Below are 72089 nucleotides of genomic sequence, written 5' to 3'. Positions count from 1 at the left end.
GGGAATAGAGAAAATATATGAGTCCAGCTACTAAAACACAGGGATTTGTGGGAAAAAAGTGCCAAATAGTCTTTATAGAAAGCAGAAAGATAGCAATGATTGGCGACATGGCTGAGCCCGGGGCATTGCAAGGATGGTGCTGGTCTCCACAAAAACAGAGCGGTCCGAAGAGCGATTGACTTTGGGGGAAAGGTAATGAGCTCTGTTTGGGCCATGTTGAGTTTGAGATGAAAGAAAAGGAGGTAAAATTGGAATTCACCACAAGATGCTCTTCCTTCTCCTCCAACTTCATGACCCCATCCCAGGGGGCTCCTCTTTAGCCCATCCTTTTCTGCTTCTGACCCCAGGTGATGAGCTCCCTGGCAATGGTTTCCTGGCATTTCCTTGCCTGCATCCCAAGGTCTCTTTCCATGAATCCCTTGAGGATGGGGACTCCAGTTTTGCCCTCATAGTCCCATCATCTAGCATGTTAGGCTTTTAATTGTTGATTGCCCCATAGGGCCTTGAATCTTGAATCTGTCTCTACTCTTAAACAGAATTTGCCTACAAAAAAAAGATTTGAGGGAATGCTTCAGGCTTCTTGACCCAGTGTCAAAACTGCTAGGTTGGACCCCTAGCTGCTGAGCTTTAGGCAATCTCCCCATGCCTCTCTTCCTTCAGATAAAACACAGCTTTTTCAGCGGTATTAGGTAACTCTGATAAGAGACTGTAAACATTCTCTATTTAAATATAATCTCTGGATAGTTTGCACAATGCCCTAATAGAGAGAATTGCAGGCACTGAATGTCTGATGTCTGAGGGAGTGCAGAGAAGCCACTCATCTGTTTGTGACTTTGGGCAGGTTCATCCACCTCCCAAGCCTCAGTTTCCTCGTGTATAAGAGGGTGAGATTTTTTGGGTCTCTTTCAGCCCCAACATTCTGTGATCATTCTATTCTCCATCTTACAGACATAGGAAACTGAAGCCCAGAGGGGTTTCATCCTCCCACTGGGGCTGAAGTAAAGCAGCTTCTTCCCAAGGTCTGTTCTGCCTGTCAGGATTCTGTGATCCTCGTGGAACATAGCACTGTGTGGCAGTTGCTTTTGTTTAGTAGTTTCGGTCATCTCTGATTCTTCATGACCCTATTTGGGGTTTTCCTGGCAGAGATGCTGGAGTGGTTTGCCATTTCCTTTTACAGCTCATTTTACTGAGAAGGAAACTGAGGTAGACAGGATGATGTGACTTACCCAGGGACACACAGCTACTAAGGGGCTGAGACAAGATTTGAACTCATGAAGATGAGTCTTGCTGATTCTAGGTCCAGCATTCTATCCACTGTGCCATCTAACAGGGAGGGAGGAAGCACCACTATTATTATTATTCCCTACTTACAGATAAGGAAACCGAGGACTAGAGACCCAGGTTCTCCTAGAAACAGAGTCAAGCTTTGAATCATGGTCATCTGACCCTTTTGAATCTGTGCTCTGTCCATTTTCCCATTATTTAATGAATGGCAATCTCAGGGAAGCAGGTAACATACTTTAATATGAATTTAGCAGGTAGAGTGAACCCACCAGAAATTGATAGATAAATGGAAAGAGACATTGCCATATAGTGACGATGATGATGGTAGCTGGTGTTTCCACAGGGCTTTAAGGTTTGTAAAGTGCATTACATGAAGTGACTCATTTGATGCATTTGAAGAGGCCATGTGGACCAGCTCAGAGACCATTTGAATTTCATGTGGGAAGACCCAGATTTATGGCCTTCCTGGGGTGCTGACTAAGCTCAAACAGTCCTTGGTCAAATGGGGATGACATCACCCAAGCCGTCCTGGGGCTCTGGGGAATGGGCGGGCAAGGACACTTTGGAAACCTTACAAAGCTGTACACGGCAGCTGGCGGTGTTCCTTTCCCCTTTATCTTTTTTTTTTTAACTTCCACTCAATGTCTCCTTTTTCTTCTGTTGTTTCTTGGTCCCTCTTCTTCCTCTCTCAGGCCAGTCCTGTCCTTCTCCATCCTTGGTCCTGTACTGTTGATCTTGCGCCCATAAATTCCTCTTAAAAACTGCTATTTGCAGCCCCATATTCTAGGCACCCAGCCTGCAGTGGCCCCCCCGGGGATTAGTAAAACTTTTTAAGGTCCCTTTTATTGGTTTATCTTATGGACACTCATAGCAACAAAATCGAGTGGGCTGCTCAGGACTGGGGCTGCTTTGGGGCCTTTCCTTTGAGTGACAGAAGGGCGGCCTTTTCTTGAAGAACTTTGGCTCATGGGGATTTTCTTGACCTGATTTTTTTTTGGGGGGGGTTGGGGTGGGGGAGAAGGCAGGTCCATTCTCTCCTGTAGCTAAAGAGCTAACAAAGGCTTGGCCACTGTAGGATAACCTCACATGGAGGGAGGCCAAGAAGGGATTTAATGACATACTAAATCTGGCCTGTTCTAAGCATCTGACGAAAGTGTTGAGCAATAGAAAGAAGGTTAGATGGGAATTCAGGGGGCCTGGGTTCTTGGCTCTGCCGTTGGCTTGCTCTGTGGTCTTGGATAAGTAACAGACTCTCTAGGCTTTAATTACCTGGTTTATAAAATGATGACCATGGTGGGCATTATAATCTGTAGGGTTCTTTCTAGTTCTGACATTTTCTGGTATTAAACTTTATCTATAAACTTTATCTATAAACTTTATTTATAAACTTTATCTATAAAAGATAGGGATGCTAGGCAGCTCAGTGGATGGAACAGTTGGCCTGAAGTCAAAAAGATCTGAGTTCAAATCTAGTTTTTGATCCTTATTGGCTGTGTGACCCTGAGCAAGTCACTTAACTTGTCTGCCTCAGTTTCCCCATATGTAAATTGGGGATAATGGCACCTACTTCCCAGGATTGCTGTGAGGATCAAATGAGATAAAAGAAACATCAAGAAATACATAGAAGATGGCCCTTGAGCTGACTCTAGCTAAAAGGAAGAGGTCAGGAGAAAGGCAAAGACATAGAGGTGGTAAATGGAGTGTCACGTATGAGGAAAAGCAAGGAGACCAGGATTGGATCTATCATAGTGTGCACAGTGAGAATGGAGTCCCAAATGATGCTGAGGTTAAGAACTGAGGTGATTGGAAAGATATTGGCACCCTCAATGATGATAGGGGTGTTCAGAAGTGGGGAGGGATTTTTTGGGAAAGATAATGAGTTCTTTTTTAGACATGTTGCATTTGAGATAGTTATTTTGAAATATTTTGAGACGGCTATTTTGAAATATCTACTAGACAGTTGGAGATGTGGGGCTGGAGTTCTAGTAAGAACTGAGGATGGTTGAGAGGACATTCCAGGCACAGGGAACAGCTGGTTCAGATGTATGGAAGGGGAAGATGTTCTGTGTGAGAGATCAAGGAATTGTCTGCTGAATGGTGATAATTAAAGCCATAGGAGCCGATGAGATCAAGTGAGAGTCATACATAGAAGATGGTGGACCCTCCTGAGCTACGTTGGTCTTTGGGCTTGCCTCATTCATGGAACCCTTGACCAACCTACACAATGAGATGGAAAGATGGGAATGAAAGGTGTGGCTAACTGCCACACCTCATTCTGGGGAGGGGACCATGGTTTGTGTACCCATGGTCACAGCCAGGCTTATTTCTATATCCCTTCTTTGTCTCTCTCTTTCTCTCCATCTGTCTCTTTTGTCCTCTGGATCAAGCTCACTCACACACTGCCATCTCTTTCACATGCTGCTTCCCCCCCTCCCCAGACTCCTGATGCTGTCTCCCCATGAAGGGGAGTATCTCTCTCTAAGTATCTCAGGGGGAAGGAGAAAACTGAGCATGTCCCACTGTAGCAGCAACCACACTGGCATACCCAGGATGGCTGCTAGGACAGGTTCTGTGATCTGCTCTTCTAAAGGAAAGTAACTTTAAAGGGATCAATAATCTTACTTTAATTATATACATATATATATATATATACACATATATATAGTTTACTTAGTTCAAGGGAAAAAGTCAGCACCCTGAACTTCAGAGAAAATGCAAATAGAAATTACAAGCAGGAAGAATACAGACAGAGAAAAGAACAGAAATCAACAGACAGGGCTTCTAGCTGTCTGACCAAAGGTATACATATATATTTACCAGAGAGAGAAGCACCAAAGCACCAGCATCTGGGTTTTCAAAGCTGGGGTGGGGGGTTCCTTAACAGTTACCCAGAGTCTCATCTGGCCAAACCACAGGGTACTCTTCCAATGAATGATCCCCAAAGCAAAATCTCACCTAGAGTATATATACCCTTCTCAGAGCCAGAAGGCATCACAACCCTTGTGACTCAGTGCCTAATTAGAAGTTAGCAAAAGGTGTGAAGACCTTCATACAAGCAAGCCTCCCCTAAGCAAGCTTCCCTTAATGGGCTCTACATGAGGTCTATTAATGGGCGAGGAAGATTTTCTATCCCATTAACATCACACACACTCACAGCAATCTGGAAACACTACTTAGAGAAGGGATCATTAATCTGGGATCCATGAATCCCCAAGGAGTCCATGGATAGATTTCAGTTTATCTTAAACTTGGATGGGAAAAAAATTACATTTTTATTTCTATATAATTGGCCTCCTTTTCAATCCTGCATATTTTACTTTATACAGTTAAAAGCACGATTCTGAAAAATAAAATAAAATAAAACGGGATTCTGAGAAAGAGTTCATAGACGTTTCCAGAGTAACCAAAGGAAGTTCAGAACCCCTGACTTAGCAAAACTTGGAGTTGTATTAATTAAGAGACTATACCCCTTACATGTAGCACACAGAGAGAGGTAAAAGTAGCTATAGGGGCAGAAATTAATAACAATTAGAGTCACCAGGGCAGGTTTTGTGGAAAAGGTAAGGACTTCTGATGTTCCTGCAGTGAATTGGAGGATTATGTGGAGAGAGGGTTGGGGAAACTCACCTGATGACCTCAACAGCTCCCTTAGGGTCAGTGGTAATATCTATGTCAATGACTCCCTGATCAAAAACTACTCCTAGTTTCTTTCCTGAGCTCCAGTTCTAAATCACTTCCTGTTTCTTAGCCATCTTAAATTGGATGTTCTTGAGATGTGTCAAATGTAACCTGTTTAAAACTGAACTCAGTATCTTTCCCCCAAAGCTCCCCCTTCTGGACCTCCCTCTTTGAGGTTAACACCATCCTCCCATTCCCCGGACTTGCAATCTGGGTGTCATTCTAGACTTCTCCCTCACCCCACTAATGCCTCCCTCTCCATATTTCTTGGATTCACCCCCTTCTCTCTATTTCTGTAACTTCCACCCTACTTTAATTTTTTACTTACTCTTGTCTGGACAGTGGCAAAAGGCTTCTATCTTGGTTGCCTTGTTTCGAGTTTCTCCCCCTTCTAATTCTCCACTAGGCAGCCAAGTTCATTCTCTTAAAATGATCACGTCACTCCCCTTTACAACAACTTCATTGGCTCCCTCTTACCTTCAGGATCAAATCTAAAGTGCTTTGTTTGGCATTTAGAGTTCTTTATAACCTGGACCCTTCCTGCCTTTCCACTGGACCTTCCATCTCTGTGCCTGGAGTGAACTCACTCCTCATCTCTGCCTCATATCAGAATCCCTGGTTTCCATCAAGACTACTCAAGAATCACTTTCTACATGAAGTTTTTTTCTTATGCCCCCAGCAATTAGTGCTTCCCCTCCCCAAACTAGCTGATTTTAATTTTGTATCTATTTTGTATGTGTTTATACAAATTTATGCTGTCCCTTCCATTAGAATGTAAGATCTTTGAGGTCAAGAACTATTTCAGTTGGTCATCCATAAACATTTATCAAGGCTTTTTCTGTGCTTGGTCTTGTGCTAAGTCCTGGGGGTACAGAGAAAGGCTGAAAACAGCTCCTAACCTCAAGGAGCTCACAATTAATTGAACTGGGAAGACTAGATAAAAACAAATATGTACATAAAAGATATATGCAGGTTAAATTGGAAGTAATCTCAAAGGAAAGACTCTTGTATACATGGAGACCATGAAAAGCTTCTTATAGAAGGTAGGATTTCCTTTTTTTTTTTGTCTTAGTACACAGAGCTCAATGTTGGGCACACAATAGGTATGTAATGATGTTTGTTGACTGGCTGTAAAGGATAATCTCAATTAGAAGAACAGAAAGAGTAGAAATACAAAGATAGGAATGAGATGCTGATCACTCTCTGTTCTTTCTCTCTTGGAAATTTCATTTATTCCTGGGATTTCAGCTATTACTTCCACACAGATGCTGCTGAAGTATATATTTCCAGCCCTTACCTCTCTCTTGAGCTTCAGATACATATCTTCAATTGCCTATAGGGTACCCCAATTTGGATCTCCACAGGCACCTAAAAGTCACTATGTACAAAGCCATGTTTATATCTTCCCCAATAAACCTTCTCTTTCTGTCTTCATTATATTACTGTCACCATTCATCAGTCAGTCTCTCACCTTCAGAACTGTGGTGTCACCATAAATCATCATTTTATGGGGACTCAGAGGCCAACCAAGCCACAGTGAGCATGAATCTCTACTACCAAATTCCTGCTAAGAGGTTTCCTGCCTACTCTTGAGGACCTTCTTGCCAGGAGCTCACCACTCTTGGCATTCCATTCCAATTTTAGACTGTTCTCATCTTGAGGAAGATTTTTCTTTCATCGAATGGAAATCTTCCCCTCTGTAACTTTTACCCCTGGTTTAGAAATCCTCCCTTTAAGGGCCTTTCTTTGTATCCCTGGAGCATAGTGCAGTACTTGGCATATAGCAAGTGCCTAATGAAGCTTGTTGACTTGACTCGACGTGCTGTGTGGTGCATATTAACTGCTTGATAATGTTTGTTGACTTGTCAGCCATGTGCAAAGGGAGATTAGATTAGCTCTCTTGTTTTGGGAGAGGTTCTAACTCGTGGGATTCTTGAGGGCTTTTCCAGGGGAACCCACACTCTGGAAGGGCCGTCCACATGGGAGGTGTTTCTAATGTAGACTTGCTGTTCAAGGACCTGTCCAAGTTCATAGTTAGCCCATTGCCAGGCTGCACTAAATCTCAAAGGCCATACACCAAGTCACAGCAGGATTTCCATCTGTATTGTTGAGGGGAGGGCCCAGTTCACAGATTCTTGAGGTGTTGATGTATGGAACAGTTATTATAATTGTTAATATTATTGTAGGGAAGTGAACACATTCTGGGCTGGACTCTTCTGGGCATTGTGGAATGCAGCATGTGGGTGGCCAGGCAGCCACCCATCATGTCTCTTCTTTTTTGCTCTCCTCCCCCCCCCCCCAACCCTTTCCCCACCAGAGAGGTAGAGGCAGCACACAGCAGGCTTGGCCTCCTCTGGGGCTGCCTGTTGACACATTTATAGCATCATAAAGTAGTAGAATCATAGACCCATGATTCTGAGAGTCTATGTTGGGAGGAGCCATTGAGTCAATCCATCAAATCCAACTCATGAATCCCATCCCTAGGGAAAGGAAACACTTATTAAACACCGACTATATGCCAGGCACTATGCTAAGCATTTTACAAACATTGTCTCATTCCATCTTTGCACCAGCTCTGGGAGGTAGGAGCTATTATTACTACCATTTTACAGCTGAGAAAACGGAGTCAGGCAGAGGTTTAGTGACTTGCCCAGGATCACATAGCTAGTAAATGTCTGAGGCTGGGGCTAGTGCTGTGCCTTCTTCAGCCCCTAGCTGCCTCCTGGAGCTACTCTAGTGGCCTGGACAAGAAAGTTCAGGGGACAGGGGGCTCACTACCTCACAAAATGTTCTGTTCCACAGTAGAACGGCTCTGATTCTTAACAAGCTTTTTCCTTAGATGGATTGCTCAATCAACAAACATTTACAAAATGCTAACAAAATGTCATCCACTGTGCTACGTACTGGGGAGACAGAGAGCGGTAAGAGCATGTCTCCCTCTAACACCGTGGATACTTGTTCAGCTGTTTTCAGTTGTGTCTGACCCTTGACCCCATTTGGGGTTTTGTCAGCAAAGATATTGGAATGGTTTTCTATCTCCTTCTGTAGCTCATTTTACAGATAGGAAAACTGAGGCAAACAGGGGAAATGACTTTCCCAGGATCATGAAGCTAGTAAGGGTCTGGGGCCAGATTTGAATGCAGGTTTTCCTGACTCCAGGCCTGGATATACAGGGGAAGCTTTCTCCTTTCCTCTTCATTTTCAGTTTAAATATGACTCTTTTTCCAGAAAATTCTGGCTTCTTGGCCAACCCATCTTGACAATGTCCTTGGCTCCTGCTTTTGTTGACTTCCTCCTTGGTTCCACGGTGCCGCCAGCTCACAGCCCACACGCGTCTCTTTGTTGCCCATGATGCACTGCCCGTCTTTGGGCCTTTGGAGATGGGGTTGTGCCCCTGCTGGCTGGCAGAAAAAAACATCTGTCAAAGATTGTAGACGAGATGGTAAAATTGTAATTCTCCCCGCTACTCACTCATGACAAAACCAGGGTCCTGCCTGATGCTTCAGTTCCACCCCCTCGACTGTCCCCTCCCCACACCCTTAGAGAGACTAGGAAACCTCTTGGGGTGATTTGAATAGCTGCCGGCTAGACTGCTCGTTGTTACTTGATCTGAAGGGACAACAGTGGGAGAAACCAGGGGCTACATCTGTGAGAGGGGCCAACACCGCTGGGAGGTGTCCCATCCCCCCCAGGGGCTTCATGAGAAGGGACTGTAGAGTCACCTAACCCATCCTGGGCTTGAAGACTGACTTGGAAGTTGTAAAGAAGTAGGGTGTTTTTACCCTTGAAAGAACATAGAAAAACTTAAGGAAGAATACTGGTCTGGTGATCAATAAATCAGCATTTATTGAGTGCCAGGGCAGCTAGGACGAGAAGTAGATAGAGTGGTGGGTCTAGAGTCAGGAAGACTCTTCTTCCTGAGTTCAAATCTAGCCTCAGATACTTCACAACTATGTGGCCCTGGGAAAGTCACTTAACTCTGTTTGGCTCAGTTTCCTCAATCTGTAAAACGATCTGGAGAAGGAAATGGCAAAACACTCTGGTGTCTTTGCCAAGAAAATGCCAGCTGGGGTCATGAAGAGTCGGACATGACTGGAAACCAACTAAGCAACAAGAAAATTAAATGCCCACTGTGTCCCAGGCTCTGTGTGGAGTTCTGGGATAGAAAGACAAATCATAAAACTATTTTGATTGGTAACAGAATGTACCATGCTGGGAACTCTGAAGAGCTCTTCTCTTTGGAATATGTGATGGAGATCTGGTTTCCTAGGAAAAGGAATAATTAACACCATCTGTGGGGAGCTGAGAATCACAAGAGACACAATATGGAGGATGGGACACCCGGCAGAATGGCAGAAGTCCAGCTCTATTTGTTAGGGAATGATGGAGTTCAATGGAATTATGGGATGAAGCCCAGGATGTAAGGGGAAACGGGAGGACCGGCGGTGACCCTCCTGCTCTGCTGGCAATTTCAGAGATCTACACTGCAATCCCTCAGCAGATGGAAGGCAGCACTGGTGGGGAGCCAGTCTGGAAGCCGGGGACAGGAGCCACGTGCTAAGAAGCCACACTAAGATAGACTCTTCTAGAAGTTTACCTGGAACATGACTTCGATTTAGGCTCCAGAGGGGGGCACTCCACTTTCTCTTCTGGGAAGCATTGCTCATCGTTGAGTTCATCATTGCAAACTTTTGCTATTTCTGCAAAAGTCCTATTAATTTTTCGTTGACCTTTACACAAACCTGTTTATCCTTTGTACCTAGTGAACCATTTGCTTGCAAGGGGACTCAGTGACAACAGCCTGGGTGGTTTCAGGTGATGAAGTTTCCATGTTCCCTGAGAGGGCAGCAATGATTCAGGGAAGTGAGAAGTACATCAGGGCCTACCTGGGCTTTTTGTATCACTTGAGAACTTCTGAGTCAAAGATGATTTCTCTATCTACAAAATGGGGAAGGAACTGCTGACCCGCCTCCCTCCTAGGGCTGTCGTGAGGCACCCATCAGGCGATAGTTCCAAAAATGTCTTGTGACCATAAAGTCCTAATTCTTTTCACTATGTTTATGGGAGGGGAAGAGCTGTAACCAAGGCTGGGGACGGATCATGGAGAATGAAAATGTTCCTTCCTTTTCAGGGGCAGTCAGGTCTTGCTCGTGGACTGAGTACTGGGTGCAGACCTGGCTTTTGGTTCCAGATCTGCCATCATCACTAGTGGTCTTAGAGAAGTCACTTCCTTGGTTTTCATCTCAGTTCCTTTAATTTTCAAAGGAGGGACTGGATGAAGTCACCCCAGGTTCCTTCCTCACTCTAGATGGGATGCGGATTTGGTTTTCCCCAGGTCTCCCTACCTCCTCTGTGCTGCCCTCCCCTTTGCTGACCCAGGGATTGGTTTTCTTATTACAGTGGGAAAAATTCATGGGCTTGGAATCAAGAGAGACTTGAATTCAGATCCTGCCTCAAATGCTTACTGGCTTTGTGGCCCTGGGGAAATCATTCCACCTCAGTGAGCCTTACTTTTTTATCTGAAAAATGGGGATAACCATTGCACCACCTAATGCAGCTGTTCTGTAGGTCCAAGGAGACCCTCTGCAAACATGGGAGTTGCATAGACAGTCAGCTGGAGCCTCACTGGCCACAGCTTCATTCTATCTTGGAAACTCGAGTGAGCTGAGCCTTCATATTGTTTGAATTATGTCAATATGAAAATACAGAAAAACCACAGGGAGCCGGCCTTTCCCCTCCCATAAAACAAGATTACGACTATATAAATCCCATTTTAAGGGCGGACTTTAGCCCATGGCCTAATTCATGTGAATTAAAAAAAGTGTTGGCGAGCAGTTTAGTTAAAAACAATGTCTCTGCTTGGTGTTCCCTTCGGACCCTTCCCTTCCTCTTCCCTCTCAGACTTCACATCTTTATAGCGAAGTTTTAGGGACCTGGGCCTGAGCATTTCGATTACTGTTCCCTTTTAAAAACAATGGGTTACTCAGGAGAGCCTAAACTTGAAAGGGGTATAACCCAAAAGGGCACCACACAACAGCCTCATTGAACCACAGGCTGTCCTGGAAAGGAGAGTGTTGGAAAAGAAAATGGCAGAGCTGGAAGGGCCCTTGGAGCACAGGATGTGAGAAAACGAAAGGGAGAATGCTAGCATTAGACATTTATCGGTTCAGTTGTGTCTGACTCTTTGTGACCCCATTTGGGGTTTTCCTGGCAAAGATACTGGAGTGGTTTGCCATTTTCTTCTCTAGCTCATTTTACAGGTGAGGAAACTGAGGCAAACAGATTTTCCCAGGGTCACACAACTAGTAAGTGACTGAGGCCAGATATGAACTTAGGAGGATGGGTCTTTCTGACTCTAGACCTGGTGCTCTATGCACTATGATGCCCCCTAGCCACCCTGTTAGAGATACAGGGACCCTTAAAACATGAACTATGAGAAAACAAAATGGAGCATGTTAGAGCTAGTAGGGCTTTAGAACATGGGTTGTGAGAAAACAAAATGGAATATTTTAAAGACAGAGGGGCCCTTAGCACATGGAATGTGCTAACAGAACAGAATAAAAGAACCAGAAATATCCTTCAGTCATGATGGTAGCACCCTAGAATATTATCTCTCCCTCTCTATATATATCTATATAGATATAGGTAGACATATCTATCTATCTATCTATCTATCTATCTATCTATCTATCTATCTGTCTGTCTGTCTGTCTGTCTGTCTGTCTGTCTGTCTGTCTATCTATCTATCTATCTATCTATCTATCTATCTATCTATCTATCTATCTATCTATCTAATCTAATCTATCTATAGCATATATATGAACTGGAAGGACTGGAGAATGTAGAAAATGAGACCAGAGACTATTAGTACTGGAAAGGCTCTTAGAACATAGAATATTGGAACACAAAATGGAGAACCTAAGAGCTAGGAGGGCCCTTAGAACATAGATTATTGGACCACAGGACTTCAGAAATCCAAAGCATGTTAGAGCTCCTCTAGTTCAAACCTTTTATTTTACAAGTATGGGTATTGAGGTCTAGAGAGTGGAAGAGTCCCAAGACCATGTAGCTGGGTCATAGTAAAACCATAACTAACGCCCAGGTCCCTTGGCTTTTAATCTTGAATTTTAATGCCAAAACTATTACCTAATCACATCTTTATCTGATGATTTGGGAATCATGTATTAAAATGATGGTAGGGGAACATATGGAAAAGGAAGCTGGGATTGAAATGGGCCAACATAGCTTCATTAAGGACAAGTTATGAAGATTAATTCCATTTTCTTTTTAGATAGGGGTTATAAAACAGGGGAATACTGGTTTATTTGGATTTTAGCAAAGCATTTGATAAATCCCATCTCATATTATTCTCATATAATATGGTATATTTGAAACTGGTTGAAACAAGGGAGCAAAGTGTGGTCATTGATATTTTGTCATTATTTTGGTAGATCTCCAATGGGATGCTTTAAAAGTGTCAAGATATTAGGAGACACCTTGTTTTCCAAAGCTAAGGCCCAATAAGCAGGCTATGCCCTGAGCTTGGCATAACAATAATCCTTTGTGTTCTGCCTTTGGATGATCTCAGTCACAAAAAGATCCCAGAATTGTTTCTGGTCATGAAGTTTTGCTAGGAATCAAACTTGTGATATTGGTGCTGTTACCTCTTGTTGTCGGGGCTACAGCTCACTGTGTAGCCATAGGTATAAGTATTGAGATCTCTCCACACTAATGTGGATCCACTCCACAAGAGGCAGGGCTCTGGTATATGTGTATGATCTCCTTCCTTGCAAACTGTTTCCCTCCCTTCGAAGTTAAACTTCTGTTTGATTCCTGACTCTCCTGTCTCTAGCCTGCTTTGTTCAGTTCTGGTCACCCACAGGTTAGAGGCTGGTTCCATCCAGTTGACATAAATTGGTGTCAGAAGGGGGATTGGACATGGAACTGGGCCATTGGACTCTCTGGTACCAGTGGGAATGGACTAGGCACCACCAGAGATTTATTTCTCCAGAGTCTGGTGAGTCCCTTTGCCCTTGTTCCTGGTCCAATCCTCTGAGTTTGGTTGAACTCACCATTCTTTGTGAGGAAAACTCCAGGGCCTCTCCCTTGACCTGGTTCATCCTGGATCACTCTGGTAGGGATATCTTTTCTTAACTGCACACCTCTGTTATCTGGCCATTATACATGCCTCTGTAAAATTGTAACTGAATGCCTAAAGTTGAAAACTACATGTCTTGGTAACCAAAATAAATCCTCATTTGAGCCTTTTCCCTGATTAAAGAAGCAAACTCAGCAAGTTAAAAGGAGTTTATTCAACATGGCAGAAAATTGTTGGGTAGGCCAGTCCAATTTGAGCGGTGCCTAGCTTTTGATAGACAGGAGTAATTACCTTCCATATAAGGGCAAAGGTATTTTGATTGGATCATGGAATACTGAGGAGATGAGATTAATGCCTCCCCAGCTCCTTCCTAAATATTTCGATTGGTTCAAATTTCAAAAAAGGAGATGGGATTCATGAGCTTGACACCACCATCTTATGTAGGCTAACTGCCATATATTCAGGAATCAGTGAGCACATGCACTGCCATGTACTCACCGTTTTAAACAAGGTTTTAAAATACAGTCCTTTATTCTGACTCAGCACAATAACTGACTTCCCACAATGCCTCAGGGATTTTACTTGAGCATTTAATAATAATGCAAATATCTAGCATTTGTAGAGTGCTTTAAGTTTGCAAAGCTCTTTCCACATCTCACTGAAAATCCCATGTTCCATATGTCATTATTCTATATATCAAATGAGATATTCCATATCTTGTTGAATTGCCCATATGGAATATTTCGTATCTTATTGCAATATCTCCAATGAGAGATCCTAATTTCATTTGATCACAATGACCTCATGAAGTAGGTGCCTTTTACATATCAGGAACCTGAAGCTGGGGTAGCTTAAATAACTTGCCTGGGGTCATACAGCTAGTAAATGCTTGAAGCAGGATTTGCACCTAGACCTTTCTGATACCACATCCAGGGTTCTATACATCACGCCAGTTATCTACATCCTGAGGATAATTGATGGGCCTCCAACCCATTGGTGGGTTAGGGAGGGTGTCTGCCCAAAGCATGTGAAGATTTTCCCTGGAGGAATGGGCAGATGACAACAATTTATCTCCGTGGCCATGAAGGCAGCTGGAGCAGATGTGTGGAGCCTTAGAGCTTGGTCAGACACTGAAGATACAAAAGTCATCCACTGCATCCTGGGCCATTGCCACTCATCCAAACTTTTGTCTTGCAACTGGATTTTGATGACTCTAGAAAAGAGTGAGGCCAATGACTGTGTAAACCTACCTCACTCAAAATCCAATTCACAAGCAAGTCAAGACATTACCCGGTGATGTCATTGGTCTTCTTCAAAAATGAAGGGCAAACAACAGCAGAGAAGCACCTTGGCATGGTGGCTACAGGAATCTCTCCATCATCCTTCATTCTCATACCTGGCAGTCTCAAGGCCAGGGAGGCTCAGGTTCAACTCTTTGACGTTTTGATTATCATCCTGGGCAGGTCACAACCTCTTGGGGTTGTAGACATCTGTCTAAGATAATCAATTGTAGAAAAGGGGCCATGATATTGAATTGATGGAGGGAGATTTCTCTCTGGGATTTCCTGACACTGATAAAATATCAGTTCTGATTATGGAAAAATCTGCCTCGCTGGTTTGTTGTAATAAAAAAGCCTGTAATAAAACTTCAAGTGCTTTTATAAATGTGAGAGTTTTCCAGGTTCAAGTTATTAGGTGAAGGGTTTGGGAGGATGGAGAACTCCATGAGTTTCTTTACTCTGGCACAGGAGGCTATCTAGAGCTTAATACTGATTTAACTGATTGATTATTAATGGGGTCACTATATGTCTCTGAACCTCTGTTTCCCTACCTTCCAAATGAGATAGACTGGATGATACTTTGGGTGTCTCCCAGTTCTGCCTCCAGGATCACCTGGCAGCCTCCTGATGTCTTTCACATCTTATAAACTGGCACAACCCAGACTTCCATTCCTAGCCTTTTTGCCTAGCCAGAAACTTTGGATCAAAAGGGATCTCCCTGTTCTTACCAGACCTCTTTACTGCCAGGGTCCTTGGCAAGCATGTCTTCCTCAAAAGGATGGAGGAGTTCCCAGGGGAATTTCCCTATCCTGGGGGCTCAAAATGTTCTTCACTGTTGTCATCTTCTGATTTCTCCTTGATGGTCTTCATCACAGGCTCCTGACCAACCTCAGTTTTATGTCAAATGTTTCTTGTGGGCCAAATCTACATTTTCATGTGACACACAGATTGTAGATATATTTGGTGTCCTTGGCATGATAAACCACAGAAGCAGCATGGAAAATACAACCACATTGGCCTCTTTATGGAGCTAGGCTCTGAGGTCACTCTTCCAACCCCATTGCCAGTGGCAGCTAGTTTCCCAGAGCCTGGCTACTGCTCTGTTTTTCCTCCCCATGGCCCATTCCACCTCAGATACACATCTAAGAGCAGGAAAGAATAGACACAATAGTAACAGAAAGAATATAGACACCATGGGTTCTTGGCCGCATGGCTGCTGGGTGAGGAGATAAGCTAGCCATAGCTATGCCTCTCATCACCACAGCCATCACCTTTCTCTCCACCCAAGGACAGTTGAGTTTCTTCTTCTTGTCTTGATCTCTGCCAAGAAATGAGAAAAGCTGAGTTTCTCCATAAGTGATTTTTGTATGCAGACTCAGTTCTGGCTCAGCATCCATTTGAAGAAAGAGACAGGAAACAGTCATAAAATACCTGCATATGCTCTGAAGTGGGGGAGGGGACCCTCATCACGCACCATTGCACATTTCCTGAAGCAGGCTCCCCAAACCTCCTTGTGGGCAGGCACTAGGCAAAACATATGGTGTGTGCTTGAAGGACTGGGCCCCTTGTGGGGGTCCAGTGACATCTGCAACATATCAACAGGTGATCATCTAATCTTGTTTGGAAGATCTTCATGGAAGGGTGTCCTACCACCTTCTGAGATAGTTTATGGCTTTTTAATTTTTTTAAACCAGCTCCAATTGTTAAGAAGTACTTCCTTCTATCATGCCTAAATTTGCCTTTTAAGAAAATGTTCTCCTCATTCTGCCCTCTGGTGACAAGCAGCAGAAAAGTCACATCCTTCTTATGCATCATAGTCCTTCAAATACCTGAAGATGGTATTGTATCAACCTGGGGCTTCTAGGTGGTACAGTAGGTAGAACACTGGCCCTGGAGTCAGGGAGTTGTTCAGTCATGTCCAATTCTTGGTGACTCCATTTGGGGTTTTCTTGGCAAAGATACTAGAGTGGTTTGCCATTTCCTTCTCCAGCTCATTGTACAGAAAAGGAAACTCAGAGGAAACTGAGGCAAACAGGGTGACTTGCCCAGGGGTCACACAGCTTGTAAGTGTCTGAGGCTGAATTTGAGTTTATGAAGATGATCATGTCTTCCTGACTGCAGGCCTGACACTCTATCCACTCGCTCTAACCACTGTGCTGCCCTGGAGTTAGAAAGACCCAAATTCAAATTCAGCCTCAGACACTTGCTTTATAACCCTGGGCAAATCACTTCCCCTCAGCTTGCCTTAGTTTTCTCAACTGTAAAATGGGAATAATAACAGTACCCACTTCCCAGGGTTGTTTTGAGGCTCAAATGAAATGCTATTTGCAAAGCATTTAGATCAATGCCTGGCATGTTGTAGGCATTACATAAATGTATATTCCCTTTCCTTCCCCCAAATCTTCTTCTGTATAGTTGATGGTAAAACTAGCTTCAAGTCTTAGTTTGCCCCTTCTTGGTTGTCTGATCCTGGATAAATCCCTTACCTGTTCCACCAATCTACGACATCAGACTTGACCACTGCTCTCAGAAGTCTGTAGCGATGATGTCCTTGGCTTTAGAAAGCATTGTTGGTCGTCTGTGATTTATTTGTGCTGAGTGCTTGCTCACAAGCACAACTGGCCATAACAGCAGGACTATGGGAAAACTGGGTCTGCTCTGCAGCAACCTGCTTTACAAGGGTTTTTCCAGGAGCTGGACGGCTGCCCAAAGTTGGCCACCTCTGTAGGTAAAGCAGAGGAGAATCAAAGCAAAGAGAGCCCTGCTCAAGGTGACGGCCTGAAATCACCTCCAGACCTGCATTGTTCAGCATCTGGGGCCAGACCTGTCACGACTGAGGCACGTTAGAGACGAGTAAAGAGAGAGGAGTTATTAGGTGTCATACAAATGGGAAACAATTGGGATCGAATTGTAAGGAAAATGTCGGCAAAGTTCCAAGCAGTCAAACGATTAGAATATAAACCTGTCTTGCAGCACAAGGTGGGAGGAGAATGACTCCTTAGGCAGAACCAGATGCTGTTGGCAAAGAAATAGTCACTTCCATTCAACCTAACAAATGCTGATCAATTGCCTGCAACAGACAAGGGCCCGTTAATGTTCTCCTCTGATGCCCCATCATGGCGCTGGAGACCAAACTCCAGCAGGTTCCACTAAGCTGGAAAGGCTAGCAGTGTGGACTGCTGGTCTGTCCATGGAAGAAACCAGTTATTCTTGGAAAGGCTCATCCTCAAAGCACTGGGTGCCAAGCGCTGGGAGATCAGTCTAGCGATTAACAAGCCAAGAAGTCATCTCATGTCCAGAAAGGACCTCAAACAAGTGGCTACTCTGATATATGAATGTGGATCTGTTGGTGTGCATACAGCTATGCAGAGAGACATAGTGTGCGTTTTATGCACATACACGTGTGCATATGTGCAAATTCATATAAAATGCAATACAAATCAAGAGCATAATTATTAATATTAACTGTAAGACACAACATAATCATCCTGCAGATAGGATAAAGTGAGATCACTTCTCCTAGACCCCAAAGAGACTGCTCAATGCAAGACCATGCAGACTGGCTAGATATTTTGGGGGGTGGGGGGAAGTGAGGAGGGAAATGGAGAAAGGTATTAGGGAGAGAGAGGGCAAGGAAAAGAGAGGAAGAGACAGGGACAAAGGGACAGAAACAGAGAGCAATGACGGCAGAAAGACAGACAGAAATAGAAACAGAGACTAAAAGATAGAAACAGATACAGAGATGGGAAGAGAGAGTGAGAGAGGGGGGAGAAAGGGAGACAAAGACTGTGATATATATATACATACACACACACATGAAACTGCATATACACATCCTTAAAAACTGTACATAACAGAAGTTGTTTCTCATAAAATTCCCTTTCTTGTTCATATATGTTTGTTAATGATTGCAATTTTCATAATAACAAAGAAATGTTTTTAACAAAGGGTATTGGACTTATTATCAGAAGTCCTGGGTCCTCGTCACTCGTAAGCCACTCACTTCATCTCCTTAAGCGTCACCAGTTTCACCCTAGATTTATATGACCCTGCCTCCCTCTTGTAAGGAAAACTCCTGAAAAGCCCTTTATAAATGTGAGATATTATACTGCTGTGTTCTCAGGCAAGTGAGCATTAGAAAGCACTGTGACTGGACAGAGGAGGCAGCTTTCTGTTGTGAGTAGGATAGGACCTCCTTGATTCACAGTTGAAAAGGGGGAAGTAGAACATCTCTCCTGTCCTTCTGAGAGGGCACATGACTTGAAAGGTAGATGTTATGATGCTCACTTCAGTTCTCAGGAGGTATGAAGGAGCAGGTTTTAGCCAAAAGGAAGTTAATCACATGACTAAAGTGGTAAATAGGACTAAAAAAGTCCTATCGGGAGGTTCTTTCTCTGTTCCTTTTCTATGTACTTCTCTGGAGGATAGAACAGTAAGAAGGAACTTTTCTTCATTTCTCCTTCCACCCATTCATGGAAGAGAGCCTAACAGGTGAAAAACATGTATTAAATGTTTAATACATGTCAAATTTTGTGCTAAGCACTAATCAGGCACCATTTCAGCATGTCTCTGTCTCTAAACTGTTACTGGGCATATTTGTCTGCCTCTGTTTCTGTCTCTATTTCTGACTGTCTATCTATCTGTCTGTCTGTCTGTCTCTGCTAAGAGTTAGGAAGTCTGCATGGTCTCGTGTTGTCAAGCCTAGTTGGATACAGGAGAAGTCATCTCATTCCATCCTGTTTGTAAGAATGCCTATCTGTGTACTGTATCTCTAGGGTCACCATGAATAATGATATTCTACATTTCTATTGCATTTCTGATTCAGTTTAAAGTTTTTACCAAGGCAGACATTTTCCTGAATGTCTATGTACTTGTCATTCCTCATTAAGTACTTTTGTTTCCACTTTTCCAAATAAATGTAGGTGTTTATTCAGTGGGATCTGGTTCACCAAGTGGTTTCATGTCCTTTGCCAAAATGGAGCTTCAGGTCCCCAATGGGGAGGGGGGAGCAGTTGTGCCTGTCTGATTCCTTCCTACAGTCATGGTTGGATGGCATGGAGGTGGAGTTGGAAAGAGAGAAGTTCCTTTAACAGCATGACTGCCTTCTCCCTAGAACATCCAGTTTAGAGAACGTGAGAGTATTTCACTCTAATTTCCTGGGCAGCACATTCTTAAGGCCTGGACAATCTCAGTTAATAAAACAGTAAATAGCAAACAAAGAAGAAAACAGCTCTTCTGTCTATATACAGTCTTTTGGCTGCTTGTATGTAATGATCTGTTTGGGTTGGAGAATTAAAGACTTGGGTATGTATCGGGGTGGGGGAAGGATAGAGGAGAGCAGTCTTCACCTGCCCAAAACAGATTCTTTGATTCTTCAAGGATCTGCAGTTGGTGGTTGAATGACCCTTGATCTGAATTGTTTTCAGGGTCATTCTTGGTTTTTTTTTTTAAAAGCAATCGGGGTTAAGTAACTTGCTCAAGGTTACACGGCCAGTTATTTCTGGGTGTGGTGCTGAGTATCTGAGCCCAGATTTGATCCAGGTCATCCCGACACTGGAGCTGGTGCTCTTACTCACTGAGCCACCTGGCCACCCCTCAAGGTCATTCTTGTTGCAAATAAAGGTTGGGTTAAGTCATCTTTCAGTTCTCTTCCAAATCTGAATGTAGTATAGTCAATCAGTCACCGGACTGGGAATCAGAAAGAAGACTTGTTCAAATCCTACCTTAGATACTTACTAGTTGGGTGACCTTGGACAAGTGAGCCTAGTTACCCCACCTGAAAAATGAGGGGTTTGAATGACCTCAATAACCTCTAAGGTACCTTCTAGATCTAAAATTATGATCTTATGATAAGGACATACACATAGAATAAGTATAAATACAAATGTCAAGTCAAGGTAGTTAGGGAGGAAGGACAGTTGGGGTGAATCAGGAAAAACTTAACTCGGAGGCTGGTGTTTTAGCTGAATATTGAAGGAAGAGAAGGACTGTGGGGTAAAGGTGATGAGGGAGTGCAGTTGAGCCTTGGGGGATGGCCAGTGCAAAGGTCAGGAAATAGAAGATGGAGAACCATGTGTGAGAAGCAGAAGATGGCTAATTTGACTGGACTAAAGGAAAGTTATTGATAATGGCACCTCTAAGATAGGTTGAGGTCAAGTTGGAAGAACTTTAAAAGTGAAACAAAGGAATTTGTATTTTATCTGGGAGTTTATCTAGTAAGAGAGCCTGCCAGAGATGGCCATTCACCACTCAATGAAGAAACTCATTCTGCTTTGTGGTCACTCGTTGGGATTTCTGTAGTGGGGAAAGTAATCATGGCATAGAGCAGGGGGCTGGATGAGATGTCCTCAAAGATGCATAGAATTTATGGTTGAGTTCTTCCTCACTTACTGGTTCACTTAAAGAGATAGAAAAGTCACTTACTTATTTGATAAGTCAAGTCCAAATAAGCCATTAGCAATGGGAGAGACCATCAGGTTCAGTGGAAATGGTACTCTCGGGAATGAGGAGGCCCAGGTTCTAGACCTGACTCATGCCTTGCTTTGTGATCTTATGAAAGTTGCTTCCCCATTCTGAGCCCCAGTTTTCTCATCCATCATACCAGCGGCTGAGACCAGGTGATCTCTTGGGTCCCTTCTGGCTGGAACACTCTAACTCTGGCCTATTGTTATCACATTTCAAAACAAACCCTAGCCCTGGGCCCTTGCCTGCACATGTGTAGGCATTTAGGGTTATTATTGCTGTCAATCAATGGAGCTCCGTGGGAGTCATTATCTTGTGATTTTCTCCTTCCTTTCTCCCAAGCATTATAGTAACCAGGAGTCCTGGAAAGAAAACTGGACTAGAAGTCAGGACACCTGGGTTTAGGTTTTAGCTCAGACACGTAGGGAAGTTAATAAAACTTGCCTAAAATTACTCAATCGATTAACCTCATTTATAATGGATTAAACCAACATCACCAACAACTATATAAATTTAGGAAAGGTGGGTCTAGAAAATAGTTAAAGTGAAAAGGCCCAAGGGCTTTTAGTGGGCTGCATGCTCAATATGAGTCCGCCATTTTCTTTGGCAGTCAAAATACATTGGGTTAAAAGTGACCTTGGGCTATGGGAAGAGAAGCTTAGTGTAGAAAGTCATCCCATGGCCTTCTTCTGAAGAGGCTGAATGACTGAGCCCTGGAACAAACATTATAGCCTCCCAAGAATTAAAATGGAGATCCTGCTGAGAACAATGGAAGGGGACATGATGGGAATTAGCAGGCTACATAGGTATAACAGTGAAGACCTGTGATTTCACTGGAAACTGAGGCTTAGATTGGGAAAGTGATCTACCCAAGGTCCCATGGAGAGCTATAGTAGCATCAAGGCTAAATAATAATCCAGATCCCTTGATAAGTGGCCCAGTTTTAGGCACACAGGAGGTGCTTAATAAATTCTTGTTAACAGACTGACTTTACTCTGCTAGACTACTCTACTAATAATGATGACATGGCAATTTATAGTTTACAAAGTATATTTCTCCAATCAACTTTCTGTTGTAGGCGGAGGGCATATTCTTTTCCTAAGTGAGCACAGAGAATCTCAGAGGTGGACAGGTCCTTGGGAATCTTCTATTATTTATCTCTGTGTCCTTGGCCCCTCGAACAGGGCCTTGTAGAATCACTGAATCAAATCCAACCTGTTGAAGTCAATAAACTGCATCCCTGATCAGATCCATCAGAAAACAAGACCTATGAGTCATACCAAGCAGCTGCTTGGAAGATGGTTGCCCAATACATACAGAAATGTCTCTATCAACCAGGGTCCTGGTTTGACACAAAGTCTAGGGATTAAATACCCTGGGCTTCCAGGGAACTCTAAGTAACGACCTCAGACAACAAAGAACAGAGTGTATATGTAATAGAAAGAGAAAACGAGTCAAAGATATTTTGGTGATGTTAGATTATGATGCTAATATACAAGCAGCTTCAAGGACTCTGGGAGGAGATCAAAGTGTCTGCAAATTACAGAGATTCATAGAGATTCTTCAGTGAGATGAACAAGCCCAAATGGGTCTGGTCACATACCAACAAAATGTTAACATCTTCCCATATCTCGCAGCATTGTAAATCGATGTGAATGAATGCCGGAAGCTGTTAGCCTTGATTAAAAATGAGCAATATCAAGTCAATTCAGCAAAGCATTGGGTCTTTCCAAAACATTCATTTACTTGGAATTTGAAGTTCTAGTTCTGCAAATCTGAACAAGAGTTGATGGCTGGGTCAATCGATCAATCGATAATCATTTCTTAAGCATGTACAATGTGCCCGCCATTGTCCTAAGCTCTGAGGATACAAAGAAAGGGAAAAACACTGCCCCTGTCTTCAAGGAAGATGAGCAGAAAGGAGGAGAATACAGGTACACACACTATACATACCTGCATGTGTGCCTACATACATATACATACATGTACATATTCTGTAACCCTGTCCCAAAGTCTATTGCTATGAGACTCTCTTATTGGTGGCAATGAAGGCCCTGCTCTACGTAAGGGGTGGGGTAGAGTTGGCAAAAGTTTTAGTTCTCAGCTTGTCCTACCTTGGGAATTCAAGCACAGGTCCTTTTCAAGACTCTTCAAGCCGGGAGTGCACCCTTTGCAGAGTCATTATTTGGAAGCCTCTGGCTTCAAGATTCAAGGGAGAAGGCAGAAGATGCCAACCCCCCTTGGGGGTGACTGAAGGAAAAAACAGGGAAGGTGTGAGAGGAGCTGGCAATCTCCATCTTATCCCTCTTCCCACTTGCTACTCTAAAGACTTGGCCCTTGGATTCGATCCAGGATCTTCTCTCCTGGTTGAGCTGACTTATCTCGCTCCTAGTGGGAAATCTCCTTCGTTCTGTATTGTTTGATCTATACACTCCAATGGATACTTTCTCTGATTTTTGGACGAATGAGATTTTTGCTATTTGCTGTGTGCTCATTGTGGAATTGATATTTGGTGAGGAGGGAAGGGGTCAAGTCTGAGATATGGAAGCTGGGGTCTCCTTGACCCCCAAACAACAAAGTGATGAAAAGTTAGATGGAACCCAATCCTACCCCCGACAAACAGTATTTAGGGGAGCATCTAGGTAGGTTTCTAACCTGTACCCACTCTCTCTGAGGAGGGCAGAGTTGGGGCTTCTGACCCTGATCTCCTGCTTATCCTCCTGGTAGGGATGAATGTCTGTCTTGGAGAGTGTGGGTGGAGAAGAGGCTAGAGCTTCTTCTTCTCGATCCTTATGAGCCAACTTCTCTTCCAGTCTCCTCACCATGCATAGGCCCTCTCTACACACGAGAATCACCCTCTCACTCTGTTATTACCTGATCCCAGATGAGTTTATGGTATTAGAGAAAGATACCTCAACCATCTTGGGGTACCCCTAGGACCCTGAGTGGGAGAGGTAACTGACTTCCACTGCCCATTACTCACACTTTATCTTATGTGATTCTCACAACAATCCGGTGAAGTAGGAGTAATTATTCTCACCATTTTACAGATGTGCAAATTGAGGTAGGCAGAATTTAAGTGACTTGCCCAGAGTCACACAGTTAGTAAGTGTCTGAGGCAGGATTCCAGCTTAAGTCTTTTTGACTTACATTACTTAGTCTATCCCTCAGTTCTTCTTGCTTTTAAGCCACTCTTGGGGGATAATAGATTCACCAGCTGCAAGTTTTTAAGTCGCTTCTTGGGGACAAATCATTATGGGTCTCCTCACACCCCCTATATCTCTTCACTGACTGTTGGGTCCCACACTCTTGGGATTCTGTGGAGATGGTGGTGCTCCATTATTCAGAGATATGGCAGGGTTGGGAAAATGTCTGTATTAAAGAGATGGGCTGGGATCCCAGGGAACAGCTGCGGACTATTGAAAATGCTGACCAATTTCCCAAATGGAATTCTGCCGACTTTCTTTCTCCTCTTCCATTCTGGGCCCTGATCACTGGCCTCCAGCAGATCCTGTCCAAGTACATGGTTCACAAGACTCTGAGAACTGATCGCCTGAAGATAACCAAACAATAGAGCTTCATGGGAAAAAAGGACAGGTAATGTAAAAAAAAAAAACCCAACAACAAATAATAGCATTTCTAGAACAAACTGGAGCAGTCCTTCCTGAGTATCAATCTAGCCTCAGATACTTGCCTACTGTGTGACCCTGGGCAAGTCACTTAACCACTGTCTGCCTCAGTTTTCTCATCTGTAAATGAGAAGGAGATAGCAAACTGCCCCAGTATCTTTGCCAAGAAAACCCCAAATGGGGTCACAGAGAGTCAGATGTTACTAAAATGACAAAAATGTCTAGAGTGCTTTAAGGTTTGGAAAACGTTTCACAAATATTATCTCATTTGATCCTCACAATAACCTTGTGAAGTAGAAGTTATTATTTTCCACATGTTTCAGATGAAGAAACTGAGGCAGACAGCGGTTAGGTGACTTGCCCAAGGTCACATAACTAGTAAGTATCTGAGGCTGGATTTGAATTCAGGTCTTCCTGACTCCTGATCCTCTCTCCACTGTGCCTCCTAGCTAGGTCATAGGACAGACTGTCTGAGTAGAGAAGGCTCTGAAAACAGAAAATGTCACAGTTGGGAGGGGACATACATTATCACATCTGGGAAGGACCTTGAAATACAGAATGTTAGGACAGAGCACACAGAAGAGCAGAGCAGGAATGTCAGAACACAGAGGGCCCTTAGAACACAAGAACATTCAAGCTTGGAAGGGCCTTAGAACACAGAACATCAAAACCGGGGAGGGTTGTTGAACAGAGCTTAGAACATGGACACACACCAGCAGATCTAGAAGTGACCAAGAACAAAGATAGCGATTTTGGAACTCGTCCAATCAAGCCCTTTCCCTTTCCAGATTAGACTTAGGAGTGGCTGGCCCAGGCTGACCTTGTAAACTGGGGGCTAAGCTCAGAGTCACACCCAGGACTCGCCGGCCACTTCAGTGACCATTCCAGTGATTCCCATTGCCCAGAGGCACATTGAATGGGCTTGGCATAAGGAAGACCTGAATTTGTTTGCTTCAGATACTTACTAGTGGTGTGAGCTTGGGCAAATCACTTTGCCTCTGCCTGCCTCAGTTTCCCCATCTATACACTGAGAAGGTAGTACCAGATGGTCCCTAAGTTTTCTTCCAGCTCTAAATCTATGATCACCATGGGGATCAAAGTTCAACAGTGCAATGCTTGGTCTCCTTCATGGTGCCTAGTACAGAGCTGAGGAATAAGGAGCTCCTTCCATCAATGTACCATCTAGCACTTCTACATTCCCCAGCTGAAGCTTGTGCTCAGCCCTGATCGGGAAGGGAACAAAAGTCCTTCATGAGCCATGACTTTATAAGATGGTGGGAATGCTAGCTTAAGTGTGGATTGAGCTCTTGGCTTGGAACCCAAAAGACCCGAGTTCAACTCCAGCCTCAGACATTTACTAGCTGTGTGAACTTGGGCAAATCATTCAACCTCTGTCTGCCTCAGTTTCCTTAACTATAAAATGGGCACAATAATAACATCGACTACCTCCTGGGGCAGTTGTGAGGATCAAATTCGGTAATACCTACCAGGCACCGAGTGCAGTGGATGGCACGTAGCAGGTGCTATGAAATAGTATTATTACAATACTTTATTTTATCATCCCTTCTGTCTCTTCCTCAACAGTGCCTCTGGGGTAAAGCTAGGGAGAACTTGCAAGTCAGAGCTGCCTGATGTAGGAGGGGCATCTGGGTAGCTGGCTACACCCTGCTTATGCAAGAGGCATCTAATTGAAAGTCAAACCTTGTGTTGGAAATGTTTTTTGTGTTTGACCCTCGAAATATTTCTCAATAAAATCAGAGTACATAGTTTACTCTCTGTGACTAGAGATAAAATACAAAGGGGCCATGACTGCCAATGCCTAATTGGTTGCACATGGATGAGAACCTTGCCTACTCCCCTCCCCTTCCTTTCCCTGCCTTGCCCAATTCTTCCCCTCTAAGATCTGGGAGGAATAAATGGGAAGACCTACTGAATCCCAAAATGCAGGCTTTCCCATTCTCTTCTTCTCCCTGTTTGTGCTAATGAAAAGGGTCAGATCCAAAGGTGAGCATTCATTTTAAAGCATTCATTCATTCATTCTAAAGCATTCATTCATTCATTCATTCAACAAATGCTTAAACACCCAGCATTTGTGGATCAGTATGACAGGCTTGAGGGTACAACATTTAGATAAGATATGGCTCCTGCCCTCATTTACAGAGTTTACATCTTAAATAGAGTCATAATGACCTTATGGGGGAATTGGGGACTTTGCTCTAGGTGGGATTTCCAATGGGAAATTCCCCCAATTGTGACTCTACAATGATCCTGTCGCTATCTGTCCTGTTACTGCTCCTGGGGCCTCTGCAGCCTGCCCTATCACACTGGAGTGGAGGCTCCTTGAGGACAGGTGCTTTCATTTTTACCTTTGTGTCCCATTGTTTGCTTAATAGTAGATGCTTAGCAAATACCTGTGGATTATCAGTTGATTGGTATGTGTCATCCTGAAGGGGGTCATCCCGAGGGGATTCCAGCTGGGTGTTGGGAGGGTGCCCATTGGGCCAGAATGCCTTGGATTGCCTTCCAGCCTTGATGTTCTGTCTTTGCAATGGGAGGCAAAGACTCAGACTGACATCACTTTAGCATGTCCCAGGTAGATAAGCCTGAGGTCAAAGTCCCAGGACTTCTTGGAACGAAAAGAGGTTGAGTCATGTCCCCAGATTCCCTTTATGACTTGTAGATGGCTAAAGCAGAAGGTAGCCTTGGTGTAGGGTCCTTTCTCCCCAAATGAACATATAGGACTGGTCCCTTGGGCTCTAAGATCTATAGAAATAAATGCCAGGGAGTTAGATGGACTCATTGAAGGAAAATAAAAGGGCAGAACACCATGACCACAATGGAAGCGTTCCTTGGTCCACCCTCCCCCCACTCCCAACTGATAAGCAATAAATCAAAATGTGCATTGTAGCACAATCCCATCCTTCTTCAGAATAAATGGGGCTAGTTTAATCATCACCAGTGCCCACTCTGTGTGACCATAAATAGCCTTTTAATGTCTTTAATGAGTGACATTGAGAAGGGCTGGAATGCAGTTTCCCCTGGGTGTCTGGCCAGCCCCTGCTCAGCCTGGCCCTTCACATGTTCTCTTGTCCCATGGGGAGCAATAGACTCCCAAAAGTCCTGTGATGCTTCCTCCAGGTGGAGAAGGGACTCAAGTTGTGAAGGCTGTAGAGGGAGAAAGTAAATGTTACCAAGATCAGAAGAGTCCAGGAATGACCCTGGCTCATGAACACTCTCCCTCTGCTTCTCCCCTCTTCCAAGGTTCCTTTAAGACTCAAGGAAAGCACTGCCTTCTACACAAGGTCTCTCCTGCTTTTCCCAATTCACTTTAATTCAGCTTAGCTCAGCACAAGCATTTTTAAGTAGGTACTAAGCCAAAAACCAAGACACAAAGATAAAAAATGAGGTGGTCCAAGCTTACAATCAATGATTCAACCAACAAACATTTATTAGTTGTCTGCTCTTTGTCAGGCCCTGAGTTAGGTGCCCAGGATAGGAGAACAAAGAATGAGACATTTCCCACTCTCAAGGAGCAAGGTCCTGGCTGAAGATGATCATAGGATTGGCCTGAGCCTGAAAGGCTGATTAAGACCCCTGCCTCAATGTTGCTGGTCCTCTGTTATACTCTAAAGACATATCCCCTGGTTCAGTCTCTGAGGAGTTGGAGTGAGATGGCCAACCCCTTCATGAGCATTGCCTCAGTGGGCTGGATGTCTTCTGGGACTCAGCATGCCATGGTATATCTTGGGCCAACTAGCCCTTGCTTGCCATCCTCCTTCTCCAGCCCAGGTGAGATCCCATTGGCTAAGTCCTCTCCACCTCCAGCTTAGCATTCCTCACTGGGAGGCCCCTGAGTCTTTCACTGTGGTTGGAAGACTATGGGCAGGATGGGTGGGTGGGGGATTGGGGAAGATGGGGGATGGGAAGGTCAGAGGAATTGTGCAATCACTGAGTAAAGGGAAGGAGAGAAAGAAGACTCCACATTACAGGTTGGGAAGAGAGGCCCAGAGGAAGGAAGAGCTGGAGCCATAAATCTACTAGACAGGTGGAGAGGAATGGGGCAGCTGGGGAACCTGCCTATGCCTCAGGGACCACAACCTAAAGTGGGAGGGCTCCGAGCAGACAGAATATGGGGCTGGGACAGTTTCCATAGCCTTTTCCCGAAGTCAGCATAAAACTGATGGGCCAGTGATGGGGTCAATTAACCTTGGACCCTCTCACATATCTTGTCCTCTGCTCTTCCTCTGGGATCTCCGTTTCTGAGAAGTGGGGTTCAATAAGGACCAGGGCTTTCACTAGTGGTTTTTGTCAGTGCCACATTGTAGAATGGAAATGCCCCTGGCTTCTGTGCCTATGGAACAATAGTCTAGCAGAATCCCCAAGTTCAAAAGGCTCTGAGAACAGGCCTAGGAATGGATGGTGTGACTGATCTTTCCCTTACCCTATAGAACCCTAAAGTTCCCAGATCTTGTAATTGATTTTTCTGAACATCTCTTGTGTATGTCCCCTTCTCTCCATTCACACAGCCACCATCTTGGTACAGGCCCTCATCCCCTCTCACTTGGAATATTGCAAGAGCTGCTGGCTGGTCTTCTGACCTGAAGTGTTTCCCATCTCCACTCAGCTGACAAAATCCTTTTCCTCAGGTGTAAGTCTGAGCACCCTATCTCCTGCTCCGTGAGTGCCGTTGTTCACTGTTACATCCAGGATCAAGTCCTCTGCTGGCGATTAAAGCTCTTTCTACCCTGCCCCTTCCGACTTTTCCAGCCTTATTAGTTACTCCCTTTCATGAACTCTACATCATCTGAACTGGAACCAACAGTTCCTCCAACATGGTTCTCCGTCTCCCATCTCCAGGCCTTTATCCTGGCAGTCTCTCATGCCTGGAATACTTGTCCCTAGCTTTTCTGCTTTCCTTCAGGGTTCAGCTCAAAGCCTGCTTTCTATAGGAAGCCTTTCCTGGTCCTTCCCACTGCTCCGGCCTTTCCTCTGAGATGATCTGTTTACACTGACTTGTACATGTGGTCTCCATTGATAGCGTGCACCCTCTGGGAGGTCGAATAGTTTTTGGTATACAAGAAGCACTTAGCACATGCATATATGCTACTGATTGGCCAGCGTTGCCCAAGGCCTTGCCTAGAGTTCATCATGGAGGAGAAGGCTCCCCAGGAAAGCCTCTTTACAACAGGCGGTGGGAATTTTTTGATGAATCCATCAATGAAGGTGCAGAGTAAGTTGGGACTAGAGCCACAGGAGGCCATAGCCAAAAGGAAGTAATCTCAGATCCTTGAAATTATGAAAACACCTCGACTTTCCCGACAGCCACCTTGTTGGTGGATAGCATAGGCATCACCATCACCTTCTTCTTCTTCATCGTCCCTCCTCTTCATCATCACCATCATCTTCATTACCTTCCTCTTCCTCAGTTTCACCACTGTCACCATCCTCATTTTTTCCAAGAGATAAAGGCCCTGGGTCATATAGAAAGCAGATGATGGAGCCACAGCTTGGACTATGCATTTCTGACCCACAGCCAGTGTTCTTTCTGCTCCCCCCCACCATGCAGCTTCCTTAGAGTCCTCCAACGTCCCTTTCAGCCCTCTTTCAGTCTATTTTTAGAGTTATGAGAAGTTGCACATGAGAGCTACCTTGGAACAGAATGGGCATGAGTGGCAGTGAGCTCTGCTTCCTGGAGATCTTCAAGGAAAGCCTGTTTGGCCACTTGGTGAGCCTGTGGAGGAGAGGAATCTTCTTTGGACAAGTATTAGCCTAGATGTCTTCTGAGGTGCCTTTTAGAGCTGAGTTCCTGGAATTGTGCTTCCATGCTAGGCTTATTTGGGAGCCAAATGATGGGGAAGGACTCTGAGTGCTGCAGAAACCCTCATGCTGGACTTGTGGCCTCCATCCCTCAACTCTGTGTCTTTGCACTGGACAGACGCTCTCTTTTCACTTTCTTTTCTCTAAAGCCCAGCTGAGTCACTCCCATCTACATGAAGATTTTCCCTGTTCCCACCCACCCCCAGGTACTGGCACCGTCCTCCCTCCCCCCAAAGACTTTGTACCTCTTTTGCTTCTATGTGATTTATATTTATATCTGTATAGGCTGCACATGCTTTCTCCTGATAGAATATAAGGTCCTTGAGGGTAAGACAAGGTCTCTGCCTCCCCAAGGTCTACCAAAGGGCTCGGCACATAGTTGATGATTATCCATTGTGTCTATGACCTTCCTATAATGTGGCCCCTGAAAATGAGCACAAGGGGGGATAGCTGGTGCAGTGAATAGAGCACCGGCCCTGGAGTCAGGAGGACCCAAGTTCAAATCCGGCCTCAGACACTTAACACAAAAACTAGCCATGTGACCTTGGGCAAGTCACTTAACCCCAATGGCCTTCCAAAAAGAAAAAAAAAATGAGCACAATACTGTGGGTATGAGATGACTTGGAATGACCTCGGATGCATTCAGGACTATTGCTCCCTCATTCTGGATGCCTTGTCTTTCTTAATGCAGCCCAAGCTTGCATTTATGGGGAAACAGTGCCAGTCACCACACTGTTGATACGTACTAAGGCTTTGGTGCCCGGGACCTTCTGGTTATTCTTGATATGAACTCCTTGATAACAGCGTCTCCTAGCTCCCAGACTTTTGTGGTTGATTTTTTGAACTCTCGAGGAAGACGTTATGTTCACACCATGTAAAAAGCTGCCCACTTCTCTTCAACCTAAGAGTAGCCTTGCCCACAACTCCTTAGGCGACTTCTTAGGGAAATGTGGAGAAATCCAACAAACCTCTGTTTACTTCTGTTGGGAGGGGTGATGCTCACTCTATATGGTCACAGGACAATTCACACCATCATTACGGGAAGGAGAGCTGCAATAAAGGGGGCTTAGAGCTCAGCTAACCTCCTCACTTCCACCTCAGACGTTTTCTGATGACATTCTGTGTTCTGAGGTCATGCTTATGGTAAAAAAAAGTTAGCATTTACACAGAGGGCACAGTGGATGGAGCACAGTGCCTGGAGTCAGAAAGCACTGAGTTTAAATCTGGTCTCAGAAACTTACTAGCTGTGTGATCCTGGGCAAGTCACTTAACCCTGTTTGCCTCAGTTTCCTCATCTATAAGATGAGCTAGAGAAGGAAATGGCAAAGCACTCTAGTGTCTTTCCCAAGAAAACGCCAAATGGGGCAAGAAAGATTTGGACACAACTGAAATGACTGAACAAGTTTGCATCGAGTTTTAAGGTTTGCAAAGCATCTGGTAATTCTTGCGATCCTCTGAACAGGCTCATGAGGTGGGTGCCATTATCATCCCCATTTTACAGAAAGTGAAACTAAGACACAGAGAGGTTAAGTGATTTGCCCAGGGTCAGAGACCTAGTAAGGTTTGGAGGCAGGATTTGAACTCTGGTCATCCTGTGTTCTCTGACTGTACCACCTACCTGTTCATTCTAAGGTTCCTCCTAGCTCTGCCATTTCACCTTAAAGTCCTTCCCAGCTTGGAAATTGCCGTTCCCCAGGTCCTGTCCAAAGCTATGCACCTAGGAACGCTGTTAAGGCTAGCTAAGAAGCCACCATTTGGGCTTTATTTTTTAGCAGTGGTGCAGCATTGGAGCTAGGGGTGGGCATTCCCTGGGGAATTTGGGAGCAGGTCAGGTGTCTGTGGAAGAGTGGATGCTTTGCTGAGTTGGAGACATTTGCTCTGGGTTTTACTGTGGGGCTGAGCTTTCTTCTGGACCGAGAAGAAATGAATCCCTAATGTAGTTTTGTCTTCCTTCCAGAGTGATGGCTAATAAACCAGGGGCTGGCCCTATTCAACACAGAGGAAGATCAAAGCCATGGTGCACAATCGTGTGCCACACTCTTTCATTGGCCGATCTTGTTACGTGCCTAGGGCTCGGTTTCCCGGCATCTTCAGAACCCAGATGCTCAGCGGGCTCACGATGCAGTTTCTGCAAACTTCACTTCTTGCCCTGAAAGTGTGTTCCACGTATAGTCATGATTCCTAGGGAAAAAACCCTTGAATTACAGTTAGGGCTTGGGTTCAAATTCTGCTTCTTATCTGTGGGACCTTGGACAATATACTTCCCTTTCTCGAGTCTCTTCCTTGGTTAAATGGGTGGACTGAACTAGATGATCCCCAAGATCCCACATCAAAATCCTTCCTGTGAAAACAGCATTTTGCCAGAGGAGGGAACTCCCTTTACCAACATGGGTCGAGACCCATCTATGGCCTGCTAGCTGATTTCCAGGGAGTTTATTTTCCAGGACTAAAGAAGCAATTATTCCCCCGGATTTTGTCCTTGTCAGACCCCAAGGGGAGTACTGGGTTTGAGTGTGGACTACATAGATTAGGAAAGGTGTTGATGAGCTAGAGAACCAAGATGAGAGTGAAGGATGTTCTGAAGGGCCTGGAGCCCCTGAGGATTGGTTGGAGGTCCTGGGCATGTTCAGGCTGGTGAAAAGAAGGCTAAGGAGGAATGGGAGGCTGGCCTCAGGCATTAAAGGGCTGGGTCATTTGGAGGAGGGATTGTACTGACAGAGGGCAGAACTGGGATCAGCAGGGCTGGGGAGAGAGGCAAATGTAGGCCCTAGGTGAGGAGAAAATGCAGAGCTGAAAGGAATGAGCTGCCTCAGGAGCTGGGGGAATCCCTCTCCTCAGAACACAGAATATGAGAGCTGGGAGGGGCCTGAGAACAGGGGATGGCAGAGCTGGGAGGACATTAAGGATCATCATCTGAGCCACTGCCATTTATAAAGTGCTTCAGGCTTCCAAGTGGCTCTAGTCACCATCTGGTTTCATTTAATTTCAGCCTTGTGAAGTAGATAGTGTAAGAGTTACTGTCATTGTCCTTTTTGGGCAGCTAAGTGGCACAGCAGGTACAGCAGTGGGCCTGGAGTCAGGAGAACTTGAATTCAAACCCAACCTCAGACACTGGCTGTGTGACCCTGAGAAAGTCACTTAACCCTGTTTGCCTCAGTTTCCTCATTTGTAAAATGAGCTTGGGAAGGAAATGGCAAACTACTCCAGTGTCTCTGCCAAGAAAACCCCAAATAGGGTCAGATGTGACTGAACAATAAAATGATTTTCATCTTTATTGTAGCCTTATAAAGTAGACAGTGTAAATTTTTATTCTGATTTTACACATGAGGAAATTGAGGTTCATTTTACAAATCCAATGTCACACAGTAAACACCAAAGCCAAGATGTGAACCTATGTCCCTAGAGACTAGCTCCCCGTCTCACTTTGAACTCAGCTCCATCTGGATCATGGGAGACAGATAAACTGACCTTCTTCAAGGCACTGCCTCAGGCTAGTTCAGGGTGGTGGTTTTTAAGAATAATTGCAAACATATACTTCCTAGGTCTCCATGCTGACAGGATGTCCACTGTGAAGAAATCATAGGGTGTCTAGGCCAACTGTGTTCACCCAGAGAGACCTGATGGAAGTCTAGCCTTTGAAAAGTCTTTGCTTATTGGAGGTAGGATCCTACCAGTGGTGCGCCCAGGGCTGGAAGGATGGACTTCTGCCAGAGTGTGTTCAAAGGACTCTGGCACATTATGGAAGGGCGATTATCTGATGAAAAAGAAGTTTGGGGATTATCTGGTGGACAAAACTTGAACCATTTACCTCTTCTCTTGCTTCCCCCTCCTCCTTAAAATCCTCCTAAATTTCAATCCCTGTCTTTTTGAATAAACCTAATTCCTTGCCTTGATGTCTGGGTGCTGCCCCAGCTCGCTGGAACAGCTGGTGAACAGCTGCTTCCCCCCTCTCCATTCTGGCCTCCAGCCCATTCACAGCTTCACCTTCCAATTACAGGTATTAACTGTAATCAGGCTTCTTGCAGAGAGCCTTGGGGGAACCAGGCGGAAGGCATTAAGATTGCCTCCACCTGGGGTACCAGCTATCAGAGTGGAAGATGGAGCTTCGGAGGTGAGAACCCCAGCTGCCCAGGGTTGGGAGACCTGAGCTTCATTTCCAGTTTGGCCACAGATTCTGAAGGAGGCCTATATAAATCACTTTCCATTCTGCTCCTTAAAATTCCGTGACTGGGTGATGACTCTGGAGGGCTGTGGGTAGGATGGTGCAGGAGGCTTTGGAGTCCGAGGGACTGAACTTTCTTGTTCTTGTCTTTGTGACAGAAACAGAACATTTTAGACTCTTTAGCACTGGAAGGGAGATCAAGAGGCATTTGGTGCTGAAAAATAATCGCCACGAGTCATTCAGTCAATCAACATTCAAGAAGCACCTACTGTGTGCCAGACACTGCTACAACATCTTCAACATGTGGTCATTGAGCTTTTTCCTGAAGACCTCCAAAGAGCAGGAACCCCCTTCCTCCAGTAGCAACCCATTTCATTTTTGGGTAGCTCTAGACATCAAGCCTGAATGTGCCTCTTTACATCTCACCATTCTGGTTTGGCTCTCTGGGACCAGACAGAACAAGTCAGCTGCCTTTCCCACAAGACAGCCTTTCAAACATTTGGAGACAGTTGTCATGTCCTCTTTGAGTATTTTATTTCAAAGATGCCTATTTCCTTCAAGTGGACCTCCTGTAGAATGGATGCAACACCCATCACCATCCTGTTTGTCCTCATTTATCAATGTCCTTCCTCTAACGTAAACACCCAGAATCGCTTCTCTTCTTGTTTCTTCCTCTTTTAAAAATCTTCCTAAATTTCAGTGCCTGATATCTTGTGACCTAAGGCAGACTCCATATGGGCTACTTCCCTATGCCTGGAAGCTACCCCTCTCCTATGAAACTCGAGATTGCGTGAGTTTCCAATTTATCTTGCCATATATCTCGTTGGTACACAACCGTTGGCATATTCTCTCCTTCATTAGAATGTGAGCTCATCAGGGGGCGGCCAGGTAGCACAGTGAGTGAGAGCACCAGCTCCAGTGTCGGGATGACCTGGGGATCGAATCCAGGCTCGGACACTCAGCCCCACATTCTGGCCGTGTGACCTTGAGCAAGTCACTTAACCCCGATTGCTCAAAAAAACAAAAGAATGTGAGCTCATCAAGAACAGGGACTGTCTTTCTCTTCTTTTTGTGTCCTCGGCACTTGGCAGACCCTTAATAAATGATAGTTGTTTTTGTTTGTTTTGTTTGGTTGTTCATTTTCCATTCTTGAAGAGGACCAGTGACATCATGGGGGTGGTACCTTGATTTGCTCATGAACTGGATATAAGGGAGGCAAAGGGGTACAAAGGCATCAGCCTCATTCTCTCCTTCAGTCATCAGAAGTCCAGTGGCAAGACAAAAGTCAAGATGACTGGTGATGGCCCGGCATGTACCAAATGATAGTTGACTGACTGACTGGCTGCCATATTGCCCTCTTGACTCATACTAAGCTTACAGTATTCCTTGATCCCCACATCTTTTTCAGACAAATTCCTTAGGCAATTACTTAATCTTCTGTACCACCACTTCTCCCTCTGCAAAGGAGGGGGTTGGACTATGTGACCTCTCAGGTCCCTTTCAGTTTATGGATCCTATGAATCCTAAAATTTTTCAGATTTAGGACAAAAGCTATTAGGTACCTTCAGAAAGTTTTGAAAACTAGACTCTTGGTCTGTTACTAGTTCACAGAAAGCTCTGTAATGTATTTTGGGGCAAGAAAATCTACTTTATTGCAATCTAGAAGGAAAGTCATTAAAGGCATTTATTCAGTGCATTTGTTGCAAACCTAGGCAGGGAGAAGTATTGACTGGTACATAGATAAGGGTGTGTTTTCACAGGGCAAGAAGGCTTTGGAGTAAGCCATTTCCTACAGAGAGAGATAAACCTGGACAGGTACACTGAAGCCGAGTTGTAGAGGGCCATGGCTATCAGGCTGAGGAAGTTGTATTTTATCCTAGAGGCAGCAGGGGGACCATGAAAACTTCTTGCACAGAAAACTCACATGGTAAGACATCACCTTCTCTTTGACCCATCCCTGTGATGTCACTGGTAGCAGGATGTTTTCTGATGAGGAAACTCTCACTACCAACGCATAGTGAACACACTTGTTTGGCAACTTTTACTGAAAGGCTAACTCAGGGTATGATTAATTCCGGAATTTGTCCAGGGTCACACAGTCAGTGTGTGTCAGAGTTCTTGAACCTGGTTCTCCTTGACTTGGAGGCTGGAGCTGATGGGTCACATTGCCTCCAGGCTTCCGTCTCTCCAGCCCACCCTCTGGGCATCTGTCCAAATAATCTTCCTAAAGTTAGAGGCAAAGAGCCCAATTGTAACAGTCCAGGAAAGGGATGAGCCCTTGACCTAGGATAAAGGCTGATGCAGACATAGGAGATGGTGGGGAGGTGGAATCCATAGGACTTCAGTATGGCGGGGATTGGTGATCCTTAATAAAGGAAAGGGAAAAGTCAAGATTACAAGTGCCTGGTCTCTGGCAAATTGCTGAACCTCTGAGTGCCTCATCTGTAAAATTCGATAATAATTGCTGTAACACATACACCAGATTGCTGTGATAATAAAATGAGTTCATTTTATTATAAGTTTATAAGTACAACATTTTCCAACCCTTACAGTGCTATAGAAATGACAATAATTATGGTAAAGGCAGCTAGGTGGCTCAGGGTATAGAGCACGGGACTTGGAGCGAGGAAGACCTGAGTTCAAATTCAGCCTCTGACACTTCCTGGCTGTGTGATCCTGGACAAGTCACTTGATGTCTGTCTGCCTTAGTTTCTTCATCTGTAAAATGGAGATAAGAATAGCATCTGCTTCCCAGGGTTGTTGTGAGATGACGTGTTTGGCACTATATGAGTGCTAGCCAGTCACTTCACCCTGTTTGCCTCACTTTGCTCTTCTGTAAAATGGGCTGGAGTCACAGAGAGTCAGACATGACTGAACAACAACAAAGTATTAGCTATCGCTGTCACTGGCGTGTCAATTGGTAACCAAAACATCCCCCTTTATCCCATAGAATCAGAACTATCAGAACAGCTCGAGTCAAGAAGTGAGGCAGGAGGGGCGGAGAGCGCGTTGGTCTCTGGTTCGCCAGGGAGCTGTCCGGCAGCTTCGGCAGCGCCGCACGAGTCTTGTGAGATGCGGCAGCCCCGGGTCTCTCACGGGAGCCAGGGTGTGGCCGGGGCTCCCTTCTCTGGTCGTCGCTGCCCATCCTGAGCTCTGATTTTCATGGAGAATGAAGGAGCTTTAGAAAGAATAACTAAGCGACCACAACAAAGGGCTCCGTGTGTTTCCAGTCGTCCTCTCGAGCGCTGGTGAGAGCTGAGCATCAGGCGACTTGGGCTTGTTGGGGCTTGGGGGAGAATGTTGTGATTCCGCGGACGGCTTGATTTGAGACCAGCGCCGCTTGCCGTGGACTTGCTGCTCTCTGCTAACACTGAGTAGGACGGCCTTTGGTGCAGTCCACAGGGTCAGAGGATCTAAGAGTTTGTCTTTGTTGTTGTTATCGTTCAGATGTTTTTCCAGTCACATCTGACTCTTCATGGTCCAGAGATGCTGGAATGGTTCGCCATTTCCTTCTCCAGCTCATTTTACAGATGAGGAAACTGAGGCAAACAGGGTGAAGTGATTGGTCCAGGGTCACACAGCTGGTGCCTGAGGCCAGATTTGAGCTCAGAAAGATGAGTCTTTCTGACCCCAGGACTGGTGCTCTGCACACTATGGCACCATGTAACTGCCTTGTAAAGACCATCTACTCTTTTTGCCAAGACCCACAGAGAAAAAACCTTTTGTTACTTGAGATCACCCAGTAAAGCTGTGGTTCCCTGATTCTCAGTGAGTGCTGTGAAAAGAGACGTGATTAGCATTTGAGAGCTGCATTTAAGTACCAGCTCTGGCACTATTTTGGACAAGCATCGACCTTGCCCAGGATCTCAGTTTCCTCATCGGTAAATGAGGAGGTTGGACTAGAAAATCCCTAGGATTTTCTTTAAGATCTCTAAGGAAATCTAGCTTGAGCAATAGAAATCTCTAGCAAACCAATCAGTCAGAAAGCATTTGTGAAGTGCCTACAATGTGTCCCATGTCAAAGGCTGGGGATGCCAAGACCACCCACCAATGGGGGAGATACCACATCCACACACTCTGCACAAAGGTAGTTGGGTTGCTCCATGGGCTGAGGTGGAGGGGATCAAAAGAGGCTTCATGTAGAAAGGGGTCCTTGAGCTGCATCTTGAAGGAAATCCTGGGTTTCAAGAGATGGAGGTGAGGAGGGAGTGCCTTCCATGTAGGGGGAACAGCTAGTGCAAAGGTGTGGAGGAAGACTAAGGAGTACTGTGCATGTGTACAGAACAGCAAAAAAGATTACACAGTTTCAGAATTGGGAAGTGTCCTCAGTGGCTGGATCCACAGGAATCTAGTTCAACCTTTCCCTGAACCAAGGATTCCTTCTCTAGCATTTCTAGCAAATAGTCATCTACCTTATGCTTGAAGTCCTCCAGGGAGGGGAAGCCCACAGCCAACATGGAACAGTGGCTAGACTCAGGGTCAGGAAATTCTGGGTTCAAATCCTGCCTCAGTTTTCCCAGCTGTAAAATGGAGTCTTTATCATCATCGTCATCCCTTTGTGAGGGTGTGGTGAGGCTCTGATGAGATATATGCCAAGTCTGCCAAGGCAAACTTTAAAATTCGATTTACATATTAATTGTTGTTCCTTAGAAAACACTTTAGGGCAGCTAGGTAGCACAGTGGATAAAACAACCACTCTGGGGGCTAGAGTGCCTGAGTTCAACTGTGGTCTTCAGATACTTACTAGCTGTGTGACCCTGGGCAAGTCAGTTAACCTTGTTTGCCTCAGTTTCCTCATCTGTAAAGTGAGCTAGACAAAGAAATGGCAAATCACTCCAATGTCTTTGCTGAAAAACCTCAAATGGAGTCATGAAGATTTGGACACAACTGAAATAACTCAACAACAGAATAGAATCCTTTTCCATAGAATACTCAGTTCAGAACTGGAAATTTAGACCTGAGAAATTGTATTGTTCAACTCCTCGATTTTATAGATTAAAGAAAAAAAAACAGACACTGAAAGAGGGGAAGTGCCTTGGCCAGATTTGCAGGGCAGGCTTGGGACTCCTGGCCTGTGTATCTTCCCATTGTCCCCCACTTCAGCCCACCCATCATGGTATCTCATATGGCCTCCCAATGACCCAGTCAGGCTTCCACTTAGGGACAGGGCTTTTGTAGCTTGGATTTACAGATGAGGACAGAGACCTCGAGCTGTTCCCTGGCTTGGCCAGGTCCACAGAGTTGGCTGGGATCATGTCAGCTCAGATGTGGCTGGGGTACCTTAGCCTGTCTGCTCTTCTGGAATGTATCCTTTATCCTTGTGTTTGAGTGTTGAAGCCCCACGTTGAAAGAAGGCCACCCTTTTATGTTACATGATTGACAGGCGCAGTGAGACTTCCCTGTCTGACTACTTAAACAACATGTACATGGTCTTGTGTGCCAATGCCCACATCTCCATCTCTTGCCACGATGTTGACTGCACTGAGTTGAATCAGCCATCTACATGATTCTTCATCTCAATGACATTTCTGGTGGAGATAGAAGAGGAAGGGAGTTTGATTTGTCTGATCTCTTTTGAATGTACATGGGACTTATTGGGGAGTCCCTATAGGAGTCTGGGCTCAAGTCAATGACATTATATAATCTGAATGCAGGAGCATCTGGAGAACCCCTCCATGGAAGAGGAATCCTTCTTTTTTGATCTTTCTGAAGGATGTCTCCTATGACCTTGGAAAACACCTTTGGCAAGCACTGTTCCCTTCCTGAGACACCTTATTATTATACCAGTAGAGTATTAGTCATTTGGTCCAAATAAAACAGCCTTTGGCAAGAAAGAACCTTGCAGGTATAATTGCTGAACCACTATCAGTGATATTTGAAAGATCACAGAGAATGGGAGAAGGACCATGGGACTAGAGGAGGGTAGATGTCCAGACTGTCAGAGAAAGGGAAGAAAATAGAGGCTTTGCACCAGAGGCCAATGAACTTGATCAATTCCTGGAAAAATACTGGAATGGATCATTAAAGAGATGATTAGGGAAGTTCTAGGAAAAGATGTGATGGTTCTAAAGAGTCAGCATAGCTTCATTAGGAACAGAGCAAGTCATATGAACCTTCTTTCCTTTTTAGTCAGGGTCACTACAGTGGTTGACGAGGAAATACCATAAATTTAGTCTGCCTAGACTTTAGCAAAGCATTTGGCAAAGTGCTTTTTCAGCTTTTATTGACTCTCTGTGACCCCATTTGGGGTTTTCTTGGCAAAGATACTGGAGTGGTTTTCCACTTCCCTCCCTGGTTCATTTTACAGATGGAGAAACTGAGGAAAACCAGGGTAAGTGAGTTCCTCAGGGTCACACAGCTCATGTCTGAGGCCATATTTGAACTCAGGAAGATGGGACTTCCTGACTAGGCCTGGTGCTCTGTGTACTATGGTGCCACCCAACTGCCCCTATTACTGTTGTCTAATATTATTATGGAAAAATGGAGGAATACAGTCTCACAAGAATGCAATTGGATGGCCACAGAACTGGTTTAATGAATGCAGTCAAAGAGGAGCCATCAATGGTTCAATGCCAAGTTGGCAGGCGCCATGCTTCAGGGACTTGTTAAAAATGTTTAACATTTTTGTAGATAATTTCTTTTTTAAAAAAAATTTTTTTTAAGCAATCAGGGTTAAGTAACTTGCTCAAGGTTACACGGCCAGTTATTTCTGGGTGTGGTGCTGAGTATCTGAGCCCGGATTTGATCCAGGTCATCCCGACACTGGAGCAGGTGCTCTTACTTGCTGAGCCACCTGGCCTCCCCTAAGCAATTGGGGTTAAGTAACTTGCTCAAGGTTACACGGCCAGGTGTTTCTGGGTGGGTGCTAAGTGTCTGAGCCCGGGATTCGATCTCCAGGTCTTCTCAACACTGGAACCGGTGCTCTTACTCGCTTTTGTAGATAATTTCAATAAAGCACCAGCGATATACACATCAAATTTTAGAGGGCACAGAATTATAAGGCACTATTCCTCCCTTGGAGGACAGAGTCAGGATCCAGTGAGATCTTGACAGGTTAGAATATTGGTCTGCGTCTAAAAATATGAAATTCAGTTGGGATCAATGCAAAGTCTTACACTTGGGTGAAAAAACCAAGCTTTGTAAGTACTAGATGGAGCAGGGATGAAGAGAGAGCAGTTTGTCTGAAAAGCAGCTGGGGTTTCAGCAGGTCAACAGCATGATGTAGCTGATGTGAAGAAGGAGGTGGCTGGTGCCCTGTGCTCAGATTCCAGGCTTCTATTTAGGAAGAACCTTGATCATCTACAGAAGGTCAGGAGAAGCAAGCGGGATGCCCTGTGAATCCAAAGGAATAGGGGATGATTGATCTGAAGAAGGGAGGGACACACAAGCTATGTTCAAGGATGTGAAGGTTGTCACAAAGAAGGCCTATCTGATTTGTTCTCCTTGGGCACAGAAGGCTGGACCAGGAGTTTGGAGGCTGCAAAAAGAACAGATTTCAGCTTTGTGTCAGGACCATGAGAGCTGTCCAAAAGCAGTTTAAGTTGCCTGTGTGGTGGTGGTGGTGGGGGGAGTTCCCTGTCACAGGAGGGCTTCAACCTCTTCCAGGGGTACTATAGGGGTGGGATTCTTTCTGGGGATCAGAGAGACAGAGACAGAGACAGACAGAGACAGAGACAGACAGAGACAGAGAGAGGGAGAGACAGATAGACAGAGACAGGCAGAGAGAGAGAGAGAGAGAGAGAGAGAGAGAGAGAGAGAGAGAGAGAACGTCTTCTCCTGGGGGGGTGCAGCATGATATGACTCTTGCAGGAAACTAGGGATTCTGTTGATGGAGGGAGGACTCGTAGCCATCACATAATGCATTTGTTGAAGTATGATTCCCATTAATATTGTGATGATGTTATACAAATTCCAGAGTACTGGCCTTCTGGCTCTATCCACTAAGAGAAGTCTTTTGCTTGAATCCTCATCTCTGGTCTCTTTAGGAACATGGAATGAATTCATCAGGCAAGACTCTCGCAAAGGGGGGAGGTCAGAAAAGTTCTCCCGTGTTTGACATTTTTTGGTCCAATCAGAGTTGGTGCAATATCTTTGTCCGAGATGTTCTCAGTGATGGAGCCAGCTCCTGGGGGGCATGACTTGGGAATTAGAGGCCAATGTTTCTATTTTTTCTTTACAACAGTTCATAAATCTGGTAATTACAAACAAAGGGGATTCTGTTATGGGTAAATACCATTTGAAATATAATTCCTGTAAATGTCTTTATTTCAGTCGTGAATTTTCAAAATTGTTGGAGTAATTAACAGGGCATAAAACAGCTTTCCTTCTCTGGCCGCCCCCTTTCCTGAATGCGGCCCTTGTGGGGGTCTGCCAGAAGGAAGCTCAGAGTGGCTGTGTTGGGGACCCTCTCTGGGATGCCATCGGGGCTGGGCGGGGGGCAGTCCTGGGGCTTGGGAAATGGGGATGCCTTAACAAACAACATCCCTCCCCCCACCAAACCCTTCAATTCATGGCTTTCAGTTTAATGTGCTTACTTTAGGTTTCTTATAGGCATGCCTTGGAGAGCTCCTGGGGCTCTTTCCTTAATAAATTATAATAGAACTAGGTGCCCTCGCAACAATGAAGGTGTTCGTTTTGTGGTGTTTAAATTAGAATTGAGCATTTCTTTTTCCTTTTGCACTGACATCATGTTGCTGCAGCATTTTTGTAAATTCTCCTGGTTTTCTCTACATTAGGTTTTTCTTTTTCTCTGGGAAAACTGTTCAGCCCTGTGTTAAAAATACAGACCCCCATTCATGAAAGAGGTTTTGGTTTGTGGCCAAACAAATGGGACTTTCTACAAACCAAATAAGACCCAGAGAAGCAAGGCTCAAACCTTTCCCTACTGGCTCTCATCACTCACCTGCCTCCAAAGCTCTACTCTGGGTCTGTCCCACCCCTTTGCCTGCACCCAACTCCACTCAACACCATTTTTCCTCCTTCTGCTCCACAAACATTGATTTAGTACCTACTGTGTGTAAAACAGATCCCCTCTTGGATCACTGCTTTGTGATGGTGGAGGGGCTTATGTAGAGCTCGATGAAACTCTGAGCTATGCCATATAGAGTTACCCAGGATGGATAGGTCATAGTGGAGAATTCTGGCAAAAGGTGATCCACTGGAGAAGGAAATGGCAAGTCACTGCAGTATCCTCGCTACAATTCCATTGGCAGCATGGCATGCCATGGCTCATGGGGTCATGAAGAGTTGGACACAAATGAATGAACAAACAAGAATAGTGTGTGAAGCAGAATTCTCAGTGCTAAGACATTTCCACAGCCTTGCTCCCATGAAGCTTCCCCCTTGGCCACCTGGAGACTGGTTCCACTAAATTGCCCCAGTATGGTGTTTTCTCCTCTTCTCTCCTTTTGTGAAACCTCATGTTTCCAGTATTCCTCTAACTAGATTTCTGTTTCTGGCTTCCCTGTTCCTTGCTCATTAGTCAGGCTGAAATAACAGACTGACCCTAGATTCAATCAATAACGGCCAATGTTTTTTGTCCTTTCCTCTTGCTGTATACTCCTCTCTAGGCCTGAGGGCAGACAGAATGTTCTTAGGACCTTCCCAGGAAAAAAACATCTGATCGTAGATTTTAGAGCTGGAAGGCGCCTTAGAAGTCATTAAGTTCAATTCTCTCCCTTTATACAAAGGAGGAAAGGGGATCTGCTCCAGATCTCATGGCCATTGAATAGCAGAGACAGGACTTCTACCAAAGATGATCCCTTTTCTAGTCTCCCTCCTCCCCAATAACCTCTTACTGCTAGCACCTTGCCTCTGAGATGACCTCCCACTTACCCAGTTAACATCATATATGTACCTATGTGTTTGCCTGTTTTCTCTCCCATTAGAATATAAGGTCCTTAAGAATAACATACAAACTCCTTCACCTGGCATGTCAAACCCTTCCCAATCTGGCTTCCATTTTTCCTGGAAGATTACTCATTATATCTGCTACTCCCCAGCTAAACGAGACATGTGCTCTTCCCTTTCTTGGACAGTCCCTCTCTCACCTTCATGCCTTTGAAGGTTGTCCCCCATGTCTGGAGAGCTCCCCTTTCTCACCTCCACCTTTTGAAACCCTAGGTCCCTTTGGGACTCAGCATCATGTTCACCTGTAACAAGATGTTGTTCCTGATTCTCCATTCTTAGCCTTTCTCCTGTACCCATGTATTCACTCTGGGAATACTGGGCATCAATTGATGTGTGTTGTGAGCTCTGTGAAGGCAGAGACTAATTTGTTGTGGTCTTTCTAGAACCAGCCCCTGGTAGATAGTAGACACTTAATGAATGTTTGCTCAGGTGACTTTCCAGAAAGGGTGGAATGGTGGAAGGACTGGGGTCTGGATGGATTAGGGATCTCCTTGTCCCGAAATGCAACAGGTCTGTGAAACCAGGGACTGCTTCACTCGAAACATCTGTCTCCTTTTTCCAGCCTAAGGAGTTGGATGCATGACTCTTGCGTGAGTCGTGGCTGTAACAGAATGATCCAGAGAACAGCTAAGATGTGCAGATCATTGTGGTTTGAGCTAATGGATCTGCTGAATGTCTCTGAGTGCACTCAGGGAAATCTGAGCCCCACAGCTTGGGAACTGAGCCTTGGTGCAGTGTGCTGAGTGCCCCTCCCAAATGCATCCTCTCCACTAGGGCTTAGAGGCAAGGGGTTAAGGTTACATACTATGTCCAGAGGTTACTGCAGGCTGGGATCTAACACACCAGCCTGGCTAACACTCACATCACCAGGGAGGAGAAAGAGCCCTGGTTTTGGAGTCCAAGGGTTTGGATTTGAATTCTGACTCTGAAATCTCAAAGCAGAGCAGTTGTAACCTAGTCTCAATAGGAAGATATAGATTTAAGACTAAAGGCAGACTGAATTTCCTAACAGTTGTTGCTGTTCAAAGGTGGAGTGACCAGCCTCAGGAGGCATGGGTTTTGCCCCACTAGATGTTTTCAATCTCCAAATGACCCTGGATTAGTTGTGTCTATGCTTTCTCTAGACTTGAATGTGTATGTGTGTGTCTATGTATATGTGTTCTTAGCTTCATTGGAATGTCCCTTGAGGAAAAGCCTGTTTCATTTTTTTGTTCTTTTTTTGCTTTTTTATCCTTAGCACTGCAGAGTGTTTAAAATATTGTTAAGTGCTTAATAAATGATTGATTGGTTGGGTGGTTGGTTGATCCTTCCTGGGTGACCATGGACCAATTGATTTGTCCTCTCTGAACCTCAGTTTCTCCCTTTGTCAAATAAAGGGCTTAGTCTATAAGTTCTCCTGGAGGTTTAAAGACTTTGATCCTATCCCCTGAAGTTAGAATGAGAATGCATCAATCCTCTCTCAGTGAATATACAAACCATCACCTAATGCCCCCTGAGTCTGGCACATGGAAGGAGGCCCTCTGTGATGTTGGGGTAGTCTGCTCCGATCAGACTTGTCTCATGCCTCACCATGTTTGCTGCATTGTAAGCTGAGAGCAATGATGATTTTCTCCAATATTAACAATCCATTATTAATTAGGATCCAGGCTTTTTATGTACTCATTCAGGTTCAGCACCTGTAGGTCAGCCAAGTCTCCGAAGGAAAAGGCTGATGGATGAGACTGGCCTCATCCTGGGGGTAAGTTCTCCACAATCTTGGGTGAGACCGCACTCAGCTAGGAGACCTTACTTCTGTTTAGAGTGGAAACAGAATCTAATCTAGGTGAATTTCAGCCCTAAAGCATTAAGACTATTCCTTCGCACCCCTCCATTGGAGTTTAGGGTAACCTAGCTCATGAAAGAGTTAAACAACCACAGTGGTCTGGGTAGAAAAGGATTCCTTTGTCCAGAAATACACAAATGAATGATAAAAGACATTTGAAGAAAGATGCTATCTGCATCCAGAGAAACAAGTGATCAATAGAAGTATGTAGAGAATAATTTTATATACATACATTTGGGTCTTGATGGTAGCCATCTCTGGGATGGAGGGAGGGAAGAAAAACAGAAATTTAGAGGATAATTTTGTTGTGTGTTTGAAAGGAATAGCAAGTTGAGCATTGTAGATTTGCATTTTCATGTGCAATCATCTTTTTTTTGTGCTGTGTTATGGAAATTCTTGCTTTATTCCAGAAATTAAAAATAAAATTTAATAAAAAATCACTGTTAAAATAATAGTTTCACAGTGTCACATACAAGTCTACATAAGTATTCTTTATGCAAGAAAATGTTAACATTTGTTAATGTGTTCATGCTCACAGTAATGCATTTCAAAAAAATAGAGATTAAGTTAAGAAGGAAAAAATAAAAGTATATTAAAGCATTCAGTATCTCCACTGGAAGTCTTTGGTTATCTAGAGAAACCACCAATGGTCAGTTTATTATTATTCCTCCTACCATCTCCACTGCTTCTCAAAGTATTCCTTTCCCAATATTTTAGACACGGATTGGTCTCACCCCAGCCATGCCTCGTGCTGTCCCACTCAGCTGTCTAACCCACCTTCTTGCTATTTACCCTGATGCTTCCTCCTCTGGACCATAGGAAGTACAGAGACCAAGTCCTGGGGAACTTAACCTCCTCTCCTTCGGGTAAAACATCCTGATTTATGAATGAGTGTCCACAAAATGTAGCCCGCTCTAGCCATGCTTCCTGTCCCACCCAGGGGTCCAGCCCTACCCCATATCCCTCCCCTTCTTCTTCCTCCCCCCCCCCCCCCCATACCATCAGGCTTGCTTGGTTTTTCATTCATTCATTGACTCATTCCTTCACCTCAGTGCCTTCATTTACACCATTTCCTGTGCCTGCAAAACCCTCACTTTTCCCCCTTCTCCTCTCAGTCTGTTGAAATCCTACATGGCATAGTGACTATAGCTCTCAGTCTAGGGTCAGCGAACCTGGTTTAAATTTCATCCTCTGTGATTATGTCACTTTTCTGAGCCTCAGTTTACTTACCTCTACAATGAGAAGGTTGGACTTTATGACCTCCGAGGTACCTCCCCCCTCTAAAGCTATGATCCCATGAGCCCTCGTTCAGGGTCTGGTCCAAAGACCATCCTCTCCAGAGAAGGAGGCCTGCCAGGGTCTCTCTAGCTAGAAATGATCTCTTCTGGGTCACTTTCATCTTTGTCTCTGCATCTCCAGAGCCCAGCCCAAGCTTGATAAGGGCTTGTTGCCATTGATTGATTGATCTGATGTTGTGGAGGTCTGACGCATTGCCTGCCACAACGTGGAAGTATTTTGCTGTCATCGGATGCATTTACGCTGCTATAATTTGCATCGTGGCCATCTCCTTATATGTCACCTCCCCTACTATGTGCTTATTAATATTAAGGCCCTACTTTAATGCTCATCATGGCACAGGAGAGATCTTGGGTTCTTGAGTCTATGTAGTAGCATTTGCCCATAGAGTGCAAGCTCAGGCTGGTGTTACCAAGATGGCAGCCCCAGGGTACTGGCCTGGTGACAGACCGGGGGTCTGTTATCTGGGGACCAACCTCAAGAAGTTCAATGTGGGCCTTCCCCACCAATCCCTACAATAGCTGATGAATCACTTACTAAGGTATGGAAAGCCTGTCATTCATACTGGTGGATGGAGCACCTTACACACAACAGGCCTTTAATAAATGGTTATTTTAGTCATATGAAGGGATTGTGATCCATACCGATCAATTAGAGGTGGCTAGGCTGCTCAGTGGATAGATGGCTAGACCTGGAATCTCCAGGGTCAGGGCTCAAATCCAGTCTCAGACATTTGTTAGCTGTATGACTCTGGATACATCATTTAGTCACTGCCTGCCTCAGTTTCCTCATCTATGAAATGGGGATAATAATAGCATTCACCTCCCAGAGTTGTTGTGAGGATAAAATGAGTCATATTTAGAAAGTGCTGTAGAAATGTTAGATATTATTATTATCATCGTCATTGTTGTTAGATGCTGGAAGATCCCAGAGACTACCAAAGCTGCTTTAGCCCCAGGAATTCTACCCTCCTTCGAGTTCCAGACTCCACATTCACATCTAGCTCTGGTGAGGTCAGGCTTTAAAAAGACACAGGCTTGTGGTTCCTGGGGATCCAGGGGGTCCCAGGAGAAGCCAGCCACTCCAGTGCCCCCAGAGCGAGCGTTTTAGCAGGCTTGGGGGCTCTGTCTCAGCCTGCTTCTTGGCGTGGCTGCTCATCCTCATGGAACAGGGTGAGGGGACTGAGGGCAGGCTCCAGAAAGGAGAAGTTCGAGGCGGCCATGGGAACAGGCATCTCTTCATGGTCACATTCCTCCCCTACAACGTGGTCTCTTCCTATATGGCCACTTCCTCTCACTGGCCAAAGTCCCACCTCTCCTTTCAGGGCTGGGGTTGGCCTGGGAAGGGCCAAAGGGCAAAGGGCATTGGGCCAATAATTAAATCAACCTTCAAAGTCATCTCCTACAACCCACTCACCTCACAGAGGCAGAAACAAGGCCCAGAGAGGGCAACAGATTTGTTATGATTGTTGCCTGACCCATCACGTGGCAAGTTATTGGCCCAGCTGGGATGCTGGCTCCTAGCACCCACTGTCTGTGACCTCCTCCATCACAGCTGCCTCGCTTTGGGCCTCGAAGACCGAGTGTGGATAGAGCAGCGAGCTCTAAACCTTTCCCTGGGGCTCTGAGTCTCTTCTTATCCCAATAGCCTCTTAATCGTTTAAGGAATCAAGCAGGGCCCATTTGGTGTTGATTACAGCCATCTTGGGCTCCTCTGTGCAAAGGAAATGGTACCTCATTCCTCTTATTAAAGTAAAATATGACCCATTTCTGTGCATGGGTATATTGTTGCATAAATTACAAGTATCCTCCTCTCTGTTTATATGTAACCTAGAAATGTAATACCGGGAGGGCCAGGACACCAGGGCTCAGGAAATAAGAAACATCTGTTCTGTTCTCTTCTCTTCTCCTCTGCCTCAACCCCCTACCTTCCAATAGGAACTAGTTCTCTCTCTCTCTCTCTCTCTCTCTCTCTCTCTCTCTCTCTCTCCCCTGTGTCTCTGTCTCTCTCTGTCCATCCTCTCTCTCTCTGTCTCTGTTTTTCTCTGTGTCTCTCTCCCTCTTCTTGTTTCTCTCTCTGTCTCTCTTTCCCCCTCCCCTTCTCCTTTCTCTTTCTCTCTCCCTCTCTGTCACTTCTTTCTCCTCCCCCCTTTCTCCTATTGCTCTCTCTTCTCTCTGTCTCTGTATTTCTGTTTCTCTCCATCTCTCTTCTTTCCCATTCTCTCTCCCTGTCTTTAGCTCCTTCTGCAGCCTTTGCCCATCCCCCTTGGTCATGCTCCCATTTCATTTTTTTTCTATATCTCCAGTCCCCAGCACAGGGTAAGTGATTAGCGCATGCTTGCTGATGGACTAATTTGTCTGTATAACTGGGATGGATGAGTAAAGAGACACTGAGCCTCATTTGGCCTGGTCTCCTGAGCCAGCCAGCTGGACCTGGTTTGAGGCCTGGCTCTGAGGCATCCAAGCTGTGTGAATATGGGCAACCCACTTTCCTTCATGAGCCTCAGTTGTGCCATTTGTAAAATTGAAATGCAGTGACGTCAACCAATCAATGAATAAGGCACTTAACAGATGCATATAAGCTGGCTGACAGACAAGGGCATGGGACTGGTAATGAAAGGACCCTGGTTCCTGTCCCATCTCTGCCAATCACTGGCTGCTCTTAGATGTGTCACTTAATCTTTTTGGGTCTCACAGAATGGCAGGATTGTAAGGGACTTGTGAGGCCACCAAGTCATCCCTGAGAAAGCCTTCCATCTGTGTATAAATGCCCAGAGAGTGGCCAGGCAGCCTCTGCATGAAGGCCTCCAGGGTACAAAGGAAAGATAGGAACCATATCATGGTGGCTGAACAGCATGGAAATTCTCCAACCACCTGGTGGCCTAATAAGCAAAAGTCTCCAACCTCTACTGAAGAAAAATAAAATATAGGAAGCTATGCAAGGACATGGTAAAATGGACCTTCTCATCCACTGTTGTAACAGCTACTTGCCCTTGGATCAGAGACCCTGTAGTTTTGTCTAAAAAGGATTTCTTTCACAATTGTAAAAATATTTGGTCATTTCCCCTTGTCTCCTGCTCCTGAGCCCGGAATGTTTTCTTATAATAAATCCGACCAGTTGAATTCCAAGTACTCTCCTGTTCCCCCTTGGCTGATCCCCTTCTTTCTCTACCCCTCTTTCTCCTGTGAAATTCTTTACTTATCTATCCTAAATTGCCACAGAATGCTGCTGATTGGTTATACATTTTGATTGGGCCTGAAAGGTTGTAAAAACCAGATTTTTACCCTGCTAGCATGGAGATATCCATCTTCCTTAGAATGGTAATACATTTTTGGTGTTCAGTTGGTCTCCTGTCTTAGATACATAATTATTGGCCTCCTGATGATGGATATACCTCTCCCAAGAGGTCCCATTCCTCTGGTAGGAAGGGGCCAGATTGTAATGGTTTTAAATGCCAAAGAGAGCAAATCCAGAGTAATAGTTTCCTGGTTAATTTTTTCACCTTTTGAACAATTCAATTTTTATTATGGTATGTCAAAATATTATTGGCTGCTTTACTTTTAGCAGTGTGGGGGAGAGAGAAGAAGAAGCACAGAAGAAGAAGAGAGATGGAGGAAGGAAGAGAGAGAGACAGAGAGAGATAGAGACAGAGAGAGACAGAGACAGAGAGAGACAGAGACAGAGAGAGAGATAGAGAGAGACAGAGACAGAGAGATCTCCCTTAGATGTTTGGATAATTGAAGTCCCCTATCACTGCTATATCCTGCTCTGTGGATGGTTTCTTGGACTCCTCATCTATTTCTTCTCTCTGTCTAGGTGGTCTGTGGTATACTCTGACGATCAAATTGTTTCTGTTGTTGCCTTTTTTGTTCTTCACCATTGTATCAGAACTGTACGACTCATTTACAGTATCTCCCAGGGAGAGCAGTAGGACACAATTTACCTTCAATTCCACAAACTTCACATTGCTTTCTATTCCTCATTCTATCCACATTCCTACCAATTGAGGTTACCCCTTTGAGTGAGTCTGGCAGTCCATGGATCTGTACCATATAGACCCTCAGATGACCTGGGGATCCACACCAAAGCACAGAAACAAACACATGTTAACCTTTTCTTAGGGTGCACAGAGCACCATCTTTTACCTTATTCCACTTACAAGTATATCGTTAACTTCATCCACTTTCTAGTATCACTCAGCCTCAAGGTCTGTTTTCTTAGATATGCCCATTCCACTTATTATCTTCCACAAAAGAACATTCTGGGTGATCCTTTATGTCCTGGGGTGGGAGAGGTTGGTAAACAACAGCTTTAAGTAGGTGAGGGCCCTCTTGGAGGTCAGTGCAGTATTGGCTGTGACTTGTTCAGTCATCATCACCACCACCACCACCACCACCACCATCACCACCATCACCACCATCATCACCACTACCATCACCATTGTGATAGTAATGGCAATTAAAGATTCTCCTGTATTGGCTTGGTTTTCAAATTGATTGTGTTAAAACCCAGAGCTTGTTAATCCCACCTGTGGGATGGACTTGTTGATGTGAAAAGAAAGTCCTGAACTGGGAGGAGCTGGTGACGTAGATTTGGAGAGACAAGAGAGAGGCGGAAGATCTTTTTGGAAGCAGCACCTCGTGGAGAGAGAGAGAGACTAAGAGAATTGCTGGTGGCCACTTTGAATTGCCCTGGACTTTTGAGACCTGCCCCCTGAGCTGCCAAGGACTGAGGAGACATGGCTGTTTTGCTGGTACTTTGTCTGTCTGTTTTGATGTTATTTTGCCAGATTTGTCCACTGGTGAAAGACTGTCCTTTTGTTGAAGAAGTCCTGGAACCTGGCTGTTCGCTAAGAAGGCCTGCGACTGTCCTGCAGACAGAGAGTGAATACTGTCCACTGGTGAGGGACAGTGCTGTTGTTGCAGGGGTCTGGAGACTGTCCTGCAGACAGAATGAATACTGTCCACTGATGAAGGACAGTGCTGTTGTTGCAGGGGTCTGGAGACTGTCCTGCAGACAGAGTGAATACTGTCCACTGGTGAAGGACAGTGCTGTTGTTGCAGGGGTCTGGGAGCCTTTCTGTTGGTTCAGAAGCCCTGAAGAAGGATTTTCTTGTTGTATGTTTACAGAAATCCTGGGAGAGGGCTTTGCTAATGTGTTAGGGGTTCTAGGACTGTTCTACAGACAGAGGATAAATTCATGAAGGGATTGGCAATGTATCTTATGGCCTTGCTAAGCCTTGTCTCCCCAGGAACTAAGATTGCTGAGAACTTGCCTCATGTCAAGATGAAGAAAAGACCTCCATTTGGGTATTAAGTGCTGTGTTTAAACTTGATGTAACTCTGGGGTAGATTCAATTGTGATCCAGGGGTGGGGAACTTTTGACCTTATGTTTGGAAACTAATCTCTATTTGAGAAGAGGGGCTTTGTGGTGGACTTAATTAAGGTATAGCCTAGGGGTGGAGGAGTATTTAGAACAGAGACTTTGTAATTTATTGAATGATTGGAAGGTCCTGGGGTGGGGTAGTACTTGGAGATTATTTAATCAGGTTTAGTAAATGCTGTATTTGGAATGATGTCATGTTTTGATCTTCTCTGTTCTTGGTTTGTCACTGAATAAAATGGAGAGCACCTATGCTGGTATTCTGAACCTCGGGAAGTTGCCTTTCTTTTGGCATTACATCACCACCATCATCACCACCACCACCACCACCACCATCACCATCATCACCACCACCACCATCATCACCACCATCACCATCATCACCACCACCATCATCACCACCATCACCATCATCACCACCATCACCACCACCACCATCACTACTACCACCATCACTATCACCATCACCATCATCACCACCATCACTACCATCATCATCTTGATCATCTAAATTTAGATCAAGTTGAAGTCATTGTTTTTTACCATACCTGGTCCACTGTCCCTCTTAGCTGTCTACTGCCATGGGACCAAGTTCAAAAATTTCAGCCTGGCCTTCAAGTTATCCTCAATAATGCCTGAGGTATAGTAAGATGTGTCAGGTTGGGGAAGGGAGGACTTGGGAATCTAGGAGAGGAAGATTTCTGTGGTTGGATGTGGGTGAAGTGCATAGGATACAGGCATAGGTGTAGACTCAAGCAGCTGAGAGGCACCATATAGTGGTGACCCTGGAACTGGAATCATGAGACTTGCATTTGAAACTCAGATCAGTCTCATCCTCATATTTGTATAACATGGGCTCATCTCTTCCCTTCTTCGGGCATTATTTTTCTTCATCTTTAAAATGAGAGAGTGAGCTAAAAGTTTCTCAGGTGCCTCCTAGCTTAGACATTCCATATTATAGTTTCTTTCCATATCTCCCATTCATGCTCAGGCCCCTCTCAGCTCGGACATTCCCTGTTCTACGACTCCTCCCTCGCACCTCTGACCTTCCATGTTTCAGGTCCATCCCCAGCTCTGACAGTATCTCCTCTCAGTTCTTCCTTAACTCTGACTTTCTAGTATTCCATAATTTAAAAAAAATCTAACTATGTGCTTGTAAATCCAGAAAGCAGATCAGAAACCAAGAGCTCGGTCAATTGGGGAAAGAACAGGAAGAGCGGAATCCTCATATTACAACCCCCTTTCCTCCCATTTTATCCAGAACAGAAACCATACCTTGAGGACTTAACCCTTTCATTCCTAGAACTCCAGCCCTGGGGCATTGCCGTTCTGATTGGTGGATACCTCATCTGGCTACCAAAATTAGGCCTGACTCCAGGCAAGCTTCCTTTAATTTCCTGACCATGTCCCCATGTCTTCCCAGCTGATATTCAATCAACTCTATCAATTTCTTCTATGACATTTTCTTCCCTATGGATTTTCCAGCCTTCTCCCATCATTCCTCTGATGTGTTCTCTCCTTCTTAAGGGAGAGCTGGGATTATCTTCCTGCAATTTGTGTTCTCAGTGCTTTGATAATCCTTGGCACATAGTAAATGTTTAATAATTTTTTTCATTAATTTGTTCTTTATTCATTTATCTATTCCTCTAGTTGCTAGGCAACTTTCCAGTCAGTAAGCCCTTATTCAGGGCTTGCTATGTGCCAGGCCCTGTGCTGAGGATGTACAAAGAAAGGTAAAAATGGTCCCAGCCCTCAGGTAACTCCCAGCTAATGAGGGGAACAGGAGATCCATACAGGCTGAGCTGGAAATCATGAAGGAAGTGTCACGAAAGGCTCATTGTAGAAGGTGGGATTTTATCTGGGACATGAAGGAAGTCAGGGGTGGATATGATGAAGCAGAGCATTCCAAATGCAGATGTGAGCCAGTGCAAGTGCCAGGATTTAGGAGGTAAAGCGTCTGGTGCAAGGAACAGTTTGTACGTATTTCTGTGCACATGCCGTGTATCCCCACGGAGCACAAGCTGCTTGAGGACGGGACTGTTTCATCTTCACTTTGTAGTCCTCCCACTTAGCTCCACTCCTGGCACACAGTAGGAACCTGAAAAATATTTGTTAAATAAATTCGTTCCTTGATTCACAGACATCAATACCAGGATTCAAAAGGAAACATCCCCCCACGGGCCCATTGTGATTAACACCAAAAAGTAGCCTGAGTCGTGAGCTGAAGCAGCTTTGGGATGTGAGTGGTCTGGATGCCTCAGAATCCTCCACCCAGAGATGGAGGGAACCCCGGGCCCTGCAGCCTAAGCCCCTCCTTTTACAGATGAAGACACCGAGGCCTAGGGAGTTATGGGGCTTGTTGGAGGGAGCCAGGCTCACACCCGTGGTGCCAGGGGAGGGTTTTTATCAGCCCTTGTGTTAAGGCCATCACTCCACCTGAAGACACGTCACACAAGTGTCAGCTGTCCTGGTCTCTCTCCAGGTGACCAGAAATCTTTGCAGAAATAAACAAGTCACTGACGGATCTAATCTAATGAGCTCACTGCCTGGGCCCCTCTCATTATCCTTGGGCAGGCTGGTCACATGGCTCCAGCCCTGGGAGTCTCCAGGAGCATGAGATGGGCGTCTGTTCAGTTTCAGGACTCAGCAGGGAAGCTGAGGCTGTCAGCAGTGGGGGGCAGGGGAAGCATAAAGGCTACTGACAGTGGGGGCCTGATGGGAAGGCTAACCTTCCCTTTAGAGGGGGTGGCGCAGAGGGTTCTGGTTTGTTGAGGTGTTCACGGGATATCTATTTCAAAACCTGACCTGAATTAGCTGGGTGTAGGGGAAAGAGCCCTGGGCTGGCATTGGGGTAGTGGGCTTCAAGGTTCGGCTGGGTCCCTAAAACTCATCCCCCCACCCCTGCCTTGGGCCTCTGTCTAAAAGGAAAGGGAGGGACAACTCTGCCAGAGAGTATCTGCCAAGCTGGAGACCACAGGGAGTAATTCCAAGGGCAGAGGGCTAGCAGGGGCTGGTTTTGCCAGTGTTTGTATCCCCATGCTCAGCACTGTGCTAGGCACACTGGAAGTGTGCCTGCTGCCTGGTAAATAGCAATAGATAAATACATAAATTCACAGCAGATGAAAGTCAAGAGAGGAGCCAGAGATCAGACCATGGCCTCAGGGAGCTCTGCATGAATGCAACTGGAATTCACAAATATCACTGGCACACGGTAGGACGTGACCTAGGACCCTGAAAGGGTATAACTTATTCAAATGAAACAGAGTTGATTAAAAATAAAATGAGATTGCTTATGAAGTAAACATGCCAATTCCAGGAAAACCAAGAAATAGAGAGTTCTAGTCTCCATCACTGCCCTCCTTACAGAATTGGGCAAAGATCAATAAAGGAGGAAATTGATGTTATCTTGTCATTGGAATACACTATAGACCACTTGGATGGAAGGGAGCCATAGATGAGGACATTAGGTGAGAGATCAGAAGTCTGGCACAGTGACAAGGCAGAGTTTGGAGCTCTTTCCTTGCTAAAAACAAAACAGCTAGTCATTTCTTGGCTTCCCTTAATGGTAAGTCCATCCTTCAAAAAGTCCTGAAGCTGCCTGTGTTCAGTATTCTCTCAGCTCCTGATGCAGCCACTGCCATGAGCCATCCCTGCTCTGTGGACATTGCTACCGGCTTCAACAGCTGGTGGGGACCCCTCTGATGCTTCTGATGGATCTCCTGAACTCCTACGGTTGCTTGGGGTGAGAGGCAGAGTGGGAAGGAGATAAAAGCTCTCTGCTGCTTCCCCACTATACACACACACACCCCACACACGTGCATACACTTACTTAATGCATGTAAATATATACATATATGTACGATACCCATATATACATATATGTATATATGTGCACACACAGACATGCACATATATACAGAGTTTTGCCTGATTTCCCCCCCGCCCAAAATATCTCAGTAAGTTTCCTGACATCAGGCAATCATCAAAGTACTCCACTCCTCCCAAATTATTTAGAGACTTGTTCACACCTAGTGAATGGCTTGATGGATGGATTTGATAAAAGTGTCTAGTACTCCTGTAATTATAGTAACTAGGATGGGGGGTATTTATATATATGGAGAAGATGCCAAGGGGCAGCATGGCCTAATGCATAGAAAGCTGGTCTTGGAACCCAGAGGATCCGAGTTGAAGTCCTGTCTCTGTCACAAGCAGGCTGCTTGAGGCTATAAGTTGCAGAGAAGGTATTCATCTGCACTGGAGGAGGGAGTTTCCTCATCCAGGAGTGAAACTTCAGGTCCAGTGCCCATCCCTGTCTATCGGTATAGAAGATCAGAACCAAGAACAAGCAATGCAGGCAGGCTACCATAGAGCAGCGGAAGAAGGACCTCAGCTTATCCATCAATGGCAAGGACAATCAAAGGGCCCCTTTCAAAGGTATGTTGGGGGGAAAAGCAGAGAATCAGTCAACGGCTTCTTGGGGGCAGACAAGGCAATGATGACAAATGACAGAAAAGGCAGAAATACCGAAATCTCATTTTGCTTCTGTTTGCTCTGCCAAGACGAACGATCTTTGGACTGGGAAGGATTGAACAAAGATGTTCCACAGTCATTTGAAACCCAAGATGACTGAGGGGATAATAAGAGCTCACCTGACTTCCCTCAGATCACCTGGGCCAGATGAATTCCATTTGGGTGGACCCAAAGAGTTGGGAGATGTACGTTGCTGTTAGCCATTTTTGAAAGATCCTGGGAAATGGGAGAGATGCCATGGGATAAGACAAGGACAAATTTTGTGCTGTTTGTTAAAGAAGAAAAGGAAAAAAGAAAGAGGGTGAATTATGCATATAGACTATATATAACTATAGACCAGGGAACTTGATTTCAATTTCTGGCCTGATTCTAGCATCTATTATTCAAGGGACGGTCATTTAGAAAGGGGTTGGTGCTGGTGATGGTCAAAAGGAGCTAGCCTCGGTCCATCAAGACCAGGGTGCCGCAGTAAAGTCATTTTCATTCTGGACAAGGTTACCCTACAGGAGCTCCGAAGGCTGCTACATATGCAATATGCCTGGATTTCACAAAGCATCTGACAAAGCTTGAGTTTATCCTGGTGGGCTGCATAGAGAATTCCAGTGGCTGGATTATTACTATTACTGTCATACAGTTAGATGTATTTGGAACAGGTTGAAAACGACCAGACTAAGGCTATCAGGCCCAGAAGAGACAAAGGAGCTCATTATCTTCTCCCCCAAATTTGACTCCTCCAAAGTTCCCTGCTTATGCAGAAGATACCACAATCCTCTCAATCACCCGGCTTTATGACTTCTTGGCCAGCCTTGACTCTTTTTTTTTTTTAAAGAATCAAATTCTTTATTTTATTTTTTTTTAAGCAATCGGGGTTAAGTAACTTGCTCAAGGTTACATGGCCAGTTATTTCTGGGTGTGGTGCTGAGTGTCCGAGCCTGGATTCGATCCCCAGGTCATCCTGACACTGGAGCCAGTGCTCTTACTTGCTGAGCCACCTGGCCGCCCCCCCAGCCAGCCCTGACTCTTCCTGCTGTTCAGTCATGTCAGTCATGTCCAACTCTTTGTAACCCCATTTGGAGTTTTCTTGGCAGAGATACTGGGGTGGTTTGCCATTTTTTTTTCCTCCAGCTCATTTTACAGATGAGGAAAGTGGGGCAAACAGGGTTAAGTGACTTGCCCAGGGTCACACAGCTAGTCTGAAGCTGGATTTAAATTCACATCTTCCCTATTCTAGGCCCAGCTCTCTATCCACTGTGCCACAGTAATGTTTTCCTGTGGCACAGTAATATTCCATACAGTTAACTTACATAGTGTGTTTAACCAATGGATGAGAATTATTGCCCAAACTCCTCCTCATTTAATTGATAGTGGATTTACTTGCATATAGGATGTGGCAGAGGGGGAAGGGGAGAGGACAGTGCTGAGGCTGTTGGGACGCCGAGTCTGCTACTTACGAGAACAACGTGACCTCGTGCTTTCCTATCTTTTCTCTGCACTGCGGCATCCTATAGGATGTCTAAGGCACCTCCCACCTTTCCGTCAATGATCTCATGGGTCTCCTCTGGTTTCTGCAAACCAAGACGAGTCAGTCAATAAATATTTAAGTGCCCAGTAGAGTGCTAAGCGAAAAACAGTCTCTGCTCTCAAGGAACTCACAGTTTAATGGGAGAGACAACTCGCAAACAGTTATGTACCTACAAGATACATGGAGGATAAATAGGAGACAACCAAGAGATGTTAAGGGGGTCATGAAGAAGGCACCCAATGGGAGCCAGGAGAGCCAGGGGCTGGGTGGATGTCTCTTGCACATGGACTTCTTATCTGTGTCCAAGTTGGACTGAGGACCTCTGAAGTCTCAGTTGTCCGGTTCGGAGATCCTATGAGTCCAGTCCCTTCTGGCTCTTCCAGACTAGGCTAGTCTGGGAACATCGAGAAGGACTCTTTGGCTGTCCAGGGATGGTTGTTCCTGGGCTCACTCCTTCTCTCTTCCCTCTTGGTGTTCAAGATGGGTCAACAGCTGGGCTTGTCAGCTTTAACCAGGCTTTCCCTGTAGGAATGCACATGGGTGAGAGGGGTTAATCCAGAGAAAGGAGGTGCATTAACTGGCTCTCTGCTACAGGGGCCTGCCTTTCACATTCCTGCTGGGCATTTTTCTCTCATAACTAAGTAAAGTGTTGATTTCCCTTATCTGTCTCCAGGTCCTGAACGACTGGTATGACAGCTGTCGGCAGCATGCATGAAGTGTCTCCATTGCATGGGATGGCCAGCCTTATTTATGAGCTTTAGCAGGGAAGCACCAGGGCACAATGAACCAGATACCCAACTGGTTAAGTGTGATTTGACAGTCAAAAAAGTGGTGCATTTCACGGTTTCCTCCCCCCCCCCATGGAGAGAGCTTGCTGGACTCGAGCCAGACTCTGCTGTACAATACTCCCTGGGCATCCAGCCATATGTGTTCCTGCAGGGAAAACCTGGTGCGGTCTGAAAAACAATGTTCAGCTGTTTGACCCATCTTGCATACAGATTAGAAGGAGATAAGGGGCTTACATGGGGGCATTTTATTTTTCAAACAGATTCATGGATTTTTAGGTTCTCACAATCGGGAGAGACCTCAGAGGGCATCTGTTCAACCTCCCACCAGGGTGGGAATCTTCTAGAGCAGCTCTGGCAGGTGGTCATCTAGTATCTTCTTGAATTGCATGGTACAGTAAATTAGGGTCAGACTTGGGTTTGAATCCTGCCCAAGCTACTTTTCCCCTGTATGACCTGGAGCAAGTTACTTTCTCTTGACTGGGTTGGAAGAGAAGATATTTGAGGGCCCTTCCATCTCAACAGACTGTGAGTGATGAGAGTCACTACTGTGCTGGACGTGCCTGAGTTCAAATCTTGCCTCTGATACTTACCAGCTGGGTGACCCCTAACCTCTCTCAGCTTTAGTTTCCTTATCTGTAAAATGATAATACCAGCTCCAATCTCACAGGATTGCTGTGAGGATAAGAGTGTCATGTAAGTAAATGCCAGCAATTATGATTAGCTATTGTTTCATTCCATTGTTCTTTAGGAGGTGATGCTTTCCTCTGCATTCCTTCCTCCTCTTAAGAACAGAATTTAAAATGAAATCTTCAGGTGCTATTTATATATAATGAATTACTATAATTTAAGAATGACAGAATGAAGTCACCAAGTTTTTGTTGGGAAGAACAATGGAAAGATTTTTCTGATTTTTTTTCTTTCTGAAATTTGCTTTTGCCCACTAAGCCTGTGACCTCAAGATGCAGTCAAAGAATATTTGAACCAAGGAAGAATCTGACCAGGAAAAGAAATCAAAGATGGTAAAATGGAGAAAGAGCTGGAATTAGAGTCAAGAGAGCTCAGTTTAGGTCCTGGTTCTGAAGCTTAAAAATGTGCCTTTGAGCAACCCACTTACCCCTCTGTGTCTCTCACCTATAAAATGGGGCCATACTCATTGCAGAGCCTGCCATCACAATGAGGGAAGTAGGGCATTTATATGGGTGAGCACAAAAGGAGAGTCCTGCTAATGCCCTTAATAATGTCATCAACTGTCCTCCTCTGAGACTGCTAGGGAGAGCCCAAGTGTCTGGGCTGGCAGTCCTTAAACTGAGCCTTATCCCAAGGCCATAGAGTTGAATGTGTTGACAGGAGGAGAAAAGCCAAAGAACCTCTTTGCTTCTGGGGAGTCCTGTTACCTCATGTGTCTCTGTTGTGTGTCCTCTTGGAGAAAGGTTAATGCTTCAGACAGTGCTCTAAGTTGCCTGAGGTTTTATGCCCTGAGTACCTCTGAGGGCTGGTTGGGCAGCTGTGGTTCTTTCTGGGTCACATAGTAACAATTATATCTTTTTAAACTTTTCTCTTGTCTTCATATGTTTTCATTCTTGTTTTTATCTGTTGTGTCATTGTTCTTATTGTTTTGTTAATCCTATAAATGTCTTTCACTTTGACAGTTTTGTTTCTGGGGTAATCTATTTTGTTATCTGTCCCTTTCTAGGTTGCTGTATTTGTTTGCCTTTCTTGCATTTCAGTTTTTGCAAAGCAAATGATTTGTCCAGGTCTATTTTTCTTTGTAGCAATGCTTCAAATGTCTCTTTTAAAACTGAATATCCATCAAAAAATTATACCCATATGTACAAAAATACTTAGAGCAGCTCTTTTCATGATGGCAAAGAGTTGGAAATTAAGGGGATGCCCATCAATTGGGGAATGGCTAAACAAGTTGTGGTATATGAATGTAATGGAATACTATTGTGCTATAAGAAATGAGGAGCAGATGGACTTCATATTTTCCTGGAGAGGCTTATAAGAACTGATACTGAGTGAGAAGAGCAGAACCAGGAGAAATTTGTACACAATTACAGACACAACATATGTGTGATGACCAACTTTGATAGCCTGGACTCTTCTCAGCAATGTAGGGTTATAAGTCAACTCCAAAAGACTCATGATGGAGAGAGATGTCTGCATTCAGAGAAAGAACTAGAAAGAACAGAGTTTAAATGCAGATTGGAGCAAACTATCTGCTCTCTTTCTTTTTCTTGTTTGGTTTTGTTTCCTCTTTCCCATGGTTCATTACATCTGATACAATCCCTCTTTATAACCTGACTAATGTCTAATGTGAAAGTATTTGCAGATCCTATACTTGATTGCATGCCGCCATGGGGTGGGGGGAGAAGAGGAAAGGGGAGAAAATTTGAAACTCAAGGGATTGTGGAACTGAATCTTATAAACTAAAAGTAAATAAACAAATTAATAAGAACAAAAAATACCAAAAAAAATTATTATGATGTTTAGACTCAAGTTTCCAGAGTTTGTCACCTTGGGTTTTGTCTAGAATTCCTTCACTCTTTGGGATGCAATTTCCATTCCCTCTGGCAGTTTCTGGTGAGTGAAGAATAATCCTTCGTTATTCAAATTTCCTTTCCCTTGTATTTGATGGTCTTTGTCCTGATTATTTGAGGAATGTGTTGTTTATTATTAATATTATTAAATTTAACCACTATGTGTCTTAGAGTTTGCAGCACAGGACTTCCCCTCTCCCCCAAGCAAAACGTGGAATCTTTTTATTGGAGATTTTTTTTCTGTGTCTAGAAATTTAGGAAGGTTTTCTTGTATTATTTCTTGAGGTATTTTGTTTATATTTTTTGACTTGTTGTTTTCTTCTGGGAGACCTGAGATCAATGCATTTTGCTCATAAAGTGGTCATGTTTTCTTTGAATGTTATTGACTTTTTTATCTTCTTTCAGATTATCCTTCTTTCCTGTGTATAATAACTAGCATTTATATAGTGTTTTAAGGATTGTGAAATGCTGTACATATATTATCTCATTTACATTCCCAGTCTGTCATTGTTCTCTCTTTCATTTGACGAGGTTTGTCACCATGAATTCAAGTTTTCTATTCTGCCTATTACTTCTGCTATTATAGACCATGAATTGTGCTTTCATAATTCTTATTTTTTTAACCATTTAGGAATATCCTTCTGTGGTTCTATACTCTCCTGGGGATCTGTAAGGTCCTTTGCTTCATCAGGTGTTGATTTTCCTTATATTTATTCATGGATTCATCCCCAAGTCTATGTCTGGACTTGTTTAGATGATCTAGAAGCCATCCTCCCTTCTGTTAATAATACAATTTTTTGGTTGGTTTATCTGTTTATGTTCAAAATCTTTAACTGAATTTTCTTGCTCCTGAAATTGTTAGTAATTTTAGCCTTTTTCCCCCATATATTATCCCATTGTTTAATTTCTGACTCCTTCCCCATTAATGGTGGTTTCCCTAGGCATTAATCTTTGAAGCTGTCTCAGCTTTCTCCTACACTGGGTAATGCTTTGCTGGCCTCAGTCTCAGTCCTAAGTGATTTCTGGGGGGCTGGAAGTGGGGCTGGGGGGAGACAACTGGACCCAGCTGGATGGCCATCTCCTGGTGGCTCTACACACATCATGCTGGAATCCTTGCCCACTTTCCTCTGCGTCTACAACTTCAACACTTTGTTGTTCTCTGGCTGAAAGGATCACACTGGTAATAATAATTAATAACAACAATAATAACAACAACTAACATTTGTGTTGTGCTTTAAGATTTGAAAAGCACTTTAAATATGTCAGCTGGTTTGATACTCACAGACCTGCGGGTTAAGTACGATTATTATCCCCATTTTGCAGAAGAAGAAATTGAAGACTGAGAGAATTTAAATGACTGGCCCAGTGTTACCCAACTGTCTGAGCTAGGATTTGAACCCAAGTCTTTCTGAGGTTGAGGTCCAGCATTCTGTTGTGTTCCCTAGCTGCCTCAAGAATGCCATAGGTATAATATATTTGGGTTTCAGTAAGGCATCTGACAAAGAGTCATAGGAGGTGAAAATTGAAAAGAGGAGTTTAATGCACAGATGGGGAAATTGAAGGACAAAGGAAGTGACTCAAGACCAGATTAGAACCCAAGACTCGTTACCAGGAGAACAATACTGTTCCTACTGTGTCATGTTCTTTCCTGATATTTCAGAAGACAGAATAGAGAGATTTTGGCTGGATGATAATCTGGTGAGGTAGAAGCAGTTGACTGACCTGACCCAAAGGGGCTTGGTTGGAATGGTCAGCCTTGGGGTATTGTTCCTGGATGGGTCCTGTTCATTTTTAAATGATTAGCATGATTATGCAAATAGGATATGTGATGGATTTCCATCTGATACAAAGTGGAAGGAGAATAGCTGATTGTTTGGGTGATAGAATTGGGGTCTTCTGAGGTAGTGAGCTCTCTTCACAGAGGTGCATAAGCCTACCCTCTGAGATTACCTTTCATTTACATTGTGTGTGTGTGTTTTATTCCACCCCAATTACATGCTAAAACAATTTTTACCCTTTTTATTTTTTAAAAAGTTTTGAGTTCCAAATTCCCTCCCTCCTTCCTTCCTCTCCTTCCTCCTTGAGATGGTAAGCAAACCAAGTCAGGTCGTGCATGTGCAGCCATGCAGAGCATGTCCATACTAGTCATTCCGTCATCGCCCATATTTTGAACACACACAGCTGTTTAAATGCTCTCTCTCCCGTCGCACTGGGAGCTCCTGGATGGCAGACCCACTTTCTTGTCTCTCTTTGTGTCCCCAGTTCTTACCACAATGCCTGGCACACAGTAGGAGCTTAACAAATGCTTATTGATGAAGCAGAAACTAACTGCTCACTTGTCACAGAAGAGATTCCTGCATTAGGCAGGAGGTCCAATGAAATACATACTTCCTTTTAGCTCTAAAATTCTGATTCATGGATGAGCAACAGCCTGGTTTGGCAAGGGAAAAAACCCATCAAGGTCACAGTGAGGGAGAGATAGGGCTGAGGTTGGGAACCCATTCTCCTGATTCTCAAGTTCGGGGCCCTTTCCCCTCTTCTCCCATGACACCTTCGCGATCATCCTTTCTTTTAAGCCTCGGTGACTGGCATGCAGACACTGAACACATGGGTGGGCCAAAGCTGCTGATTGATGGGCCTGCTTGGGATGTAAACTTTCGCCAAGTTTGACCTTTTGGCCCTGACCCAGAGGAGGAAGGATGCACAGGACTGTTACAGCCTAAGCACCACCATGGTGGGCTCTGTGGGGAGTCAGAATGAAGGGCTCTGGCAGAGAAGAGCTGAGGCCCAGTGCCTTGAGTCACTCCAATTTTTCTCTTCCTTAGACATTCTGGGTAAACCTTGTACCTGCTGCTGACATGGAATGAGTGTCTATCTTATCTGTTATAGGGAGGAATGTCTAAATAGAAATCTGTCAGATGGACTTGAATGAGTCTCTGGGCTCCCAGAGACAGGTGGTGGGTGACCCAGGTCTTGGATTGTAAGTCAGGAGAGAGTAATGAAACCTGGGTGGGGGAGAAGGCAGGAGTGAGGGGGTGCAGGGTAGGGGAGAAATCAGGGAGGGTGTCAGCCAACCTTGGTATGATCAACAGAGGGGGAAATGGCTCTGAAGTCTGGAAGAGTCATTTTAGGAGTGTGGGAACCTTGGACTTGACCTGTAAATTTCCTTCCAGTTCAAAATCAAGTTTGTTTATTTTATAGATGAGGAAACTGAGACTCAAAGTGACTTGCCCAGGGTCACACAGGTAGCTAGAAATGAAAACTTCAAAGAACAAGAAACAAGGAAGATGCCCATCAATGGGGCATGGCTAAACAAATTGTGGCACATAGATGTAATAGTATTGTGCTGTAAAAAGCAGCCAGGTGGCACAGTGGAGGGAGTGCCAGACCTGGAGCATGATGACAGCAGAAAAGCATGGAAAGACACACATGCTGATGCAAAGTTAAGAAAGAAGAGCTGGGAAACCACAGTGATGATAATGAAAATGGAAAGAACAACAACAAAGCAGCAGAAAATAAATACTTTGAAATTCTGGAGAACAAGCCTGGCCTCCAGAAGAGATGTGAGAAGTCCTGTCTCCCTGCTTCTTTGCAGAGTTGGGTATCCACAAGGGTGGAACATGGAATCTAATTGCAGCTTTTTATCTGATATTTATTGTTAGTGATTTTTCTCCCTCTATATTCTCTTTCCCCCTTTCTTTGAAAAGATTCTTAGTTGTAAGCACTGGCTCTCTGGGAAGGGACAAGGGAAGAATGTAGTGGGAAACCTTGGCAATGTAGAAACAAGACATCGATAAAAATCTGTCTAAGGATTTGAACTCAGGAGAGGAGTTTTCCTGACTCTGTGCGTGATGGTGCCCCCCAGCTCTCGGGTGCCAGGTTTCCAGACTCCAAGCCCAGAAGTCAGCACTAGGTCAATTCAAACAAAGTCATGCTTCTTTCCATCAGAAGTTCCCTGATTCTGTTCCTTCAGTTGTAAATTTGCCTTGCATGTATCTTGTATGTATATTTGAAGGTCCTTGAAGGTAGGGACTTTTGATTTTGTCTTGGATACTTAATGAGTACTTAAGAAGTACCCACTGGTTGATTGATTGTATTTAGTAATATATGTACACGTTATTCTCCTCACTCCCTGCCCTCTACCCCCATGTCCCAGAAGAATGGAAATTCCTTAAGGCAGGGGCTTCTTCACTGTGTCTTCAGGGCCCAGCATGGTACATAGTAGACCCTCAGTTAATGCTTATTAATCACTTAGTTTCATTGGAGTGTGTCTTCCTTCTACCAACACAGTTTGTCATCCTTCCACATCTTAACAGATGAATACAAAAGCTACCATGGCTGAGAAAATCATCCCTGCTCTTAGAGCAGAGGGCCTGGCTCATAGAATGCACTTGATAAATGTTTATTGATTGATTGGTCTAGCAAGGCTACAAGACAAATACAAGCACAATACTCAGTACTAAAAATAACGGGTGCTTACGTGACCTCTTAAGAGATTGGGAAGCACTTTATGTGTAGCAGAATCTCACTGAAGCCTCACAATGGCGTTGCATGTCAAGTTGAAAGTTAAGTTGCTTGAGTCACCGACTGAAAGATCACTGGCTTGAGAGTCAGAGAACCTTGATTCAAGTCTCTCCCCTAACCCTCTGATATTAGCACCTGTGGAAAATGGAGTACATCACCTGGCCTCTATGGGACTCGGTTCCCTCATCTGTAAGGAGAATGAGTGGCTCTCATTCTTCATTCTTCAAATGAAGTGGCTCAAGGCCATTTCTAGCTCTGGTTCAATGAATTTATAACTACGAATTAGTGAGAGATATGGGATTGGACCTACGTCTACCAGAACTCAAGTCCAATGCTCTTGCCACCACAGCTCAGGGGTAGGGAATGTCAGTGTGCCTGAGGAATCACGGCCTTAGAGACTAGTCCCTTGGCTATGGCATGTGCAAGTGAAGCTTTTTGTCCTCCTTGGTTCTGCAGTAGATGCTTAATAAACTTGGTGGAAAGGATTTCAGTTGGTTTGTCTCTGGGATATGAGGCTAAGTGATTATGTCAGCAATCAAAGATTACTAATAAAACTTCAACCTGGGCACCACCTCCCCAGCTCTGTCCCTTCTCTCCAGCACATGCAAATGTTGTTCCATTATATAGGCCCAGAAAGCACTGGGAGAGGATGAGGGTGTGGAGAGACACAGAAGGGGGAGAGAGACAGACAGACAGACACAGAGAGAGACAGAGACAAAGAAAGAGAGAGACAGAGATACAGAGAGAGAGAGACAGACAGACAGAGAGACAGAGGGAGAGAGCATTTATAGGATAGTCATCAAGTACACTCTGAATATGCATCAGATGGTTCTGCTTTGAAAGAGGCTTAGACAAGAGCAGATCCACTTGAAAAGCTAGCCCTTCCCTTGCTCATCTTGGCACATCCCAGCCTGGCGCCTCCTTCCCTTCCCCCCTCTCCTTCCTTGCCCCCTTCCCCCAGTGGAGGAGGGGTGCTGGAGGAAGCTCCCCCTGGTCTGGAGGAGGGGACATAGATTCCAGAAGACCTTCTTCCTGACTGTCTTTCAAAGGTGACCCTCTCCAGGGCTCTCCATACTTCCCATTCAGAAAGCCCACCTTTGTGTCAGATTTCTAGGAAGGGGAGACTTTCTGGGTCTCCACAAGGTGGAGGGGCAGGACCATGGCACCTGGCGTCCAGCCTGGGTATCAGGCTTCTATCACTCACTCGATATGTGACCTTGGGCACGTCTTCCCTTCCCTGAGCCGCAGTCTCTTCACCCGCAAAATGGGCTCCTGGAGGAGGGTAGGGACAGGGGCTGTTTCATCTCAGAACAGAGTTCTGCCTCGGTAGATGCTTCATCAGCATTAGCTGAATGAAAGAATGACTCACATCTGCATAACTTTGCATTCTGCACAGCAGTTTCCTCAGTAGAACTCTGAGCTAGGTAATTAGTGTGAGTGTTGATAGCATTTATTTATTAAGCACGTCCTCTATGCCAGGCATTGTGCTAAGTCCTGAGGGTACAAAGAAAGGCAAAACTTCAGTCCCTGCCCTCAAGGAGCTCCCCTTCTCAGTGCTCAGAAATATTACAGGAATAGACCCCTTTAAGATGGTGAGGTCAAGGAAGCCTGAGACTCAGTGGGATGTGGTAGCTGCAGGGGTGCTCGACTTGGAGCTGGGGAGACTTGAATTTAAATCCCGTGTCAGATACTCTCTACCAGTGTGATCTTAGGCAAGAAGCTTAACCTCTTCTTGCCTCGGTTTCCCCATTTATGTAAGGACTTGACTTGCAGAATCTCTTCTGGTTCTATATCTATGACCCCTGCTGTCTGACTTCATGGGAAATGTGGCATCTGAGCTGGACCTTGAAGAAAGAAAATCATCCCACAGGGACAGTGGATTCATGGGAGGGAAAGATCAGGAAGTGATGAGTGAAAGCTGGAGTTCAATTTAGCTAAAGAGAGTGTGTTGGACAAGAAGGGACCTAACTCGGGCTGGGAAAAGAAGTTGGGGTTGGTCGATGTGAAGACTTCTGTATCTTCTCCTAAAGGCAACAGGTAGCTAGTGGACATCTGACAGGCAGCCCCTGGACGTCCGACGGGCAGCCCCTGGACCTCCGACTCCCTCCCAGCGCTGAGTCCTTACAATGTGAGATGGGCCCCTGCTCACTGATACTCCCTGTCCTCAGGCCCCTCCAGCTCTGACATCCTGGTCCAAGGGTTTTGTCTCTTGGGTAGCCTGGCCTGCACTCATGCTGTGCACATGACCTACTCCATTCCTAAAACTGCCTCTCCTGCAAGGCTCCAACTATTGTAGGAGAAGAGAAGACAGTGCTGCAGTGTCTAATGGACACGGGGGATCTTAAGGGAATAAAAGAAAGCCAGGTCACACGTGTCTGGCCTGGCTGAGGCCTTGCTCTCTCTGCATTCTATTAAGAATTACCCAAGGCCTTAGAAGGCAAAACTTCAACCTCAGCCAGCTGCTCCAAGGCTGGGGGATGGGCCAGAGCCCCCTGGGGCCACTCTCTGGAGGATGGGGACAGAACAGTTATATCACAGATGGTTACTGGGGTGGGAAACCTGCAGCCTCGAGCCACCTGTGGCCCTCTAGGTCCTTGGGTGCGGCCCTTTATCTGAATCCAAACGTCATGCACAGATCCCCTTAATAAAAGGATTTATTCTGTATAACTTGGACTCAGTCAAAAGATCACACCTGAGGACCTGAAAGGCCACATGTGGCCTCAAGGCCGCAGGTTCCCCACCCCTAGTCCAAGGCACTGAGGGGTAAAAATGGCCTTTGGGAAGAGAAGAGCCCATCCCGTCCTGCTTGATGCACCCCTGGCCACCTTCCAGCCAGGAAGTTATCTCACATCCCGGGAAGTCAAGGGCAGCGACCAGGACCTGTGATCAGGCCAGGCTCTGTTGGTGGGAAATTTCTGTTCATAAGGATGACCAGGCTGAAGCATGAGGGGAAGGGGTAGGGCAATCTGGACCTGGATGATGCTATGAGTGACGTGGCCACCAGGGAAAGGTAGTGGAGTGGGAAGAACAATGGTTTCAAAGGTAGGAAACATGACACAAAGTCTGCAGCCCTCCCCTCCCTCCCTCCCTCCCTCCCTTCCTTCCTTCTCCTTCTTCCTCCCCTCCTCCTTCTCTTCTTTCTTCCATCCCTTTTTTCCTCCCTCTTTTCCTCCCTTCCTCCCTCCCTCCCTTCCTTTCTTCCTCCTCCTCCTCCTTCCCTCCCTTCATCCCTCCCTTCCTTCCTCCCTCCCTTCCTTTGAGTCATTTTAGTTGTATCCAACTTTCTGACCCCATTTTGGGTTTTCTTGACAAAGACACTGGGAGTAGTTTGCTATTTCCTTCTCCAGCTCATTTTACAGATGGGGAAACCGAGGCAAACCAGGTTAAGTGACTTTACCAGGGTCACACAGCTAGTGTCTGAGGCTGGATTTGAACTCAGGAAGAGGAGTTCTTGAAGCCAGGCCCAGTGCTCTGTGCACTGCACCACAGCTGCCCCAAAATGGTTGCTCAGTCTCTAATTGAATGCCTCCAAAGAGAGGCAAACCTGCCCTTTCCTCTTGTTAGGATGATTTTTCCTGATGCAAAATATTTTATTGCTGTTGTCATTACCATAATTACTGCAGATTTGACTGTATTGTCCGGGAAATCTTTTTCAGTGCTAATACTGGGACCTAGAATTCTGAGGCAGGGTGGTTCAGTGGTTAGCCTTGAGATGTTCAGATACACCAATCTTTCTCATAGATCCAAGCATGAAAATGCTAATAAAAATATCTCTCCAACCCCCAAAGTCTTTTCCTCACAACCACCCTTTTGGGCAAGGATCATCTTCATTTTAGAGGTGTAACCCAGCAAGGGAAAGGGACTTGACCAAGGTCACAAAGCTGATTGTCAGCAGAGCCAGGATTTGAACACAGATCCCTTGAGTCCAGGCTTAGTGACTGTTCTCCCTCTGCTTTACCAGGTCAGGACTCACAGCTAATTTTCTTGTATAGGGGTTCACTCAAGTACTTGAAGAGCTGAGAGAGTTTCAGCTCTTGATGGCCTAAAGTAACCCTGACACTTGGCTGGAGGGCCCGCGTGCCCACCTGGGAACCCTGGTCATGTTCCTGGAGCAGATCTGGATGGCTGCATGCCATGTGTGAGAGCCAACGGAGCACAGAGGGAGGTCATCTGCTTCCAGCAGATTGGGTCTGAAGCTTGGGAAACCTTCCTCACCCATCTACCCTTGGACTGGCCTTGAGTTTGGAATCTTTTTCAAAGGCAAAACACAGGAAGGCTGTAGAATTAGCTTTGTTAACCAGGATAAGAGACGCTTTTGTCCTGGGGAGGAAAGGACAGGGTCTCCGTGTCCTGTGCAGGTTCATCCAGGCCAGCGTGAAGCATAAATTAGACTAGAAGACAGTTGGAGATGAGGGAAATGAAACCCAGAGGAAAGCAATGGGAAAGGCCAGTATCCAGCTAAGCTCCCCTCTCTTGAGAGAGATCCCATGTAGTCATCTGTCTATAGAGACCTAACCTCACAGAATGTCAGAGGCTGCAGGGACAGTGGAGAACAGAATTGTGAGGGTGGGTGTCAGCTTGGTTCAGTCAGCCAATCCCATTGAAGGCAGCTCTCCAGTCTTGATACCTTTGTTCAGTGAGAACACCTGGAGGGAACTGAGCACTCCATCAAAGGCATTAAATTCGATGCAGAAGACCCTTCATTAATGTGGAAGGAGAAAAGTGCTTACAGGCACCAATAAACAAAATGGTGCCATGTAGGAAACATGCTTCCTGGAGAGACTCAGTCATATCCTATGGGGGTTTAGCTGTGTGACTTTCTGTGACCCCAGTTGGGCATTTCCTGGCAGGTACTGGAGGGGTTTGCCATTTCCTTCTCCAGCTCACTTTACAGATGAGGAAACTGAGGCAAAAGGGTTTAGTGACTTGCCCAGGGTCACACAGCTACTAAGAGTCTGAGCTGGATTTGAACTCATGCAGATGTATCTTCCTGTGCACTATGAAACCCTCTAACCACCCTTCAATTAAATAGGGGAGCTGCCAGTTAACTCTTTACCACGTCATGGGCTCCCTAGGTCAGAGCCATGGCCTCCCCTGGGCGTTATCTGGATGTGGGGGAAGATGTGGCTCAGGCTCTGGGGTAGGGGAGACCCGCTGTGCCAGTTGTGCTTATGACTTGAGCCTAGCACATTTGTGTTTGTAAATGCTGTCCTGGTTGGCTGATTGATATCAACTGATATCAATGCAATAGCTGTTGATGGATAAACCATTCCAGCTGTTATGCATACAAGCCTGAGGGGAGAAGCAGGGAAAATCTTTCTGGGGACCAGGCCTCAAAGTGGCAGTGGAATATCGAGCCAGGGAA

This window comes from Petaurus breviceps, unplaced genomic scaffold (assembly GCF_028583685.1).
Source record: "Petaurus breviceps papuanus isolate PSGF00001 unplaced genomic scaffold, PetGlider_PUasm1.0 207, whole genome shotgun sequence".
Lineage (NCBI taxonomy): Eukaryota > Metazoa > Chordata > Mammalia > Diprotodontia > Petauridae > Petaurus > Petaurus breviceps.
This window is presented reverse-complemented; position numbering follows the sequence as displayed.